Here is a 72089-nt window from a genome sequence, read left to right as displayed (position 1 = left end):
AAGTGGGCCTTACTGATAAGTTCGAATCTCACCCGTTTGATTGTGCTGTGCGGTTGTTTGATTGTGCCATGGTGGTGCAGGGTACCTTTTCCAGAGCAAGCCCTGTTTTGCTGGCATTTGTACCCATGCCAACCTGGGAGTGTGGAGTTATAGCAATTGGGGGGTTATTCAAATATGAGTAGGATAAATGTTAGAAGCTGTATTTTCTATTGGGGCTGTGCTAATTTTTAGTAACTCTTGGAGTTTCAGTTCAATAGAATCCAAACAAAAGAGGATTGGGTGTAACATGGAAGATAACTTCGCGCAAAAGTCCTCAGAATTGTCTTTTCCAGGCTCTGTGCTGATCTGCAATGGTGTCTACTTCCTTAGTTTCTTTGGTTTTGAGTGGGGTTTCTATAGTGAAGTAAAATGATGATCAGGTCACGTAGGTTCTTGTAGAAGTAGGTATTTATTAAGTAAGATAGTATAAGGTGGTAATTTATATATATATTAAAATAATAGGAATATGATTAAGATCAAGAAAAACCCCACCAGGAGCTGTCACCAGTAAGCTCAGTCCCAAGCTCCCAACTGACTATAGCTGAGAACCCAACATTTTGATCTGTCATCATGAATGAAAACACTCCAAATGATGACAGCAGTAAATAAACTACACATCTTCCCCTTTTATACATTTTGCAATTGCAAACAAAAACTAAGATGTGACCAAAGCAATTACAAATAATAACCATGTACATAATTAAGAGGTGGTAATAATTTATACCTATTGCATATATCAATCATGTAATAAAGAAAAGCATGTAGGAACACACAAGAGGTTTTGAATCATAAAATGGAATATAATCAAGCAAAAAACCATGAATAATTAACGTAATTAAATAAATGGTAAATATACCTGCAGCAACCTAAAATCATTATGAATATAAAATTATAAAACGCATAACATATAATGCACACCATTAACATTAATTCATAATAGAGTGTACAAAACATCAAATATACTTAACATAAATTGGTAAATGAATTTAGACCAAATATGTCATAATTGAATAGGAAAAACAAATAACTAAAATAAGTAAAGTTGTCACCGTTGTCAATTGTTAGGAGCAAATAATAAGCTAAAATAATTGAAGTTGTCACCGCTGACAATGTGCTGAAAATAATAAACTAAAATAAATAAAGTTGTCACCGCTGTCAATATGCTTTGAGATTAATTAAAAAATGTAAAAGGCTGTGCGAATCAGTGCAGGGGATTCACAATCAAAACCACAGTACAATACCATTTATCAATAAAATTGAAATGGAAACATTGTGCTGTAACTTAATAAAAATACCGAACTTGCTGTATTATAAATAAATAAATGGTGTGCATGTCACTGAATATAGGAACATGCTTGGTGTAGTTGATCCCAATTTGTTAAACTAAGAATAATTTGAAACAGTACCTGCGTACTCCGATTGTACACTCACTTTAGAATACATGGAATGTGATGAACACTGAAATAAGAGTCTCTTCAATAACTTGGTGATTCAGACATATGAAAACGTTCCCACAAGAAAATCGGAAGATCTGAAGAAAAACGGAGTAACTACGTGATGAAGAAAACTTTATTGAAACTGCACACAAAAACGTGGCTGGCTTAAGGTGGTTGGCAGAAATGTGGAATTCATCAAAATGGCGACACATTTAATATGTTGTGCAGGCTGGTTAGCGGCAAGTAAATGCACCAAGAAACCAAAACACAGGTTTACTGACGTTGAAGGAGCGTCATTGCAGAGGAAAAAACCAATGGAGAAACGTTGAGCGCGCTGGATTAACGCGCAGTGCATCAACACGAGCCAATTTTGAATCGACTGCTGGCAGTTCAACTGCCCTAAAGGTGAGGTGTGTGAAAGAAATAAAAATAACATTGAAACATCGCCATGACTCCATTTGATATGAAAACTAAGTGATAATCCTAAACATTTGAATGAGGGGTCAACAATGCTGTTAAGGATTGAAGCACTCCAGAGCAACGCCACATTGAATACATCGTGAATCATAAGACTGAAGAACAGTTAAAAGGAAATGAATGCTTGTTTCATGGTAGTAGAATGGCATACAGCAGGCATATGTGAAGTAAAACGCTGCAGGCAAGTAAATCAATTGTTGCTCTAGATTGAAGGACTTAGAAAGCAGGGACTGGCAGATCAGGATGAGGACGACCAGAAGAGTGGATTGGTAACTGGTGGGGTTTTTTAGAGTGCCAGTATGCTTAAGCATATTTAGAATAATCACAAAATGTTTTACCCTAAAGTTCAAAAGTCCATTTGAGTATAAAGCTGGAGTGCCCTAAACGTCGCCCAACATGTAGTGAAGTAAAATGATGATCAAGTCCCGTAGGTTCTTGTAGAAGTAGGTATTTATTAAGTAAGATGGTACAAGGTGGTAATTTATATATATATATATTAAAATAATAGGAATAAGATTAAGATCAAGAAAAACCCCACCAGGAGCTGTCACCAGTCAGCTCAGTCCCAAGCTCCCAACTGACTATAGCTGAGAATCAAACATTCTGATCTGTCATCATGAATGAAAACATTCCAAATGATGAAAGCAGTGAATAAACTAGAAAGCCAACACTACAGTTTCCTTATAAGTGCCTTTTTTTTCCTCGTGCCACTTGAAGTCGTAGTAGGAAGATTCTTTGTTGCAATTGGGAAATGGGAAGAAGTAGGAGTGTCCAAGGAAGTTGCCTGTACAGTTGTTGGAAACTGATAATCTCTAAAATCCCCTAAACTAAAACATTATTATTTGGCCCAGTGGCAGAGAGCATCCCTTCGTTACAAACAAGAGTGCTGTATACCAGGGAGTGTCTTCTCTCTGCCATGATGATCTCCTTGGAAATTGCGTTAGTAGCTTTAGTTAGGAAAGATTCAAGATGTATATAGTTACCCCTGTGGTGGCCCTGGGGATTATCTTCTTCTTTCCCATCACAATCCTGATTTCAGTTACAGCAAAGAACAAATGGTCGAATGTCGGGCGTTAGAGGGGTGGGCCAGCCCAGCCTCCTCTGGGCTCCAATGGGCATGGATGGCCCTGCCATTGGCTGCAGTGCACTATTAAGTGCGAGTCCAGGAAACTGCAGGGGGAGGTAATGGGAGTTGTAGTCTCTCCCCAGCGGTGCTGGTTTCATGATGCATGGCTCTCCTCCAAGAAAAGTATCACAGGCAAGTACTTCATTATTTTCCTGGTATACAAAGTAAAACCTGTCCTCAACAGGATATAGGGGCTACTCATTTACCAATGTGTATTTAAAATACAGTGTTAAAATGCTGCATTCTGTATTCACTTCACCTAAACATTTGTTTAAATGCTGTGGCCAAAATTTACAGACACTTTGTAGCATCACGAAGTGATCCATACTCACACAAACCAATACATTACTATTGAAGTTCTGGCTCAAAAGGTAGTTTGTGCAGAAAAATGTGCCATTTTTCAGTGCAAAGGGCACTTTAGAATGCTTTGTATCACTTTGGATTGCTTTAATGCAAGGGGGCATTTCTAGGGCATTACATACAAACACACACAGTTTTTGAAGTAAAGCATGATCTTCTAAGATAACAGGACCGGGCTTTGCATAAAAAACAAACGCCTCCTTGACGCAAGCATTAACAAAGAACCCAGCCCTTGTGTGTGTGCTGAAGTTCAATGCTCATATGCAGTACATGGTATCATTCCATGATTGTCTAGACATGGAAATGTATATTGGAAGTGTATGCTTTCAATGGAAATCCTTAGCCAAACAGCACACACTCACAGTTGTGAGGTTGTGTGTTGTGTAAGGCAGCATTTGAGAGCACCAGTGCAGGCAAAGACAGCTGGAGCAGGTCAACCTTTACAGATATTGCTCTGCTCTGTTATTTTTCCCTTGAGCAATGCAGAATAGCAAATTTGGTTGCTGTTGAACTGAGTTGCATTAAACAATTAGGCAATCTACTCTATTATGCCTTAGTATCATTTGAAATAATTAGGGGTGCAATTTTCCAAGTATATTAATCAATATTGCTCACTTCTACCTCAAGTGGGTCTTTTTCAATGCATTGGAATTCAGGTGTCAAATTAATGTTTTACCGCACAGAAATTATACCTGTCCCTTAATTTACCCCAGTCAGACATATATCCAATTCAGACAGAAATAAGGATGATAAAAACTTTATAAAAGCTGTACCAATATAGATTCTGAAATGTTTCCAGATGTGTCTTTAAACAACCGTCATCGTAACAAGTGAGCTATGGCAACAAAGAAATATTAATATCAAAACAGCAGAATTATCATTCAAAAATGAACCTTAAATGTATAATGGAAATATAATAATTATTTTACCAAACACCAGCTTACCATATTTTACGTACTCACATGCTGGTAACAAGTATTAGATGTTTATTCGCACTAGATGATCTAATTATTTCTCAAAACGGTTTGATACTTCCGAAAATGCAATCCTATACCCAGACACCAATGCTTCTTGGTACCTGTATATAACTGGTTCCCCATGCAGAAGATACCTATTACTTGTAAATAAATCTCAGACATAAACTACTATGCCATAGACACATTTGGTCTTTTAGGTGCTCATATGTGCTTAAAACCTACAGAGGAAAAGTCTATCTCACATACATGTTTAAGTCCATTATATTTTAGTATTGCTAACCAAGAAACAAGAAAAAATAACAGATATTAAGTATTTTCTGTTAAGCTTGGGTTGATGCTAATATGTCAAGGTTTGATACCATATGCTAGGGGTATTATCTCAGGCCCATTATTATGCGTATAAAGATACCATGTTTTAGGGGTGACCTTCATTATGTCAGGACCATTACTGGACTTCCTATGGGAGACCTAGTTAGGGTGCTGTTTCCATACCTAACTATAACATCACTTTATACTTTTTCATTTTTAGTAAATCTTGGAGACTTTTTGATCATATTCAGCAAACTCTCCACTTTACACAGCTTACAGCCATGAGCAGTAGAGGGGGCCTGGCTGTAGGGCTTAGCATCTAGCTAGGCCTTGCATACAGCCTACCCAAGGGTATGTAACCCTCAGCTGTGCAAATGTTCAATGAAAGCAGTCTGTATCTATGGATCCTCTGTGGTTGTGGGTGAACTGGGCTGGGCCACAAAGCTGACCGCAGAGGGCAATTCAATATGGATAGGAGCAGTACAAGGGACAATAGATTGCAGAAGGATTGAGGCAAGGGCAGAGGCACCAAGTTAACCATACTGAGCAGGCCAATAGATGTAGGAGGAACATTTTGAGCAAAGAGGACTGGTGGGAGGGGCACACCATTGGAGAGTTACAACATGGGGAAAAGGGAAGGAGCATGGTTAGCAAACTGAGCAGAAAAAGAAAGCATCATGAACAGTAGGAGCACAAAGTATCAGAGGACAGGAGGTAGGGGCAGGTGTATGCACACCCCCTCTTTATTTTGCAGGGGAGCATGTCACAGCCAAACCATCCAACCGGCACCCCCCCAAGTAAAGATTTTCCCATTCTGCATTTGTTTAATCGGGTCGCTACCAAGGCCCACGTTATATCAGCATCTTTTTGCAAAGTCAACAACCCAGGGATGGGGGAATGAAGCCCCACTAGGCCTTTCAATCCCCAGTAGTTCCATTGTATGGGAGCTAGGTAGACCTGCATAGGCCTAAAACTCAATCTCGGCCCGGTCACTGTAAGTTTAGCAAGGCGCATACAGGCCCTGGCACCTGCCAGAGCCCAGCAAGTCCAGACAGGAGTTCCCTACAGTGGTACAGCATCAGAGGTTCCCTCCAAAGTACCCTCTGTCACCTGACCTTGTTGTAACTCCTGTTGTAATCTCTCCTTGCTGCTCTTCTGACTCTAGTTACTCGGTCGTTCGTTTATAGGGTGTCACCAGCTATCTACCCAGTTCCAGGCTTCCTCAGGTGAGTAAAAAAAACGACATCTTTCCCTCTGCTTCGACCCTGAGTTTGGCCCGGAACAACTTGATTGTAAAGTCCGGGAACACTTTAACAGTGGAATTTTCATATTTGAGTGGAGGGGCAGAGTGAGATGTCTGCAATACAACATATCTTTCTCTATAGTTGAAAATCATTGCTACTATAGGACGCAGGGTCACGCCTGGTCATGTTAGGCCCCCCGGGGCTCGATGGTCTTGCATCATCGAGAAATAGTTCAAGAGACAATGCAGATGCAGCTGTTTCACAATGAAGTCCTCAATTAAGAGGTCAGTGGCTGGCCCCTGCACTATATCTGGCACACCCAGAGTTCTAACATTATTCCTGTGAGAGCACCCTTCAAAATCTTTAAGTTTCACCTCCCAAGATGCCGCAGAAGTGAGAAGCTACTTCACATGAACCTCAAGTGTTTTAGTGGTGATTTGGAGTTCAGCTATAGAGTCCTCAGTGATCATGATGCAGGTGCCTAAATTCCAGAGATCTGCGTGCATCAGGGTAACTTCTGTAAAGACTGTCAAATGTATTCTCCAGGGCCAAGCGTACCCCCCTGAATTGCTGCCAATATATCTTGTAGAGTGAGGGCTTCCTCCTCCGCAACTGGCTGTTGCCATTGCTTACCCCCTCCCTCCAATTTGGAGTCAGCTCTTAGCCGTGCAAATTTATCTAACTTCCTTTGATGCGTCACACCTGACCCTTTGTGACCCACAGCACACCACTGGAGACCTAGGGGTCCATTAGGATGGCGGGTGGACTTTGTCCGCCCGTCATCCTACCGGTGAATGGGACCACCCGCCATAAGGGCGGGGGTCCCGTTTTACATATTAAGATGCGCCCGCCACAGTGGCGGGCGCTTCCCGCATTTTTAGCATTGCGGTGGGTGGCGGCAATGCTAAAAATGCACGTTGTGCATTTCAATGCACAACATGACAGGCACCGCGAGGTGCCTGTCATGTTGTGCATTGAAATGCAGGGGGGTACCATAGGTACCCCCCATGTGCACCCCTCACTCCCACAGAGTCCCTGGGGGCCCGCAACGGGCCCCCCCAGGGGGACTCTGCATTGCCTTTCCGTAGCGGCATTGCCGCCACGGAAAGGCATTCCAAAATGCCTATCCTAATATGGCTGGTGGTGTCTAATACACACCGCCACCATATAAACCCTTTTCCGCCCCGGCCGCAAGGCGACCGGGGCGGAAAAGCGGCGGACGGTCTTTCCGTCTGCCGCGGCCAACCATGCCATGATAATATGGCGGGGGTATTTTTAGTCAGGATGGCGGGCGGATTGCCCCTGCCAGGCCGGCGGTGGCTACCGCCTGCCTGGCGGGGGCAATCCGCCCGCCATCCTAATGGACCTCCTAGACTAGTTCTCAGATCCGCCAGGCGGCACTAATCGGCCACTCCTACCATTGCTCTATTACCTAGTCCCAGATAGTAGCTCAGAAGCGTCACTTAGAGTAGCTTTCCCAGACCGGAGAATAGAGCACCAGTTCAGTGCCCCACCCAGGCAGTTCCTCGAATCCAGGCTAGGCCCCCACAGATAGTCTCAAGTAATTCGTAGGTAATATGCCTCCGATCCCCATCTCAAACCAGTCCAGTGGCCTTCATTGGCTTCACCTCTCCCCTTGTGAACGAGGCAGAAGCATCATTCATAAGTTTACCCCCTCTGTGGAAGGTGGGGAAGAAGTGTCTTCAGGACATTGAAGCCTACCTTAATTCCACAGTGGGGTCAACTCCCATTTCAGCCTCTCCAGCACAATCTTTTATCGGGCGCTGATCCACCAGAGCCCCATGCAACATAGGCTCCTTCGTGTGTTGGGTGCATCAAGTAGTAGCGGCCTCACAGCAGCCCCAGTCCACCATTGCTCAGTCATTGTTTGACGAGCAATGCATGGACCCATTTCTTGGATCGTGGTCCCAGGCGACAGCTGCCTCCATCTGGAGATGAGCCAGTACTCCACCGCCAACCAGGTTACAGTTTGCCTCACACACACACACACACAGCGGCCATCTCCACCTAGGAGGATAGAGCAGCACTTCTGCTCCTTCATCAGCTTTGGACGTATCCTCACTCTCAGGGCTACCTTCCGATCACTGCTGTGGACGCTGACCACACATCACATCAAAATCTTGCTGCACACTGCACTGCAGGGCAATCCGCTTCCTGCTAGGCCGAATCTTGTAACCACGGTCGCTCCAGGCACTGCTGCAAAACAATCCAATTCGGAGATCACGTGGGACGTCAACCTCTCTGGGGCATCGACGGGGCTTCCTTATACCACCAGGCAGCATGGTAATCAAATATTTTAACAGATATGTGGGGGATTTTGACAGCGGGCCAAAGGAGCTCGCGTAAGGTGCGCCATCACACCAGACTGGTGGCCCCTCCACTCCCCCATATTTTACATATTTAAAAATAAACTAAGTGATTAATTCACAATGAATAACAAATCGTAACTAATTATTACCTTATTATCTCCTAAACCCCTACACCTGTAAACCTAGCAGCCAGCAACTAAAATATCAGTAAAATAAATAGGTACTCCATAAATTACACAATTAAAAATAAATTAAATAATGAATTACTGGTAATTAATTATTACTTCATTAATTTCCCAGCCCTACAAACCTAATATTTCGCAAATAATGTAACAAAAATAAGTCTTTCTTACATAAATTACATAATTAATATCAACCATATAATTAAATAAAATGTATTAAATAATTCTTCATTAATTACTTCCTAAGTGACTTCCTACCCCACCCACTACATACCCACCAACCCATTACTACACTGTAAATTATTATTAAAAATGATTAGAGAACTCCAAATCACTTAAAATTACAAGCTATATTTTAAAAACAATTAATAACATTTACATAAACAATAGTAATGTATTAAGTTAATATATATGAACTAAAACCCATTAAAATAATTTACAACCAATATTTTGAACCACTATATGACTGAAAACGATACTAAAACATCAATACCACTTACAAAAGTATTATTTACCTCAAAAAGATGTTCGCTCCAACGATATTTGTGCATCAAGATGTTTGTTATTTTCCAATATTCCTTCCTGCCGATATTTTTAAATCAATATTTTGCTCAAACACCTTTCAGCGCCAAATGTAGAAGTACTGGCCATGAGGCAGAGAATTGTGTAAAGCTGCAGTGATGGCAAAACCTTTCCCTCCCCAAAGTAGTGGGGGTCAAGGGAACTTGTTGAGGCAGAAGAGGAGCTGTTAATCAGACTTGGTTTGTAGGTAAACTGGTTTATTTCTGTCTGATAAAATGATGGATATCACTCTAAAAACTAACCTGAGGTATAAAAAAACCTGTTGGGGAGGAAAGGCAAGCAGATGTTGTTAATGAGGATTCAGAGAGAGTTGAACGCAATGAAAGAGCTTCACAAGGTGCTTCTGATAAGGCAATCATGTTTCCCAGATAGGATTGCCACCTTTTTATTTGACCTCAATAGAAAAACAGAGCCCAGGTTGCAACCCTACTTCCACACTTGATATTGATTTGGCTGACCAATCACAGCAAACAGTTTCCAAGGCCACTAGGGGGGAGTATTTAAAAGCAAAAACTAGTTTGAGAGGAAGGGAATTAAGTTATCACTGTCGAGGGATCTTCCCTAATTTCCAGCAGAGGTGCAGCCAATGAAACGTCCAAGGTGCAACTTGACCCACATTATGAACTGCAGCTAAAAGATATTGATATGTATGGCAGGTTGTATGCTAATGCAAAGATATGTTCTACCTTAAGCCAACAAATAGAAGAAACAGCTTCATCTGATACTGTTAATGCCATTAATTACCAGGAAAATGTATATACAGTTTCCTCCAAAGACTCTTGTGATGAAGCAGATTATGGGCCCGATTATGAGTTTGGCAGTCTTAAAGCGGACACCCACGCCAGTGTCCCACTCCAAGATGGGTCATTTTGTGGTCTGGCGGGTGGGCGGGGTGGGGTTCTGCAGTTCAAAGCCTCACATATGCGACTTTGAACTGCAGTGCCGAGCGAGCACCAAAGCAAGTTGCAGTCCCTGCTGTGCAGGAACTGGCGTTTATGCAGTCAGGGCTCCCACCCTGCATGCACCATGTGCCTCGCATGCACCATGTGCTTCGCATGCACCATGTGCCTTCCCATGCACCAGGGATTCCTTTATAGTTATTTTTCACTCTCCCTATCTTACTATATAAAATGGTCTATACTCAGTAATCAGTGCAAATCCATTGCACAGCACTTTTCAGTTGTGAGCTGTGGGTTCCTAGGGTTCTAAGACAGCCTACAGACCCTATATATTCCCTCAACCCAAATGATCTAGTGGATATATTGGTATATTGTTTATGTACATTGGCCATCGTCACACAGAGTTGCAGATGAAAACGTCAGAAATGCATGTTTTGTCATGCTCTTTTATCCATATTTCTTTATTTCAGGAGCTAATTTCCTTGGGGAAAACATTGAGGGATCTAACCATATGATTCCTTGCTGAATTCAGAATGTTATCTACATAGCTTTTCTGGATCATCCATGAGTTTCACACTGGTTTCCATCACAAACTAGAAGGAGGTTGAGAGGACACAAAATAGGGAAAATTGCCTCTCTTAGAAAGGCCCAGCCGTTAAGGGGTGAGTTCTTTATCTCGTTTTTCTTTTTTTGCTACCTTTCCCCATAACTAGTAGAGCCGGCTTAATTGTCACAAGATCTGTTTATACATGCAGTGTAGGCAAACAGCATTTTTGTATGAGTCTGTATACTTGCTTCAGCACATTAAAATCTTTACTATTGGCTTTGCTAATGGTTCAGGTACAGCATAGACCATGGGTACTCGCAAACATTTTTTCAATGGCAATCAACTCTGGTCTGTTATGAGACTGAGGACAGCATCAATGCCAGCAGGGTGGGGATCCAAGGTTGGGGGGGATCCATGTGCAGTTTTGGTACAAGATAGCTTTGAAAGTAAAGGTGTTACTAAAGTTAAGTGGTGCAGGACAACCTAGTCTCTTCCTTTCTTTAACCTCAAGTAACCTTTAAATAAAGGCTTGACTGTATATTTGTCATCTTTTTCATGTTAGTTCTCAATTGAGTCAAGAGCAACCCAGTGCTGCTGTTGATCTGGGGGCCCCATGTAAAGATCAGGATCAGGGCAGGACTGGGAACCAAAACCAACCCTGCGAAACTGCCCAGCTGCCCCCCCCTGGGTTGAGGGGGGGTGCAGCCGAGCAGGATGCTATGGCTGGTTTCAGGCAATTTTGTTACAGGGGGAAACAAAAACGGCCCACAGGGGTCCAAAACCGGCCCCCACCCTAGCGGCCCACCGGGGAAATGCCCGAGCCAGATCGGCCCTGGTCAGGAGGGCCATATGCAGCTCCAGGGCCGTACATTATTAACCGCTTTCCTGTTGGCTGAGTTATATTTGATGTTTGCTCCTGCTAACTGCAGACGGCATTCTCTTTTTTTTGCGAGCTATCAATTTTTCTCTTTTAGAAATTTAACCAAGCATCATGGTTTAAAGTCACTTTTTCATTAGCAACATTTCCCCTGCATTATGAGGTAATTTTCATCATAAAGCAGGACCATTTCATTTTCATCAAACGCATTCAAGCTTCACAATATAGAGGGACGCTAGGTGGCGCACGAGTGGAATGGCTGTCATGGAGTGAGGCTCCCACGGACCGACTGTCAAAATCTGGGATTTATCCGCCTATCCACTCACACTTAGTACTTCAAAGTGTGGAATGTTATACTGAACTCCGGGCACTGCTACGGGGCTTGAAAGTTGCCGAGAGCAGGAGACCGGAGCGGCTGCAGAGAGGGTGAGTTGTGCACCGGGGGAGACGCTGGCTGCCCTTGAAACGGACTGGCGGAGTGAGTGGCTGCGCAAGCCCCAGGATCGCCTCATGGCAGCTGGACCGTGACGCGGCCGTGCAGAGAAGCACTGGGGTACAGAGAGGTGGCTGCGGGACCTTTGAGTACGACCGAGATGGAGCTGACAAGCGGCGGGTGTAGCGCGGTAAGAAGGGAAGCTGCCGCATTGCACCGCTAATGCACTGACCTGGGGGCTTGTAGGTGAGACAGTCTGGCTGGCGGAGGAGATTTGCGGCCATCATCATTGGGATGAGCGGTGCGGACCTTGCGCCTTCTGAGCTCCCAGCCCGAGGAAAGGCATCCCGCTGTCTGTGCCAGCCGCTGCTATCGCAGATTGTCTTCACGGCCCCACTGGAGGCGGCTCAGCGCCATTACGGGCCGCTAGCTGCAGCCTGCCTCGAGAAATATCAGCGAGGCATGCGCGCCGTGAGGGGGGAGGGGCAGGAGAGAAGAGGCTGTGTGCAATCATCCACCAGAGTATGATGATCAGTTGTGCACTGATTTGAAGAGCTGCCTGCAGAAACAGGAGCTAGAAGCTGTTACTGATAATAAGCGGAGAGAAATTCTTAACCACAGCCCTACTGCCGCCATTGCATGGAGCGCTGGAGAGGGGCAAGTGGTACAAGGCCTGGGAGGCGACATTGCCCATCATATCTCCTAGTGGTCTGGCGAAGTAAGCGCTCTGTAGGCGGTACGCACATGGGACTGAGTTACTACACGAAGGGGGCATTTAATTAGTGGCGCTTGGTCCTACACCCCCACCAGAGGACTGAGGGCAGGAGTGGGGGTTGGAGACTAAAAACTCGAGGGCCGCTGAAGAGGGAAGTCTTGTGCGCTGAAGAGGGAAGTCTTGTGCTCTGGCCTGTTGCCGTTATTGCAAAGAGCATCAGAGGGAGGAAAGAGGACAGATGGTGCAACCAATACCACACAACGCGGAGGGCGACATTGTCTATACTCTTCACTAAGGAGACAGCACAGTGTGACTTCAATATACAGCTGGGATAACCACAGACAGCGGCTTGCACTCGCCCCAACTACAGTAGACTGTCAGATCTGCATTGGCTGGACCTCTACGGGAGAGGTGGGAGAATAACTGTGACTGATAGTATATTCCTATATCTATTTTTTAAAAAAAATGTTTTATTGATGACACAAGCCATAAAGAAATACAGAGTCAGTTAGCACAAAAAAATAAAGTCAGCAATCATAATATTAATAGAAACATATAATTTTTGCATAAGATATTAAATCATATACCCGCGGACAACAACAAAAAAAAAAATACGTAGAATATAGAAGCCATTCAATTCAATTCACACTGAAAGAAAGGTCCCCTAGATTTTTTCCAATTTCTTGAGCGAGTAAGCCTCTCTTGTTCTCGCTATGGAGAGTTCCATATCATAGATTTCATTCACCAAAGGACCACCATTCGGTTGCATGAGGTGGTTTAAATTCCTATATCATGGCTGATTTCTGAAGGCTGTGCCGTGGTGGACTACAGCGGGCAGTGTGATTGGACTAATTAACTTTGTAAAAGAAACAGTGAAGAGGGGGCAGGAATCTGCCAGTGCCAGGTACTGGAGCCACAATGGGGAGGCCGGACACCCTCCAACCGTGCCTAACGTTTGACAACTCTAAAAAACTGCCAAGCAGCAAACTGCAGAGGGGGACCCTGGAGCCAGAACCCCTCAGATCGCAGTCGCCGGAGGAAGAACATATGTTGAATGCGTGATTCTCTTGCGCTATGGGACTGCACTTTGGAAGTGATGGTCACGATTGATGCACTTAACTTTAGTAACACCTTTACTTTCAAAGCTCTCTTGTACCAAAACTGCACATGGATCCCTATTCGTAAGGAAAGTATGGGATAAGACACTACGCACGTATGCATTGATGTCTTTGCAATGTTGACATTTTGTGGGATGGGAGGAAGTGTTACGCAGTTGGTCACCCTCGAGTCGGACCTTGGCACCGTAGCGAGTTGGTGGTGTGTGGTCCGACAAGGGGTGTTTCGTGTGCCACCTAGGTGTATTCCCCAACTGGGTGAGCCCCAAATTCAATGCTAAGCTATTAATGTTTTCTGAACGTTCCCATATGGAAGTACAGGGAGATGACTTAGGCCCGGTTGGCCTGCTTGGCACGAGGGAGTTTGTTGGGGAGTGAGGGGGGGCAGCGACATACTGACAAGATTGGGATGCTTCAGTGGGAGGTGGGGGGATGGGGTGGACAGTTTGATTGTCACAGTGGGACAAAGACACAATTTTCTTTTTTCAGAGACACATGGTCATGTATGAAGAATTTGACGGGCAGTTCCTTCCATAACATGGAGCACAGGGAAAACACTTGACTCAATGGCACAGGAGGATGGTAACACCCTTAGGGTGATTACATGGAATGTTCGGGGCCTTTGGGATTCGAGGAAGAGGCAACAGGTACTGGCCTAATTGGTTAGACAGCAAATCCAGGTGGCACTTCTACAAGAAACACATATAGCACCGAGCGCCACTGTTACCTTTGCAAGTCGATGGGTGAGTTGCCGCTTCTTTTCATCCTATTCCTCCTATGCCCAGGGTACGGCCATACTATTCAGTAGGCACACAAAATTTGAGAAGATGGGTGTTCTAGAGGACCCACAGGGGAGGTACATCATACTGTGGGGGCGCCTGGGAAGGGACACGGTGACAATTGTGGACTGTTATGGGCCCAATACTGATTGCCGGAATTTTTTACGAATCTCTGGGGCAAAATTTTGTTGGCAGGCTCAACTAATATATTCTGGGGGGATGACTTCAATGTGGTGTTAATCCTCAGGCAGATATATCCAATGCAGGGCCGCAGCATTACACAAGAGCACAGGAGGTGCTGCAGGGAATCATAGTGGAAGGTGGGTTGGTGGACAGTTGGAGGAATATGCATCCCCTTGTGGAAAAGTAAATTTTGCCATGTTCTGTGTCCCTACGCCTCATCCATCATATGTTATGTGTGCATGACCAATATGCATATGTTATTCCCCATGTCCGATTAATGACGCAATTACAGTTGTGTCCACCTCTAGTATGCCAGTTTCCAGTCCTCGTGAATACTACGAATATCAGGCCTAGGTAAAGTTATGTTGCCACGTTTCTTAGTGTGCACGTTATTCCATTATAAAGTCCCCGTTTCCAGGCCTCAAAAGGGCCCGGACATCAGATTCAGCTCCTGTCTCCTGAAAAGCCTCGCTAAGGAGCGATACAGCCCCCACCTGTATCCTCGACCTTTCACTTACTTCCTGCTTCGCAGTGCCCGGTGCAGCTCGGCTCTGCCTCTGAGTCTGCCAAAAGTATGTTATAGTTCCAGTTATCAGTTCAGTCCTCCTTCTCTGCATTCCTAAGCTACTGAACTGCATCAATAGTTTCCGTCATTGTCTAGCCTATTCGGCTCCACGTTAGAGAAATACTGTATTAATGGTCATTTAATATTCTTCATCACGCACTACATGTAGAATAATGCATGGTCCAGTCTTAGAGTCAAGTTAGCTTTTCCCCTTATGACTTCTAGTTTATATCAACATGTTCCCTAAACATTAGATACCAGATAGGGTTTAGGTACATGTCGCTCCGACCCTCCAGACTCTAGTCTCTGCTCCTAGCACAGAGTTCGTAGCCCCCAGCTTCTCCTAGTGATACGTCATTGCCAGTTTACGCGCACCATTAGGTTAGAGGTCCCGGCTCCTTAGGTAGCCCCCTCCAATGTTTCCGCCCCATTCATGACATATTCTGTTACGTTTGCATCACATGTCTATGTATACTCCCAGTTACACCTACCTTCACTGTTATCTCTCGTGACTGCTACGCGGCACGCCTTCTGCTCCACCCACTGCTACGCCTACTGCAATGTAATGCTATGTGTTTGCGCTATGTATATAAGTTGATGTATTGTTATTAAAAGTTAGCGCGCTCATCCCAGATCAAGCCCCGGCAGCTGCTGGGCCCCAGTTGTCCTGCCGGGCCCTGTTACCTCTGTTCCTATGCAGGTTGTCCTGATCCTGTCCTTATGCTGTAATAAACCTGCAGAAACTCCTACTACCTCGAATCTTGACTCTTATTTTATTGAGCTATCTGTTATTCATTCATTCATTCAAAAATAGATCCGGTATTATTTATTTATATACCACATAATGGCGCCCGAACAGGGACTTGCCCTTTCCCCACGCGTCGGTGAAGCCACGCCGACCCCCTGACCCTCTGCAGTCGTGACGGAACTCTTCTGCGCAGTGGCAGATATTTCTGCTCAAGTATCCCTCAGGCCCACGGAGGAGACGGAGGAGGCGGTCCAGCATCCAAACGAGACGGTGGAGGAACGCGGCGAGTCCCGACCAGAGCCCAAGCCGAGAGTCCAAGGTCCGAGGTATCCGGAGGCCCACCCGTAACTGAAGTCCGAAGTCCGAAGTTCGTCGTCGTAGCAGTCCAGTCCCGTCCGAGGCCTTCCGTTCCGTGCTGCCCGGTGAGTACCATTGCTGGGGTAGTATCTAGACAGGACCAATCTAAATTGACTCCTGGTCCGTGGGTTGGTGGTGCCCAGACTCACAAACGAAGTGTTCACCTAGGTGGATACGGGTCTTGATGCGTCCCTTTATGGGACCGGTATGTTCCGTACTGTTACAGCAGTGCATCCAGTAACTCTAGTCTGTTCCGTTCTCGAGAAAATCTGTTCTGTTTCTGTTCTCAGTATTTTCAGGTCATATTCTGTTCGAACTGTTATTTATAATGTTCTTCATGTATTTTAATGTTGTGGTATGAGTGTGACGTGATTTCGTGTTTTCATTGTATATTGTATTGTGTCCAGATTACAGTTCAGTCATGCCTATATTTTCCAAGTTACGTCAGTTAAAAACTAGAAAGGGTTTATTATAAGAAGCAGTTCCTGTTCCGCCTAGGGACAGTCCAGGTCATTTTATGTATCAGAAACATGGCATAAGCGCCATATTGTATCTAGATTTATGGGTAGAGTATACCAAACAGTTAGAAGAAAAGTATAGATGGCCCGTATCAGAAAGTCAGAAAGTCAGAGTTAAGTAGAGAATCCCAAGAACGAGTCCAAGAAAGAGAATTAATCGAGATAGGTGAACGAGTCAAAGCCGCACAGTCAGACAGACAGAGGCATGCCCTTATTAAGGGTATGTATCCTCTGCTTGCCGAAGGCTTGCCAAAAGCGACCCCAGAGGCATCCAGTAATTTCCCGCCACCATTAGTTCCGACCAAGCTACGTCACAAACCGACCGCAGCTGATATTTTTATTTCGTCCTATCTGGACGACACAGTCCCCGAATATGCAAATCCTGTTCGCGCTCCGCCAGTCCCTGTAAATCAGGTAATTCATGCTCCTCCAGACACCGGAGTACCCTTAACGGTCCCCCCGGGTCAGCCCGCCATACAAGTCCAGCCCACGTTACAATTACCGACCCTGCCAGCACGAAAAGCATCAGTTGATGATTCTGGTTTAGGGGCCGCGGGAGGAGGTCCTCCTCAAACCCCGCCGCCACACAAGCGTTTAACGTTAGCCGAATTACATGCACAAGCATCACAGCGTACGCCTAGATATCAGTCTGTTGCAGAAATAAGAAAATCCCTTGCCGAATGTTGCTATGATCCAGTCCCAGGCGAGGATAATATGGTTTTATATTCATTCCGCGTAAGAAAGGTGGCCGAGTATCTGGTCACCTTACCGAATATGAAAGAAGATCTAGACAGAATATATCGTTTCATCCGTACAGGGGATGATCCAGAAAGTATTGGCGAGATTATGTCTCAAAGGAAAGCCGAGATCCAGCTCATGATATTAAAGTTCCTGATCAATTGTCTAATAAGAGAACAAGATTACCCGTCTAAAGATTCCGCCGAAATGAGAATCCTGACAAGGTGGAGTGATAATATAGCCGAGGGTAAGCACAAGACCGTCGGTGCTATGGAGAGTATGTACAAGAAAATCCGTAAGGAGATAATAAAGATACACGAACAACGTAAAGCAGCACAAGTAAGCGAGAAAGAAAGTATCTCTGATCCTGAAGAGGAAGACGAGAATTCCGCCAGAATAGCGTATGTAGGAAAATCTAGATTTCCAGATCGCCATTTACGTCTAGAACACAAGTCTATTTTCCATCATCCAGCACCAGAACAAGGTTCTCTAGAACAAGTATTTCAAGCTACCGATCACATTCTGAAATCACGAATCGGTTATAGTGAGTTAAGTACCATGCATGAACAAGAACTAGCCCGATCAGCAGTCCGATGGATTACTGATTCTACCACTTTTCCAGACGAAATAGTGGCACAAATGTTTCTGAAACTGCCCCCAGCCGAGCAACGACTGGTGGGTATGTATATGATCCAGCACCTCATTACTCTGTATGAGGGTCAACATTCTGATCCAGGTCCGTTGCATGATATCCTGAACGAGTTACTCCAGTATAGATGGAGAGGTCTAGGTACCGATTTAATTAGTGTCATTCTAGAACAGCGCCACAAATATAGAACGTTCCTGAACCCGCATTTTGTTCATGTCTCACCCCCAGAAAGTAAATCATTCTACATAGACAGACAGAATCCGTTACGAGAAGTCCACCCAGTCCAAGGGGCGGGTGGCGTAATGCAACGAGTGTTTGTATACACTCCGATTTCAAAGATGGAACTTCTTGAAATGAAGAAATTAATTCCCTGTCATGACAAAGATCCAGCAGGGTTCCATAGGGAATTAAAAGACATGCTCCGTATGGGAGAATATACTTACCCAGATATCATTAAAATGTTAAAAGTCCTGCTACCCGCAGGGGTGTATGAAAAGTTAAAGGAAAAGGAATGGGAGGTGGGAGAGAAAAAGATCGATTGGGCAGTTCTAGAAGCTGAAGACAAGGCACGAGTACCAGGTACCGGTCTTGGAGATAAATGTAAAGAATTACCAGAATTACTGATTCAAGTTTTACCCAGATTATTGACAACGAGAAAAGAAGACTGGGATGCAATCTCAGCCTGTAAACAGAAACAAGACGAAGATATTAGTGATTTTTATTCTAGATTTGAAAAATGTTTCAGTATCAACAGTGGTCTCAAGACAAGTAGTGAGTCATACCCTCACCTTTTCGTTACTAAATTAGTCGAGAATTCAAGTCAACAAATTAAAAACCGAGTTTTGAAAGTCGAAAGCACCTGGCAAGCAAATACTCCGTCCCAAATGCTCCAGATGCTCCAGTATCACCAGAATAGAATCAGGGAAGAGCAAGAACACGAAAGAAAACGTATGAAAGACACGAAAATGAAAGTGCTAGTTGCACAATCTGTTCCTCAAGACAGTCAGAAGAGGGGTCCGAATCAAGCCAGTCATCCTGCAGCTCCCGTTAAAGGGAACTGCAATTATTGTAAACAACCAGGTCATTTTATAAACGAGTGTACAGTTCTGAAACATAACATAGCTACTGGTAAGACTAAAGAAAGACCACGTCCGCCGAGACAAGAACAAGTTTCACAGATTCCTCAGTCACAGAATGCACCACAGACAGTTACAGCACCGCAGCCTATTGCTGCAACACAGCATGTCACATCACAGATGTACCAGTATGCACAGTCCGAGTATCCAGAGTACCAGCCATATTCATGAAACAGCCTAGAGAGGGAGGTAGGCTTGCCTCTCATCGAGATACCTGTAGATCAAGAAGGTCCCTATGTTCACAGTCAAGTATTAGGGAAAGACAGAAAGTTTTTGATCGATACAGGGGCAAGTAGGACCACAATTAGTCATGCCGAAGTTCCAGGGGCTCCGCTCTCAGGCTCAAGAAATGTTTCCCTTGGATTTTCAGGAAAGCCAATAGTTAATGAGATATCAAAGCCAGTCACTCTAGAAGTAGGTCCATTGTCCCGCACTACTGATCTGTTACTTACTAAGTCATGTCCAGAAAACCTATTAGGCATCAAGACACTGAAAGAATTAGGTGCAGTTATTTGCTGTTCCCCAGAGGGAATACGTCTGTTCCTACGTGACTTTAAGGGTCACTATGTATTACGAGATTTTGATTCAAGATTGTCTAATGTTCCACAGCACTTATGGGCGCAAGGTCCAACTGATGTAGGTTACATGCAAATCACACCCCATCGTGTGACTCTCAAGCCAGGCGTAGTGTTACCCCGAATCAGACAGTACAGATTGCCACCTGAGGCTGTAGCAGCCTTATCCAAAATTATTGACGAGCTCATGGCTCAAGGAGTAGTTGTAGAAACTGACTCCAATGTATGTAATTCTCCGATCATTCCAGTCATGAAACGTACTGATCCGAATGCACCCCCAGTATATCGATTAGTGATTGATTTACGAGAGCTTAATAAATGTATTATTCCTCAGTACCCAGTTGTTCCAGACATCTCTTCCCTGTTAACAGCCATTGATTCCGAAGCCATGTTTTTCACTGTCATAGACCTTAAGAATGCATTTTTTAGTGTTCCAATTCATCCAGACAGCCAGTTTCTTTTCGGATTTTGTTTAAATGGAAGGAGCTATATGTTTACACGCGCTCCTCAAGGTTTCACAGAAAGTCCTAGTATTTACAGTCAAGCACTTAAGAGACAACTTGATAATATTCACATGCCAACTGACACTGCCCTGCTCCAGTATGTCGATGATCTACTGATCACAGCCCGTTCTGAACGTGACTGCGAGCGAGCGTCACTTACAGTTTTGTATTTCCTTGCCGAGATGGGGCACAAGGTGTCACCTTCGAAGCTTCAATTCTGTGTCCAGCAAGTGGTATACTTAGGACACTTGCTGTCCAAGAGGGGTAGGCAGTTGACACCAGACCGTATCCAGTTAATAGCGAGTCTTCCCCAGCCCAGAACCCAGAAGGAGGTACGTGCCTTTATCGGCCTTACTTCTTATTGTAGACAATGGATTCCCCAGTATGCATTTCTAGCCAAGCCACTGATACAGTTAACGACACAGGAGGCAGCCGTATCGACTGTCCTCCCTTGGACATCTGACCATACACTTAGTTTCAATGAGTTAAAGAAAGCCCTATATCAAGCTCCAGTTCTAGCTACACCGAACTACAGTAAGCCTTTTACACTTTTCGTTACTGAACGCGAAGGTACAGCATTATCTGTTCTCACACAAGATCAAGCAGGACAATACAAGCCCTGTGCTTATTTTTCGAGCACATTAGATCCAGTCGCCCAGGCGTTGCCTGCGTGCCTCAAGTCAGTTGCAGCCACAGCACTAGCTATCAGACAAAGTGATTCCATAGTTTTAGGGCATTCCCTGACCGTACAAGTCCCACATTCAGTAGAAGTTCTTTTAAACCGAACACAAACACAGCACTTGACAATTGCACGTTTAACAGGTTATGAATTGACACTGTTCCAGCCACACATAGAAATTAGACGCTGCAACGTTCTGAATCCTGCTACACTGTTACCATTAGTTAATTCAAATCCAGACACACATGACTGTGTGGAAGTTGTTAACATTACGACAAAACCAAGACAAGACCTGACAGACATTCCGTTACCAGACCCCGACCTGACACTTTATGTGGATGGTTCATGTATGAGAACTAGTACAGGAGAACTAGTCGCAGCATATGCAGTAACTACTGACACCGACGTTATTGAAACACACCGTATTGATACCCTGTCTGCTCAAGCAGCAGAGCTAGTCGCTCTGACACAAGCCTGTATACATGCCAAGAACCTGAAAGTTAATGTTTACACAGATTCACGTTACGCATTCGGAGTTGTACACGACTTCGGAGTGCTCTGGCAGGAGAGAGGTTTCATGACTTCTCATGGAACCAAGATTCAGCATGGTCTCCTTATTCAAGCCCTGTTAGATGCCATACATTTACCGACATCTATTGCTATCATGAAGTGCAAAGCACATACGAAAGTCACTGACATTATTTCCCAAGGTAATGATCTGGCAGACCGCACAGCCAAGCTTACAGCACAGACTCCAGACATTCCAGTTAATCAGACACACACTCCAGACCTGACTACATGCATGACAGTTAAGGACCCTACACAACATGTCATAGATATCCAGTTACATGCTACTCCCGATGAAATCAAGAAATGGTCTGAACAAGGAGGGGTCCAGACAGATCAAGGATGGTTAACGAAGGGTAGAGCCACGTGGTTTCTCCCCGATTCTATGGTTCAAGTCATTATCAATACCGCACATAGTCCAGCACATTTAGGAGAAAAAGCTATGTTAGACAGTATCCAGAACATTTGGTTCAACAAGCATTTACGAGCTGCAGCCAAACAGAAAGTCCGTACCTGTATGATATGTTGTCAGTTTAATCCAGGTAAAAGTGTCCCGGTGGAACAAGGTGGTTTCCAGCCCCCTGACCACCCTTTTGAGGTCCTCCAGATGGATTATATTCAGATGGAGCGATGTCGAGGTTTCAAGTATGTCCTTGTAGTTGTATGCGCTTTGTCCAGGTGGACAGAAGCATATCCAGTCCCAGATTACACAGCCGCGACCACTGCCAAGCAGTTGGTTCGTGAATTTTTCCCTAGGTATGGACTCCCTAGAGTCGTATATTCTGATAACGGTCAGCCATTCTCCTCAGAGTTAATGAAGCACGTTTCCCTTTTGTTAGGGTACCAGTGGAAGTTCCATTGTGTACGCCATCCTGAAGCAGCCGGTCTAGTCGAGAGACATAATCAGACCCTGAAAATCCGCATAGCCAAAGTATGTAAAGACAAGGGTGTGGACTGGCTAGTAGCTCTGCCAGTCGCTTTGTTTTATATGCGCATGGTCGCACATTCCAGATCAGGTCTGTCCCCGTATGAGGTCGTATTCGGCCGCCCCCCTAACATGTGGGGTACTCCTAGACCCCGAAGTATTACCGATGTTTCATGTAATATGTTGACAGATTACCTAGCTTCCTTGATGTCTGCCCTCAACTCATGTCGTTCACAGGTTGCCGCCGCATTTCCAGACAATACCGAGGTGGCACCGCATGAAATCGTTCCAGGTTCCCTTGTGATGGTCCGAAATTTTGACAGATCAAGTCCGCTGGAGCCCCGATGGAAGGAGCCCCGTCAGGTCCTCCTCACCACCCGTACCGCCGTGAAGTTGGAAGGCAGAAAAGGATGGATCCACCTTTCTCATATTAAACTTTTTAAAGGATTGAAACCAGTCTCCAAGAACATTTCCCAGGATTTGAAAGACTGCCAGAATATTGCTCTTAAGGACTGTCCCGCAAAAGACATTATTACAACCCCTCCCTGGTTAGAGAAAACTCCGCAGCAGGAGTATAAGTTAAAGCTCAGGTCTAGTAAAATAAGTCAGTCAGTTTGATTGTATAAGTCCTCCCCTAGGTGAAACGGTTAGACTGTTTCTGACATGTATAAAATAGACCCCCATAGTGAGAGAGTTAGTCGAAGTTCAATTCAATGTATCGTTTTTCTGAGTTTCGTATTATTCATCAGCATTTTGATTTCCTGCACCAGCTATGCATTCTATCTGTATTTTCCAGTTCCTCATGTAAATATGTCTGCTAATGCTACAGTAGAGCACACGTTTAGTGATCTGCCTCCTCACGAATATTCATACCGCCTCGCTATGCGCAACAACTCATTTATCCGTATGTTACATTATTCACACCAGACCAGCAATGCCACTAATTGTTGGGTGTGTGGTCGACTCCCCCCTTTCCAGACACCGAAGGGAGTTCTGCCACTGTTTCCTTATCCATTCTCACATAATGGTTCATGTGGAGCATGGTCCACGTTAACGTCATCCTTAACAGATATGTCTTTTCTTAACAGTACATGTTTCTCAGACAAGCAAGGTTTCCCCCACAGAACAGGTTCAGATCTAGAAAATGAAGTATATAATTTAGGTAATTATTCGTCGAATTTCATGGTCCTGAATGTTCAGTCTGATACTACTCCAGACTTACCTGCTATTTCAGTATTACCAGTCAAAGGTGAATTATGTGTCCGTAGTTATGGTTCCATACATGTAGGTCATAGTGAATGTACTACTGTTATCCAGTATAGTGACAGTGGGAAATCTGTTTTCAAAACTTCACGTCATTCTTATTTTATTTGTGGTCAAACCGCATATGTCCGTCTGCCCCTCGATTGGGAGGGAACCTGTTACATTGCTTTCCTACTGCCACCTGTTTTCCTAGCCCCATCTGATTATCACAGAAACACACATCTAGTACACATTAGACATAGAAGGGAGTCCCCAATTGTCGATTATACTGAAACTACTCTAGAACAGTATACAGATTTCAATAAAGGTTTCTTCTTCTTTGTAGGACCTGTCCAGAATAGTAAACTGATCCGTAGGTTAACAAGAACCCTTGAAGCTGTAGTAAATGAGACTGCCTCTGCTCTAGGTAACTTAACCGAAGAACAATCTGCTATGAGATTTGTCGTTTTGCAAAATCGTCTCGTCCTTGACGTCATACTGGCCGATAGGGGCGGGGCCTGTAGAGTCATCGGATCTAGTTGCTGTATTTTCATTCCAAATAACGCGCCGTCTGTTTATTCAGCTATAACCAGACTCCATAAAATTGCCCATCTGTTACACCAAGATCCAGGCACCTGGACATGGTCCGGTTGGTTCTGGAATATAATTTCCGCATGGGGATGGAAAGTCCTGTCCTTTCTAGGTATTGCAGTAGCGATCATATTTAGCTGCTGCCTCTGTATACAATGTGGCCCTGCGATTTGCAGCATGTGTGCTACCTCTTGTATCCCTAGTCCCAAGCCCCGTTCTAAATCCCGTTCCAAGACAATTCGAGACGAGCAAATGGTACTGTATGAAATGATAGACGGTATCATGAAAATTGATGTTTCCTGATGGAAACGTAGTGACAAGGAGGGAATGTGGAAAAGTAAATTTTGCCATGTTCTGTGTCCCTACGCCTCATCCATCATATGTTATGTGTGCATGACCAATATGCATATGTTATTCCCCATGTCCGATTAATGACGCAATTACAGTTGTGTCCACCTCTAGTATGCCAGTTTCCAGTCCTCGTGAATACTACGAATATCAGGCCTAGGTAAAGTTATGTTGCCACGTTTCTTAGTGTGCACGTTATTCCATTATAAAGTCCCCGTTTCCAGGCCTCAAAAGGGCCCGGACATCAGATTCAGCTCCTGTCTCCTGAAAAGCCTCGCTAAGGAGCGATACAGCCCCCACCTGTATCCTCGACCTTTCACTTACTTCCTGCTTCGCAGTGCCCGGTGCAGCTCGGCTCTGCCTCTGAGTCTGCCAAAAGTATGTTATAGTTCCAGTTATCAGTTCAGTCCTCCTTCTCTGCATTCCTAAGCTACTGAACTGCATCAATAGTTTCCGTCATTGTCTAGCCTATTCGGCTCCACGTTAGAGAAATACTGTATTAATGGTCATTTAATATTCTTCATCACGCACTACATGTAGAATAATGCATGGTCCAGTCTTAGAGTCAAGTTAGCTTTTCCCCTTATGACTTCTAGTTTATATCAACATGTTCCCTAAACATTAGATACCAGATAGGGTTTAGGTACATGTCGCTCCGACCCTCCAGACTCTAGTCTCTGCTCCTAGCACAGAGTTCGTAGCCCCCAGCTTCTCCTAGTGATACGTCATTGCCAGTTTACGCGCACCATTAGGTTAGAGGTCCCGGCTCCTTAGGTAGCCCCCTCCAATGTTTCCGCCCCATTCATGACATATTCTGTTACGTTTGCATCACATGTCTATGTATACTCCCAGTTACACCTACCTTCACTGTTATCTCTCGTGACTGCTACGCGGCACGCCTTCTGCTCCACCCACTGCTACGCCTACTGCAATGTAATGCTATGTGTTTGCGCTATGTATATAAGTTGATGTATTGTTATTAAAAGTTAGCGCGCTCATCCCAGATCAAGCCCCGGCAGCTGCTGGGCCCCAGTTGTCCTGCCGGGCCCTGTTACCTCTGTTCCTATGCAGGTTGTCCTGATCCTGTCCTTATGCTGTAATAAACCTGCAGAAACTCCTACTACCTCGAATCTTGACTCTTATTTTATTGAGCTATCTGTTATTCATTCATTCATTCAAAAATAGATCCGGTATTATTTATTTATATACCACACCCTACAGCATGAAGGTACACACTTTACATCTTATAGAGGAACCTGGGCGCGCATAGATTACTGTTTGCTAACTAGGGGGTTATGCCCCACTTCTACGAGTGCTGTACATCTGGCTCGGACATTCTCTGACCACTACCCAGTTAGGGTCTCCCTTTCACTCCCAGGATATGGTAGGCCTAGACTGAGCTGGCGATTACAACCTATGGCCCTACTGGATCTGGTATTCCGCACAGAACTTGGGGAGGAAATCAAAGACTACTTCATCCGCAATAAAGGGTCTGTTGATAGTGTGGAGGCAATATTGGAAGCGTTCAAGGTTACGGTCCGCGGGTACTGTATGTCTAAGAGTTTTGGGGTGCTACGAGATTTGCAGAACACGCTGCGTAACTTAGATCGTGACTTGAAATGAATGTAGAGGCGCATGGTGAGGGGGGAGGAGGGAGAAGTGCTAAAGAATTTTCGCACAACGTTGACTGAAAATGAGGATACTGCGCACAAAGAGGCAAAATTTCGGGGCAAGTATTGGACAGCGCGTAGATATGGGGAGGGTGAGAGACCAGGGAAGGTACTGGCTGCACTGACGCGGACCCCTAGGTGTAGCGCGCATGTTATAGAAATACAAGAGTGGGAGGGACCGTTGCATCGAGACTCACAGAGTGTTCTAGAGGCATTTACAGTATATTTCTCCGCATTGTACACATCCCAAAGGCGGGGTATTGTTGATCTGGAGGAATTCATGGGAGAAGTTGCGCTTGGTTGGCTCGGGGACACCCAGCGGGAATTTTTAAGCATGCCATTCAAACTTGACGAAATAAGGGAAGCTATTTCGCAACTCCAGAACGGGAAGGCGCCGGGGTCAGACGGCTTCCCGGCGGAGTTCTATAAGGCTTATATCGACGTCATGGCTCCGCTGCTGAAGGAGGTGAATGCGGAGTCGTTGGAAGTGGGTACGCTACCGCCCTCAATGAGGGAAGCGATAGTCACGTCCCTGCTGAAACCTGGAAATCCGCTGGAGTCTTGCGACTCTTATAGGCCGCTGTCCCTAATGAATTGCGATACCAAAATCTTAGCAAAGGTATTGACCTTAGACTGTCCCTGCTACTTGACAAACTTGTATTGCCTGACCAATCGGGGTTTGTGCCTGGTAGAGCCATGACACACAACCTCAGAACCCTCTTCTCACTTATCCAAAATGTTGCGCCTGACTTCCCGCTCGCCGCAGTCTTTTTAGATACCACTAAGGCGTTTGACTCGGTGGAGTGGGACTATTTGTTTGAGGTGATGCGGCGAATGGGCTTCCCTCAAGTGTTCATGGCTTGTATTGAGTTACTGTACCATCTCCCCACGGCCAGGGTGTAAATAAATGGCTACCTATCCCAACCACTCGTGATCTCTAGGGACACCCGACAAGGGTGCCCGCTGTCACCGCTACTTTTTACCCTTGCGGTGGAGCCCCGGGCTTGTCGACTATGACAATTACATCAGGATAAGGCGTTTCGTTGTTACTTGCGGGCAATATTGGTATTGTTGTACACTGACAATATCACGCTTTATGTCGGAGATCCACAACAAAATATTAATCCCATTCTGCACGACTTTGTGAGATTTGGTTATTTGTCTGGTGTAGGCATCAATTGGGGGAAGTCCCAGGTCTTCCCGCTTATGCCAGCAGTATCTAAATTCCCGTTGGACTTCCACATAGAGTGATGCAAGACGGAATTGCGGTATCTAGGTATACAAATAACTAGAGATTGGGAGGAAACACTGCGGGCAAATTACAGCACGGCCATAACACGCTTAACTGCAAATGTAACACTCTGGATTTCATTGCCTCTTTCCCTAGCGGATGGGCCTCCCTGATAAAAATGGTTGTTCTTCCTCAGTTCCTTTACTTGTTGCTTAATGTTCCCTATGCCCCGGGGAGGTTTTCTTTTAAAACACTGCGCACAGAGCTACTCCGGCTTTTATGGGGAGGGAGACAGGCGAGGCTTAAGTGGTCAATACTGACGAAACCATATGAGCAGGGAGGCTTCGATATCTCCGATTTTGAATTATACTATTTGAGTGCGCAGGCACACTATGCATACTATTGGGTAAAACCCCCTCGCTATATGCCACAAGTGTCGGTGGCAGATTGGTTGGCTGAACCGATACCGCTAACTGGTGTGATACTAGGCCCCATTGGTACGCGAGCGGCATCACCTACCACTGTCTCGTGTACTGTGGCTGCATGGCATCAGGTCGAGGAGGTGCGTGAATTGCATGTTCTATACTCGTCGCAGCTTCCGCTCTCGTATCACCCGAATCTCTCACTTCTACAGGAGCCGGGATTTCAGGGACTCTGTAAGCATGCTGGGGTCACTACCTGGGGAGATCTCTTTCATGATGGAAAGTTCCGGTCGCTGGAACATTTTCTTCGGGGACTGACGACAACGCCTCTAGATATCTTTCTTTATGTACGTCTTAGGCAGGGGATGCGGTCTATACTCCCAGACTTCCCCCACAAACCGGCAAATCTCCTTCCACTCCAAGAGATGTTAGGGTCTACCGATGGGAAGCATCTGGTATTAGGGTAATATAAAAGCGTCCGAGAGAATAGACTGGGAGTGCACGGTGGATCCCGAGAACACTGGGAGGAGGAGTTGGGGCGAGAGATTACATATGTACAATGGCAGTATTGTTACAGGCAAACAGCACAAATCTCGGCTAGTAGTCGCTTGCGTATTGTACACTACAAGTATTTACATAGGTTATATTATACACCGGCAAAGAAACGTAGGTTTCGGTTGGCTGCTACAGATAGATGCGACAGATGTAAGCAATCAGGGGCGGGATTTCTTCACCTTGCATGGGAGTGCCCGGTTGTGCGGGATTTCTAGGAGCAGGTGCTGGTAGCGCTGGATGGTATGACAGGTGTTAGTCTGGAGAGAGATCTGTTGCTCACCTTGTTGGGACATACAGTACAGATTGCTGCCTCACACAGGAAATTTGTTGCTTTATCGCTTCTTTTGGCTAAGCGTAGAGTGGCATGTAGATGGGGTAGGGGTAGAGCTCCAAAGTTCAAGGAGTGGATGGCTGACCTACTCTATTGCCAGGAACAATATACTACATATGCTGAGTTACTGCCACTCACCTCTAAGCCCTAAGACATATGGGGGCCCCTTCAGGAATATATCTTATCACATGGGGACACAGGACCGTATGACGATTCTTCAACTAACATGTAAAAGGACCTGTTGTACCATCTGAACAGACTATGTGCCATAGAAAAGTGTGTACCAATTTATTTGCCACTGCTTTGAATGTATTACTGTACCTCTGTGATGATTGCTCTATGATTTGTGTATCATCTTGCCAAGGACTGCTTAATGAGTCATATTAAGTTCCGTGACCATTGGATAGACGGTTTTATGTTATGATGTGTTGATTCACTGTGACAATGATTAATGTTTTTTAATTGTGAGATGTACTCTTGAAAATACAAATAGAGTTTAAAATCTTCACAATATAGATGCAGAGCGGAATTGTGCTGGAGAAGAATCCTTTTGTGGCCCCCTCAAACCTGTACAGTCGATAACCAGAGTAACCCTATGGGTCAGGAGCATTTTAACTGGGTGTTTCGTCCTGCTAAAATCAGGCTCAAAATGTGGAATAACACAAGGGACTCTGCCAGAAGCATTGGTTCCCGCATGTAATTCGCCATTCTAGGTGTGGAATCTACTGAAGGCTGGTTCAGTTGCAGGTATACCATGTTGTAGAAGTCAGACCGCACCTGTTATTACTGTTCCATAAGTAGGGGATAACCTATGATTGCACTCTGAGTGTTTTCTGCAAATTATACCTTCTCCAGCGTTTTTGATGTATAAGTTACGTGGATTTTGTTTTAGCATTTTCAAAGACGTTTGTGAAGGTTGGAAAAACACTTTGGCAATGTTGAACCTCTTGAAACCTTTGTAAGCCGATGGTTGCTCTGAGCTCCAAAAAGCAACTAGGGGGAAAACATGTAAATATATACCAAAGAAGTTGTAAGTGCAGCAGTTTATCGACCACTAGCCAAAGATGAAACCGAAATTTCTGAAATGAGACGCGTCATAAATTGTGTAATATGCCTACTTTAAATTGTTTTCTTCCCAAATGTTTATATTTGCAATAACCCAAGAGCATTAGCGGTCCTATAAATTACAGGTCTTGTGAGAACACAAAAATCACCACTCAATACCTCACTGTGTTACATATATTGTGCACTAAAAAAGCTTGTTGTCTTTATTGATTAACAAAGACAATACCTATTCCCTTTCCACCTTATTTTTCTCTAACGATTATGAAAGAGACCATTAGACATGAAAAGGTTTTACTTGAGTATTGTAATGTTAAGTAATGAGACATCGGGCTATAAAAAAACAAAGATACCGTAAATATGGAATGCGTTTTGGCGTTAGTTTGGTGAGAATCAAGGAATTTCTTTGAGTGACAAGGGCGGGCCATTGAAAGTTGAGCACCCAAAAACTAGGTGATCAAAGCAATAAATCCTTTGAGGAAAAGCAGATGTTCTACACCAGGAGTCTCCAACCTCTTCTGTAATGAGAACTACTTACATTCAATGAAATTCACCCTGATAGGGATAGGGGGTGGTCGCAAATAAAACACTGCAGCTGCTTTTGGTACAGAGAGGTGATACTTCAGCACTGATGCAAAACCAGTCTCCTGTATGAAAAATAGCCCCCACTGGTCCCAAAACGCCCCCACCCTTCCGGCCCATCAGGGAAACGCCCGGTGCCCGATATGGCTAGTCCGGCCCTGGCTACCATGTGCAAGATTGCCAGCAGTGTTCACCTCAGTTCATTAGGCATAGTTGCCAATAATAATGTAAAAAGACTTTGTCATTCTGAAATGCCTCCACAGCCATACCTGCAGTACCTCTGGCACCAAAGTAATGCTATAGGTAGCGAGTCTCCCAAATGCTGCATGGTGTGTCACTCATATATCAGTTTTAAATATATTTAGGAATCCAACCATTTTTCTAAAAACATCAGTTTGAGTTCTGCAAAAAGAACATCTTCTCGAATATGCGCTTTTCAATTTTTGCATACATATATTAGCCCTATGTGGATTAGCGTGTGCATTAATGCTCTATTACTTACCGGTAATCTTCATTACTCCGGGTCCCGTTGTCCTCATCCCATTGATAACAAAGTGGAGATAACCATCTCCCGACAGAAAAAAACAAGAGGAATGCTGAGACCCTAATACTGCCCCTCCCACCTGAAGTACATAAGCAGTACTTATCCAGCATCCCGCCTGTACAACTAAGCCCACACAGGATGGCCGGACGCCCGGGCCGGAGGGAGGGTCGTATAAATGGGACGAGGACTACGTGACCCGGAGTAATGAAGATTACCGGTAAGTAATAGAGCATTACCCCCAGGTCCCTTATTTCCTCGTCCCATTCATTACAAATTGGAGAATACCAAAGCAGAAAACCCGGCCTTTCGAATCCACAAGCACACCCAGGAAAGCACCACAAAAGCAGCAACCCAAGGGAGCACCGAGAAGGGAGGACAGAGGGACCGCAGGAAGCAACCGGCCCGCAACCGAGAACAGGACAGCAGGGACCAAGCAAGGACCGGAGACAACCAAGAAGAAAACAGAAGACCAGGTCCCCAAAAGGAGGCGTCAACCAGAAAAAAACTGGAGACAGGGCAACCAGGACCAAGACCTAAAGGACACGGCCAAGAAACCCACCGGACAAGGCCACCCAGCCCAGAACCACCAGGAAGGCACACAGGACCCAGCAGCCACACAGACACAGAACAAACCTTGACAGCCCAAAGAAGGCCCAAGAAGAAGCCAAGAGCAGCCCACATAGCTCAGGTACAAGCAACAGCACCCTCAGGGCCACACCAAGAACCCAGCCCAGAGGGAGGAGCCACAGCAAGAGCCCGGGGGCCAAACAGGAGCAAGACCCCAATCAAAACAAGAAGGACAGGGAAGGAGACAGAGACCCGAAACCCTAGGAAGCCAAAAAACCCACACGGAAGGAGGCCGCAAACCAAATCAGAAAGGCCACCAGATCTAGAACAGCAGGGGCAGAGGAGGCCAACCCAAAGACCACAGGCCAGAGACGCCCCCAGAAGGAACCAGCCGAAAGCCGACCAACAAAGGAGAGGCCAACAAAGAGCGGAAACCAACAACAAACAAGCCCCACAAGGGCGGGGACAGGGCCACCGGCCATAACCCCCAAAAAACCCCAACCCCAAAAGGGAGGGAAAAACAAAGTAGGACGGGATACCAGGGTAACCGTGGATGCCCAGCAGCCCCCAAACCAGGAAACAACCAAGCAGGAATCCAGTGAACCACAGAGGGCAGAAAAAAACAAGTGCCAACAGGGCGGAGGACTGCACAGGCACCCCACACCTAGGCCCAGCAAGCAGCAAGGGCAGGAGCAGTGGAAACAAATGGCCCCAGGCCGCATAGCACCCAGACCAAAACCACAAGTCCCGACCCCAGCAACGACGGAGAGGAGCCAAGAAAACAGCACAAACCAGGGCAACCAACGCCAAAGGAACCAGGAAGCCAGGAACAGAGCCAAGCAACCCGCCAATGCAGGAGGACCCGCAGGCCCAACCAACTCTCTGAAGGAGCCCACACACCGACCAGGCAAAATGAAATGTCAGGGAGGAGCAGAGACCCCAAGCACACCACCGCCGGACCACACAGAAGGCTGGAAAAAGAAACGGAGGAAACTGCCAAAGCGGAAACTGGAGGAAGCAGAGAAGGCAGAGGACCAAGCAGCAGCAAAACCTCAGACAACCCGCAGCCAGGAGGGTGGACCCCACAGATGCAAGAGGAACACCCCAGAACCGCACCCCAACCAGAGAAGGGGGGGAAGGCCCCTAACAGACACACACTGGGAACAGAGTCCGGGGAAGCAAGGGAAGAAAGGAGCGAGCCAGAACACCAGAACCAGAAAAGCACCAGGAACGCCCAGCAAAACACACCCTAGAGCTGGCCAAAAAGCAACAGCACAGCCAGCAAGCCAAGGCAGCACAGCCCCAGGCCACCTGGAACCAGCAGACCTGGAGGAACAGGAGGCAAGCAGGACCCCACACAGGTCTGCCAGGAGGATGGGCGAATGACGAAGGAGCACCGGGGCAAAGGAGAAACCCGAAGCCCAACAGCAGTCAGCGGAAATCCCAGGACCAGTCAAAACACGGACACCCAACTAGAGGTGAACCAGGCCCGGGAAGAGAACCACTGGCAGGAGCAGGCCCAGAAGGACCCACCAGCCACAAACCAGCAGAGCGCCCCACCAGATCACACAAAGAGAGCACAGGCAAGGACACAGTCAAAAAAGGGCACCAACAGTTACGCAAAACTTGCAGGAGCCGGAAAGCTCCAGCAGACACCCAGCCAGCCCTCCATGACAGGAAACAGATTAGACCAGGAGCCCCCAGGAAACAAAAGCACCCAGAGCCCAGACTGACTCCAAACTGGGAGAACCGCAGAAGAGGGGAAACAGGCCACGCCAAGGACACAGCAGCCGCTAATGACAGTCAGGCCCAAAAATGCAGCCACCAGCAGAAGCAGGAGGGGTGGCCAGGGCCCACTGAAGCAAGCCAAAGGCAAACACAGGGAGCGCCAGGGCAGGAGCAACCAGAGACAGAAGCACCAAGCAAGGAAGAGGCAAGCAACCAGAGACAGCACCAACCAGCCGGACCCCCGAAGCAACCCAAGCACACAGAAGGCCACAGGACAAACACCCGAAACCCCAGGCCAGAGCAAAGGAGAACAGAACAGTCACACATGAGGCAGCATGAGGGAAAGAAGCCATCCCAGCACAAGGCAACCCAGGAACACAGAGAGGCCAACCCACAGAATGGGACAGAAGCAGGCAAAACAAAAACGCAAACCAGACCTCAGGCAGCGGGGGCAGAGCGCCGCAGAGAGCACCAGGTTATTGAATTCTGTAGGAAAATACGGTTAAAATCATTTTTACTGAGAATCCTTTTGCCCCAAGCATGGAAGTCACAAGCCTAAGGAAAAAATCATCACTCTGCCCACCTTCAACAAAGATTGCAAAGGATGTATTGACGTTTAAAAGTACTATTCTATCAGCTATTACAGAAATGGAAAAGAAAATGAAATTTGTTAAATACAATTAAGCATGGGCGGATCTAGCGGATCTCGCGTACGCGAATTTGCGTATTTACGGATTCGCAATCCGCAAAAATACGCGAACTCTCGCGGATTTGCAGATTTTTACGTTTTTTGTGTTGGCGCGCGTTCGCGAGGATTTGTGGACCATTTCGCAATTGCGAACTTACTTTTCGTCTCGCAACGGCCGCGACTATGTTGTTTCTACGTCTGGTTTATCATCACAGGTTCACAGCACCCTCTGTTTCACCACTGCCACCCTCTGGTACACCCATGCCACCCTCTGGTACATCCTCACTGCCACCCATTAGGTTTGTTTATCACTGTATATTATGGGGGTGAAAAAAAGCAACCACACCTGCCCTGCTTCAACTACCATGAATTAATTTGGTGTTGATTAATGTGTCAGTAATTTTGAAACTTCCAGTCTGGCTGGCACCTGCTTCCTTCCTTATCTGTAATTTGCTTTCTGTTGCAGTGAAAGCAAGCACACCTGCCCTTCTTCAACTGCCATGAATTAATTTGGGGGTGATTAATGTGTCAGTAATTTTGAAACTTTCAGTCTGGTTGGCACCTGCTTCCTTCCTTATCTGTAATTTGCTTTCTGTTGCAGTGCTATTTTTTTTCACAGGACCTTTATGGTCTACTTGTAGCTATTCTATGAGCCTGCTGTTTGGGTCATAGCAGGGTCATAGAATAGTTGCAAATAGGCAACTGAACTCTGGAGGGGCCCCTCAGGAAGCACTAGAGTGAATGGTTACTAATGTTAAGTTTGAACTTTTGCACCTGGTGATTGCTTTCAGTTTAGCAAAAATCGTTTTTCTGCAATTTCGCGCTATTCGCGGGGCGCGAATCCGTGCGAGATCGATTTCGGAAGCCGCGAATGCGTGCGAATACATTAATTTTTTGTTTGCGGCGTGTATGTTCGCGTGATTTTTTGCATGTTCGCAAGGCGCTTGTAGTGATACGTTTGCGAACTTACCCACGCGGTCGTACACGGGCGCGGCCATCTTGTTTGCGTGACGTAATTTCGGTTCCGGCCGCTATGTGTAATCTCGCAAAGTGTGCTGCTCGCTAGTACAATTTCGCACGTGATCGCGAGGAAAATCTCGCGCGAACTTACCCACGCGGTCGTGAATGGGCGCGGCCATCTTGTTTCTCATTCATTGCTATGGTTCTGGGCATGCTTTCTGTATCCTCTCTGAATCTCTGCCATCCTTTGCTTGTTTGAAGTTTATTTGATCTATTTTACTGATTATCTATCCCTCTATTTTTCTAGCTCTATATTTTTGTGTTTTCTGCTACTTTTAGTTAATTTTAAACTACTTTTTTAAACTCTTTTCTTTTCTTCTTCACTATTCTATTTCTTCTTTATCATTTAACTTTATTTCTGCCCAGACCATGGTAAAGGGAGCCGGGAAGCACCCTGAGAAGGGGAAGGGTCCCGCACCCCGTGCCCGGCTCCCGTGCGGGCGTTTGAGGGGGGAGCAAGTGGTGCCACGGGAGATCTTTAGCGCGGAGGAGGTGGCCGCACTAATCTTCTACGTCCAGCGCCGCCTCCCCAAGACCATCCTGGGAGGCGGCAAGATCGCAACCGGCTATGGCATCCGGGAGCGCCGGAAGCGGTGGGAGAAGGTGTGCCGGGCCATGTTTAAGCTCTCTGGGGTCCGGCGCACCTATAACCAGGCCACCCACCGCTGGACGGATGTCATGGACCGGGAACGGGACTTGCTGGACGCGCTCGGCGTAGAGGTCCCCGGGCTTGGTGAGTAGTAGTAGCTATTCATCACTACTCTGTTTTATCCGGCTCTGTTATTTGCAAATCTTTGTTCTTTACCAAGAGCAATAATGCTGCCGATTACATTGTAGGTAAATTATATTTCAAAATCTTCTATGCATTTCAGGTGCACTGCTCTCCTTCTCAGTAGCCTTGCTTGCTACTATGCTTATTTGTTTTGTATTTTGTGTTCATTTCATTGGCCTGAGAAATTATGTATGAGTGTAGTGTAAAGATAAGAACTGCGTAATGCTAGACACTAAGGGTCATATTTTCAATTACCGGCGCATCCCTGCAAAGTAGCAGGGATGCAGCAGTAATTGTGCGCCATGCCACCACCACCCATTGGCCCAAAACGTCACAGAAGCCTTACGCATCTGTGCCGTAAAGGCCGCGCATTGCTGGAGTTGCGTGCCAACGATGGCGCAGCTCCAGCAATGCTCTGGGGTGCCCTATCTCCCCAATGCTGCATCAAGCCGTACGTCAGCTTCAAGCAGGCGCAGGGTTTGAGTCACGCATCATTGTCCTAAAAGTGACTGATTGACATCTTGTAGATTTCCCTCACCCACTTTTAGGATTCGTTCCTGCGCAGGAACGCCCTCCCTTGCGCCGGAACGCCCCCTGATGGCGCAGGGCTTTACAACGTGATGCATCTCCCATATGCGTTTTTTTTATATATACGTCGCACCATGGCGACTCTTTTGTTCTGCCGCTGCGTAACAAAAGTCACGCAACAATGGAGGAAAATGAGCCGCAAGGGACTTCTAAATCAGCCCCAACAGTCCTTCCTTTAGACACATGGCTATAAGAAGAAATAGTGGTGGTGGTCGGTGGATTGATAGTTTGAGTATTCACTGATCTGCAAGCAGGATGGACTTTGTCTGTCACTTTGCGTGCTGCGGACTGCTGCCTGCCAGGCCTAGGCAAACCTTTTTAGTAGTCTGTTTATTGAGTTACATAGGAACTTTGAAAGTCAACGGTCCGCAAATCAGGCAATACGAATAACGTAGTATACCACATGAGATAGGTCAATATATCCCGTGGAATAGTTGTCTATCTATTTGCTATTTCTCAAAAATATTTTGTTATAGTTCTTTTGAAATGTTTGATTTGGTTGACAAATCTCATCCATGTTTTCTGGTCTTTCTTTCTTTCATGTTGTACATCAGCTCCCCCCAAGGGCAAGAGGACACAGGAGGAGGGTGCTGTTCAGGAGGATGCAGGCCAGGATCGGGCAGGCGAGGGCTCCTTTGCTGGCCCCAGTAAGTTTTAATTTTAATAAAGAGTACCTATTTTTTCCTAGCGTTCCTCATTCGATTTTTTCTAAATCGTCTTTGATCTTCTTGTAGACTGGATCTAAATTCTTATCCTGCCTCGACTATGACTCCCTGTGGTATTACTAGATTATTCTTATTAGTCTGTGTGTGTAGCTAACTAAGATTGCACATTTGGCAATTCCATTGGACCCCCATTCTAGTCAGCAATAGCTCTATGCACTGAGTGCAGTCCTCTGGGATTGTCCATAATGTCTTTTCAAGTCTTCTAAATGTTTATGCTTTGACAATTGCCAACAATAAAAAGGTGAATGACCACCAAGAAAGAATAAGATACTACTTTAATTTTGGGTTGGATAGGAGGTCAATCCATTCTACTACTGTTGCAGGGACAAATCTGCACAAACCGAACTATGAACACTAAATAGTGCATTGTTTATCAATTATAATAGGCGCAGGTAGACTTTCTTTCCACATACCTCAGTGATATCAGACTTTGAAGAACCCCCAATCTCCTTACTGACTAGATAGTGTGGCAGAGTCATTTAGCTCCCTAAGTCACCGATGATTGATCCCCAATGATCATTAGATTATCCTACGCAGGGCAAGAGTACGGAGTCACAGTCAAGAAGTGTCAGAGGCACTCATGCTTGCAAAAATTCCAAAACCTTTAGCTCATCCACTCTAGTCTGGAGGACCAAAAACCACAGAGTCTATTTAAGTTTAAAAGCTTTATTAAAACTAAACACATTTATTAAAATCAACTTTGTCATTTATTTATTTATTTATTTATTTATTTATTTAATGCCATTTATAAAGCGCGTGCAATTACCCTTAGGCGTCTCGGCGCTGAAATTGCATTAAAGTCTCACCCTAGACAGAAAAAAGCAGGAAGTGAATTATTGATTAAAAAGCCATGTCTTCAGTTTTTTTCTAAACTGAAGAAGAGTAGAACTGGTCCTAATATCAATGGGTAGGGTATTCCAAAGTCTGGGGGCCGAGATTAAAAAACGGCGATCACCCCAGGAAACTGTGCGGCTACGTTGGACCACTAGCTGGTTAGAAGATGTGGATCGAAGCTTTCTCACAGGATTGTACGGAGTCAGTTGTTTTTTAAAGAATCGAGGTCCTAAATCCTGAAGTGATTTAAAAACCGTGCACAGAGATTTGAATTTGACCCTATTGTGAATGGACAGCCAGTGGTATTTTTTAAGCGTGTCCGAAATGGGGGCAAATCTGGGTTTTTTTGCGAGTACACGGGCAGCAGCATTTTGAACGGTCTGTAGTTTTTTGATGACTCTTTTCTGGGCGTTAAGCAACAGACCGTTACAATAGTCTAGTGAAGACAGCACTAGCGAAGAAACTAGTGTTTTTGCTGCTGATTCAGGTAAGTATGGTATAATTTTCCTGACAATACGTAACTTAAAGTGAGCGTTAGCAGCCACTTTATTCGCATGGGCCATAAAATTGAGCTGGTTGTCAAAGGTGACACCTAAGTTTCTCACTTTGACCGAAGGGGAAGGAGGTGTGCCCATGGCTGCTGGCCACCAGGTTGCCGACCAGGGAGGGGAGAGCTTACCGAAGATAACCACCTCTGTTTTATCAGAGTTGAGCTTCAGGCAATTTCTTGCCATCCACTCACTAATTGCAGTCATCCCATCTTGGAAGCTCTCCGCCATCCTCTGTCCATCGTCTCTTATGGCCAAAACCAACTGAGTATCGTCAGCGTATGAGGTCAGGCCCATCCCGTAGGCTTTGATGACACTAGCAAGGTCCGACACATATATATTAAATAGTGTCGGACTCAGGGATGAGCCTTGTGGGACCCCACACGGCAACGACAGGTCGGCAGATTGAAAGGGGCCCAGGGTAACTGCCTGGGTTCTATTGGCCAGAAAAGAGGCCAGAAGATCTCTGGCAGTAAGCTGAATGCCCATCCTCTCGACACGGTCGACCAAGATCTTGTGGTCGACCGTGTCGAAAGCAGCAGACAAATCCAGGAGGACTAATACCGCAGTACCTCCTTGGTCACGGATGACTCTTATGTCGTCGGCTGCTTTAATGAGTGCGGTTTCCGTGCCATGATGTTTGCGGAAACCGAACTGTGTATCGTCCAGCAGGTGATTGTTCTCTATATAGGCTGACAGCTGCTGGTTCATGGCCTTTTCTATAACCTTCGCTAGGAAAGGGAGGCTTGCAATCGGGCGGTAATTTTTTAATTCGCTTTTGTCTAACCCCGGTTTTTTCAGCAGAGGTTTGATTAGTGTGTTCTTCAGCGCATCTGGGTAGGTTCCTGATGCCAGAATGCTGTTACAGAGTGTAGTTATAATGGGGATAACTATATCTGGTACTGTGGCAAGTACAGAGGTAGGGCAGGGATCCAAAGCTGATCCAGCTTTAATCGTGTTAACGATACTTTTAACTTGATCGGTGGTAAGAGCATTAAAAGATGTCATAATGGTGCTAGCCGGTGTCACTGCTGTGACCGGAGAAATAGTGCCACTACTGTGGACCTGGTCAGGATTAAAATCTTGATAAATATCATTAACTTTGGTAAAGAAAAAGTCTGACAAGGCATCGCATAGGGTTTGTGATGGGGGTGGGTTAAGATCCGGGGCCTTACCCGCAAGGGTTTTAGCAATGAGATAAAGCTCTTTGCTAGAATTTTTGGCAGATTCTATATGGCGAGTGTAGTAATCCTTTTTTGCTGTTATTATCATTGATTTATAAGTAGCCAGGGTTTTCTTATAATTGGCCTTGGTTTCAGTGTCGTAGGTTCTACGCCATTGTCGTTCCTTATTCCTAGTAAGTTGTTTTTGGTCTTTTAGTTGTTTCGTGTACCACTTAGCTTTAGGCCTATTTCTATTTTTAGAAATTGATTTGGTGGGTGCCAACTGAGTTGAAGCTTCACCCAACCATTTGTGAAATTGATTGGTGGCAGTCGTTGGGTCAGTGGATAATTCTGGGGTTGTGGTGTGGAGAAGCAGTCTTAAATCATTGGGGTTAATGTCCTTCCACGCTTTGAACGTGCCCTTTATAGCAGGAGACCTTATTTTACCCTGCGGACCTTTGATGGTAAGTTCACTAATGATAACTGAATGGTCTGTCCAGGTCATTGGCAGAACAGAAGTAATGGACAGTCCTTCCACATTAGTGAAGATACCGTCCAGCGTGTGGCCTGCCTGGTGAGTAGAAGTCGTAACCAACTGCCTGAGGCCCATCGTGTCAAGGTCTGATACGAGGGAAATGGTATCCCTATCACTGTGAAGCTCTAGATGAAAGTTGAAATCACCCAATATCGTTGTGAATTCTTCTGCCGCTATAGATTCGGTGATATTGGTAAGATTTGTGAGAAACGCGGATCTGGTACCAGGGGGTCTGTATATCAATATCCCCTTAAAATTATACGTAGGAGCCAGCTTAATATCAAAATGCATGGCTTCGCATGCATTGATAGGGATAAGTGAGCAACGCGTTTTATATGAGTCTCTAGCTATGATGGCTATTCCACCTCCTTTACCTTTAGGCCTATCCTGCCGATAGGCACTAAAGCCCGGGGGGACTGCTGTAACATAGACAGGGGCAGATGCTTCATCGGACCAAGTCTCGGTGATGAAAAGGATGTCTAAGTTATGATCATTTATAAGGTCAGCTATGTCCTGACAGTGTTTACTGAGTGAACGCGCATTAACAAGTGCCATGGAGATAAGTGTGTCTTCCTCCATAGCTCGTGTTTTGATATGCCGCGTAGGGTTAACCAGTATGGATAGAGAGTTACAGTGTGAACACCGTGTGCCTGAAGCAAATGGAATGAGTGATACATCCGCTTTAGTACATAGCGGAGCATAAAAAGGGCACAGCTCCATGAGTTCGTTACGAGAGTAGATGGTGCGAGAAGCAGGGGTTGTGGCCCTGGGCCCGGTCCCGGCGCGGACGGGCGCAGACGGGCCCGCCTTTGGCGCGCCTTCGGCGCGCCGCCGGCGCGCCCGCTGCGCCAGCCCGCTGCGCGGACGGGATGGTGCCATGCTTTTATTCGTCACTGGTCAGAGGAGGGTGGGAGGGTTCTATCGACTGGAGCGCTGACCTTCCCTCACCAAGATGGCGCCTCGGGAGGGTCAGGTGAGATCAGGGCGCCTTCTAGCAGCGCGCTTTGTCAGGCAACAACTCGGAGACCTCAGGTGAAGTAATCTCACCCACGAGGTAATGTCCGGTTAAAAATGAACAATTAAAATATTTTACAATTTTTTAAAATTCGTCGTTTGTGAGTCAGCGACTGAAGGCTAAAATGATCAGTATAAAGGGTAAAGAGAGATTCCCCCGGCTTTTCGCCTCAGGGGAGAGCAAAATCGCAATTACCTTCCCCCACCCAGTCCCTGCTTTAAGTACCTGGGAGGGCGGGAGGGTTCTATCGACTGGAGCGCTGACCTTCCCTCACCAAGATGGCGCCTCGGGAGGGTCAGGTGAGATCAGGGCGCCTTCTAGCAGCGCGCTTTGTCAGGCAACAACCCGGAGACCTCAGGTGAAGTAATCTCACCCACGAGGTAATGTCCGGTTAAAAATGAACAATTAAAATATTTTACAATTTTTTAAAATTCGTCGTTTGTGAGTCAGCGACTGAAGGCTAAAATGATCAGTATAAAGGGTAAAGAGAGATTCCCCCGGCTTTTCGCCTCAGGGGAGAGCAAAATCGCAAAATCGTCATAAAAGTAACCGTTTAACTGAAAATGGAAAAGTGCTTAGTGCTAACGATTAATTGGACACATTTCTTGTGGTCGAGCTGAGCTCTCACCTGGTTTGGACTTGAGCTTGACCCTTATCGTGTTCTTAGAAATCAAGCTTCTGTTAGGAGAAAAAGTGTTGTGTGTTAAAAATAAAAAGCATTTTCAGAAAACAAGGGAACCCAAAGAAGTACCAAGGACCTTGGGCAATAGATTATTAAAGAAAACAGTGGTCCTTAGAATAAGGAATTTATCAGTTCAATATAACATATAGACTCCAATCAGTGCTATATCTCAGAGTTTTTCAGTGCCCAGCCGGGCCTGAATTTTAATTCAGGTATAAAAAATAATTACAATGACCACAGGGTCTGATTCAGGAGTTGATAGGGTACAAGCCTGCACCTATCCAAAGTACACTCGAACAACGTTCGGGGAAGGAAAATAAGAAATAGACAAAGAGAAGAAATTCAGGCAAAAAGAACATGGGAGCCAATTGTCCCTTGCATCATTAATACCATTCAAAAGCAATTTAGGACAAACAATAACTGTAATTTGTTACAGTTATTGTTTGTCCTAAATTGCTTTTGAATGGTATTAATTTTCCTTCCCCGAACGTTGTTCGAGTGTACTTTGGATAGGTGCAGGCTTGTACCCTATCAACTCCTGAATCAGACCCTGTGGTCATTGTAATTATTTTTTATACCTGAATTAAAATTCAGGCCCGGCTGGGCACTGAAAAACTCTGAGATATAGCACTGATTGGAGTCTATATGTTATATTGAACTGATAAATTCCTTATTCTAAGGACCACTGTTTTCTTTAATAAAAATAAAAAGCAAGCATTCATCAGTTGTGCCAAAAAGTGCAGCAAGACAACAGCCTTCCCTGGAAAAAGGGACATTTTTACTGTAGAGTATACAGTTACAAATTATTACATTGTATTTCGTTTTTTTTTTACTTTCTTTATTCCTCCTACACCAAATATTATATAATAGTGAGTGGTGTATTCTAACATTCTTAAATGTACTTTGTAGGTGGAACATCTGGTGGCGGGGCCAGCGCGGAGGTGGTGGATGAGGAGGACAACACTTCTGGGGAGGAGGCGGTGCGAGTGCCGGACGACACCAATGTGCCTGTGAGGGTTGACACGGTGGTGGCGGGCACAGGTAAGCTATATATTCGAAAAGCGAAAGAAGGGTGTAAGTAAGTGTGGAAGGACGAGAAATTTTATGATGGCTGGCAAAGAAGAATGATATGTGTTTGCTTGGCCCCCGAGGTGGCTGGGAAGGAAAGAATATGGTATGGTGCATGGCTGGGTCAATGATGAAGCAAGGATGGGTGGAAGGACAACAGCCTGGGTGGGTGAAACATAAACTGTATGTGTGCATATACTTTGAATGGATGGATGCCTGGAGCATGGTATTATCTGACTCTTAGATAGCACATGTGTATCTAGAAAGAGTAGATGGTCACTGGATGAACTAAGTGTTACCTTGAAGAGCATGTAACACCGCACCCGCACGTCCGTTCCAGTGTAGGGAAGGCAAGGAAAAGAAATTGTAAATGTGTCCAATACTACCATGAATAGTAGCAATAGTTTGTATTGCAACTGCAAGCACAGCATATATCCGGTTATTACGGTGGACACTCCGTACCTCTCTTAATAACTTTAGTTTAGTAGTAGTACGTCATTCATGTGTGGGTGTATCACTGTTCACTCAATAATAAGCAAAGCACCTAAAGTCATCCCATATGTCATCAAATACATCCCATGTGAAGTGATAGATGATCTAATTATTTAGCTTCTTTATTTTCCTTTTCTAGTACTCATTTGCACTGTAGGGTGAAAGGTAAATTAATTAAGCAGTAGCCCTTGTAACAGATTATTCTCAGTGCCACCCGTAATAGAAAAGTAATAGCTTCACCACCTGCATGTACTGGACCGGTACAGTAACGCAAGTCTGTCTCACTCATCATGGTGTGCGTCTGTTTTTCTCGGGTGCAAGTTCACTGCGCTGCCATTCTGCTGGCTTGCATAAGATAACGTACCAATTTTCCTAAACAAGAGAGAAGAAGAAGAATAAGACTGGTGTACTGTCATAGTCGACTGTAATGGAAGTCCATAGTGGTCGTAGAATTTGTTCATTAAACTACCACTAATGTTAGAGCAAGGATGCAGAAGTGGGAGGTTAGATAGATACTGTCCTCAATAGTTATGTACTGTGCTTTCAATTTGCTACTTGTACTGTGACACAACTTTCGGCTCAATCACTTTGTGTTATTAATGTGAAGGAGCATTGGTTACAGACTATGTCTTTCTTTCTTCATATAGTTGCTCCTTCCAAATCGACATCACGGAGGGAGCAGGCTCGAATGGCCCGGCAACGGAGGCTGGATGCCACTGTCGCCGAATATCGGCGGCTGGTGGCCCTGGAGGAGGAGGAGGACACGCAGTTGACCGGTGCAACCACAACATCCTCGACTGGGACAGCTGCATCCTCCTCCGTGACCCCACGGGCTGCCAGCCAGCGCAGTGCTCCAGCGGTACGGAGCCGGGCTAACAAAGCCAACCGCCACCGCCAAGCAGCAAAAAGACCAGCTGCCCCCCACAGGAGCTGCAAGGCACGCCAGCACCGCCTAGGAGTCCGAATGTCCTACCTGGAGCAGGAGGTCCTTAGGTACAAGAACTTGGTGGAGGGCCTCCGCTTCGAACTTGCCACCCTCCGCAAGGAGTATGATGCCCTGGCCGCAAAATTCACCAGCACCCTCCAGTAGTGGAGTGTCCCTTGCCCTTTTTTTAGAGACTTTTGGGGGGTGGGATTTGGGAGTTGGGTTCTTTTTGGGACTTTTCAAAGACAATCGTTGGGGTTAGGGAGGGTCTTGAGATAGATTATTTTGTTAGGGCTACATAAATATACTTTTTTGAACTTTATCTGACCATACCTGTTTTTTACTGCTTTTCAGTCTGGTGGGTGGGGGTGTACCAGTAAGTTTGTTTTCCTGAAGAGTCCTAGGACTTTAGTAGTACTACAGTCAATCTCTCGTCTAGTCCTAATACTCCATTATACTACCTCCCACCAAACGCTTATCTTACCTGTAATTTGTGTTAGAAATTAGGGCTAGGCCCAGGGCTGGCTCCACGTGAAATGGGGATTAAGGTTGGCAATCCTGGGCGGATGAAATTTCCTCATTGCGGTGGTACTAGTGGTGTGACACAGTGGCAGTTGCATGCCTATGGGAAAAAAGAAAACGAAACCTGGTTTGTCCTTACTGTAGCATTACAACGGTTACGGTACGATCGAGAATATAGCAGGTGACAGTAAACTAGAACAGTGCCACAATGTAGCCTAACAAATGGTAAAGTATTGCAAGTATAACTAGTACTTGCGTTGAATTTAGTTGACATTGGCTCCTACTACTACAAGAAATAGTACTGAAGCTGAGTAAGTCTAGAAGATATCCTCGTATTCCTTCACCAGCCTGTTGCTATGACCTTATCCTCCCCAGCAAGTGTGTGGAATTATTGATGTCATTTAGTCAGACATCAAGCAAAACCACACAGCCCGGGGGAAGAGGGTTAGGGTTTGGAAAATGGATGGGAATAGGGGTTTCTTTTTGGGTAGGTTTTGTTGAGAGAAGAAAAAAAAAGCACAGCATGGACAAACAATAATTGAAGATAAAGAAATCTTTGGGTACAAAGCTAACCACATGCAGTCACACTCATAGAAGAAAACAATGGATACTGTATCTGTGTTCTGTATGTTGTTGGAGTTGTCCTGTTGAATTTGGTAAGTAAGTTGCATGCAGCAAACAATTCCTCTTATTAGCGGCACTCCTCCATTCCAGCTGACGCTTCGTCCATCAATGTTGGTGACCTGACAGAAGACACCCTGTCCACTGCCTGCCTGGCGGATGTCGACTGAAACCCGGCCTGTAATTATTGAACGGAAAACTGGAAGTGCTATTACAATACCACTGATAAATAAATATAAGGTATGTAAGCTGTGTGGTGCAAAAAGTCACACTTTGATTTCCCTAATAGACAGTACAATATTTTTGAAATTGCGTACTCTGTCTGAGTCACCTTTTTAAGGATAAATAAGTATGGCCAAAATATTATAGCGGATCTTTCCCCTCAAGGTAGGTGTACTGTAAACTGTGTTTTAGAACAAAATTTGACCTCCCCAGCAACGCTCCCACCAAGACCCTTACTAAAGCCAGTCGCAAATGTAGAAGACCCCCAATCAGATCTCTAAAAACGAGGCCTAGCAGAAAAATGGTGACAAAACGTACTTTAAATGTAAAAGTAGGCCCAAATACACCCTTACCCACCGTGGATTGTATTCAAACCAATTGCAAGCAAGCAAAAGTATCCATAGCCAGCATCGCTCCAAGAGTGCTCTAAAACCCCAGAACTGAGTTGCAAATAGAACACCCCGAAACACATGCAATCCTGCTGCTAGGGCTAACCCTAACGAACCCTAAGTTACAAAAAGTGGCAAAAGGTTTTGCCTTATGGATTTTGTCCAAAACACTTCTATCCGGTATTAGACCTTCCCAGGAATGCCCCAAGATCCGCCAACCCACCCGCAAAAAAGCACGCGACCACACCCCCAAACAGCAAAAAAGCAAAATTTCATACTTACAATATCTCTCGGCCTTCGGTCCAAAAGCGCTGTGCAGCTAGGTCTCATCATCATAACTCCTGTTTTACAGCACGGATTTCCTGAAAAGCAAATGCAATCAAGATTAGACTGTCGCAGCAGTGCTTCGACAGAGACCCCGCAACCCACCCACAAACACCAGGAAGCCCCCCAAAACGCTACATTGAGCAAGATGTCAGAAGAAATAGCAAAAAAAGGCTTTTCCTTATGGATTTTGTCCAAAACACTTCTATCCGGTATTAGACCTTCCCAGGAATGCCCCAAGACCCGCCAACCCACCCGCAAAAAAGCACGCGACCACACCCCCAAACAGCAAAAAAGCAAAATCTCATACTTACAATATCTCTCGGCCTTCGGTCCAAACGCGCTGTGCAGCTAGGTCATCATCATAACTCCTGTTTTCCACCATGGATTTCCTGAAAAGCAAATGCAATCAACATTAGACTGTTGCAGCAGTGCTCCCAGACCCCAAAACTCACCCACAAACACCCGGAACCCCGCCAAAGAGCACCTCAAAGGCAAGCAAGTCAGCAAAAACGGCAAGAAATTTCCGCCTCATATTTGGTCCAAAACACTTTTATCCGTTATTAGAGCTTCACAGCAATGGGCCCAGAGCCGTCAACTCACCCGCAAAGAAGTAGAACACCCCCACAAGTGCTGAGTCTTTCTTCATTGGGCGTAATCCACCCCTCTGCTTTGAGGGAAATCGGAGTCTGGAGGAGGAGGATAGAGGAGCATGTTCTTCAGAACTTGTGAACCTGAGGAATGTAGACTGCGGCACCTTCAAATCAATAAGCAAACAAGTGAAGACAGTTCTGCTGATGGGCTTGTTTTTGGGATTAGGTGATTAAAGTTTGAATTAAATTAACTGTGCAAAACAAAGAAAGACAGACACACAGGAATAAAAGTGAATAAGGACCAAAAAGAAAGTTATTGATTCATTGTCTCATTTTCAGGGCTCGGTGTCAGGGAATAAGAAGAAGATTTTGTCATCATTCTCTGCGAATTCAGGCAGGATGAGGTCAGTGTCACCGAACAGAGAACAAATCCCCTCATCTACGTTGCCGTCCTCCTCGTCTTCATGCGGCGTGCTTTCTCGTACTTTGTAATCTGGTGGTATGAGGTGCTGATTCATCTTGATCATTGTCAGCCGCTCCACATTTTTGGGCGAGAGGCGGCTCCGTTTGGGAGTTACAATGCCACCAGCAGCACTGAAAACACGTTCAGAAGACACACTTGCGAGTGGGCAAGACAAATAGTTTATAGCCAGGTTGGAGAGCTGTGGCCACAATTGGTTTTTCCCATGCCAATACTGCAATGGCTCATCATTAAGAAAGACCTCTGTTGAGTCATTCAGATAGTCCTGCACCATCGACTCAAGGTCCCCAACGGTTCCTCCACTTTGCTTACTTTTTGCTGTGCCTGTGACATTTTTTCGAGAACCATACCCAAGCAAAGTTAGCCAATCCTCTACAGCAGCCACTGTTACTGTTGTGTGTGGTGCAGATGATCCGGTTGCCGGTGTCTTTAACGGCTGAGAGGTCACTTGTGCCACAGCCACAGGTGCAGAAGTGGATTCTTTTGACTGGGGATGGCCTGCTGATGCTGATGCTGATGTACTGCCTTCTCCTTCAATATCCTGCCGTTCTTTTTCAAACCTCTTGGCTGACCAGGCTAGCCAACGTTTGTACTTTTTAACATCTTCATCAGCAAAAGGAAAGAATGCTTGGCCTGCCAGCGCCTTTTTGTAGCGTGGATCCAGAATAGTAGCACAAATGTAATGCTGTTCTGAGTTGATCTTTTTAAGACGTTCATCACCACGTAGGCGCTCTAATAATTTCTCCGACAAAAGAAAAGGGTCTTTGTTTTTTTCATCTTTTTCTAACTCAGAAGACACCGCCTTCAGTTGGTGCTCCAGCATGCACAACAATGGGATAGCTTGTCCCAAATTACAGTCCTCCTGGCTGACTGCACGCGTGAAGAACTCAAAAGGACGAAGCATGTCTGTCAGGCTTTTAACTATGTCCCATTGCGCCGCACCCATCCGCAGGTCCTTCTGAGCTGTACCCTCTGTTAAGAAATAGTGATCGAGTACCGTATACTGCTCATACAGACGCTCAAGCATGTAGAAGGTTGAGTTCCAACGTGTTGCCACCTCCTGGATGAGTGCTTTCACTGGCATTCGACATTCAAGTAGCAGCCTTCTCAGATGCTTCCGGGCCTTAAAAGAATGGCTGAAATGGTTGCACATTTTGCGGCAGGTGGCCATTACCTCGAACGCTGTACTGTCTCTATCACTCAAGAATTTTTGAACTACTAGGTTGATACAGTGCGCCAAACACGGCACTCTGAAATATGCACCCATCGCCATGGCCTTAACTACATTGGCGCCATTATCCGTGGAAACATAACCAATCTGGCGTTTTTTTGGGGACAACCAGTGAAAGACCTTTTTGTTAAACTTGTCCAAAATGTTTTCTGCTGTGTGACTTTTCTCCAAGCCAAACATGGCTAGTGTTACATGTTTCCGAGCAGCTTTAAAAACTTGGTCCGGGTCAACACCTGCGTTTAGCTTTGCTTTAACACCTGAAAAAGAGACCCAGTGTGCAGTGATGCACATGTAATCAGCGCCTGCGCCACTGGTCCACATGTCTGTTGTCAGATGTATAGTGTGAAGAGCACTCTTCTGCAAAGCTGCCCCAATCGCCTCCAGCACATCTTCATGTAGTGCTGGAACCGCAACTCTGGCAAAATAGAACCGGCTAGGAACCTTCCATTTAGGGCAGAGCGTTGCCACTAATTCTAGAAAACCTACCGCTTCTACAAAAGAAAAAGGGAGAAGGTCCACAGCTAGCATTTTAGCCAGCTTAGTGTTATACAGACGCGTCAGTGGGTGGTTGCGTTCATATGGCGCGTCTGAAGAAAACATGGTTCTAATGTTGCCCTGGACCAAGCATTTACGGGATGATAATGACTTCGTTGACGCAATTATGCTCGCTGGTGAACTTTTGCGCGTTGGTGTCTCACTCGCTCCAACACTCTTAGTGTGCCTCTCATGGGGTGTGCTGCTGACAGGGGTACTGGGTGTAAGTGAAGTGTTTGACACGTCTTCTTCCTCCCCGTCATCATCAGATGAAACATCAACGTTTTCTTGACTTCCAATTCGGGCTTCCTTGATCGCCTTTAGGTGCGCAAACCATTGGACAGTGTGCTGTCTCTTAAGATGACCTCTCTGGCCTCCGGTACCATAGTTGGTACCTGACTTACCACGACTAACTGCAACCTTACAAAGGGTACAAATGGCGAACTTTTCTCTTTTTGGGCAAACAGTAAAGAAGTCCCAAACTGGTGACTTGAAGTGTCTGTGGGGCCTGGAGGAGGCGGCGATACTGGTGGTGGTGGTGGTCATGCTGCTAATGCCAGATGAAGTGGAGGATCTGGATTGCCCAACTTTTGTACGTTGTGCACGTTCACTGCCACTAATTAAGGTTGAGGTGGATGGAGGTCCCTTCTTGACAGAAAGAAATATGGAAGCGGTACGAGTTGGTGTACTACTTAACTCCAATGATTGTGGTGGTGTTTCCACTGCCTCCTCGTCGACAACATCATCATCATCACGCTCAGCAGCTTTTCGGGCTAGGGTCAAAATGTCTGTTTGCTGCATGCCCGCTGGGGCTGCAGTTACCTTTATGATGACTGGGTCGTCGTTGTCAGAGTCTTCATCAGCAGCAGTATCCGCCACTTCTTGCTGAGCCTCATCATCACACTCCATAACTCTGAGACTTTGGACGAGCTTCCTTTTACGCTTAACTACCTTTGTCAGATCATGGTGTGCCTCACTCTCAGACGGCAGTGGTGCTGGTTCCCAATTTTGATCCGTATCATCAGAAGGAGGTGTGCTTGAAGAAGATGTAGACACCACCCTTGATCTCTTCCTTGCTAGGGGTGTGGAAGACAATGAATGATCATCAGGAGGAGTGTCTTCCTCAAATGATACCTCGCCTTGATTGTCGATTTCCTGATGTGCCCCTACTTCGGGAGGAACAACTATTGTGGGCACTTGTGACCCTCCATGCACCTCTGCTTGCGCATCTCCTTGCGCTGCCTCTCCTTCCACATGTACTTGGGCTTGTACTTGCACATGTGATAGTTGTTGCGGCTGTGGTTGTTCAACACTCGTCAGATGAGCTACAACAACCTGTGTTGATTGAGGGACATTGCTGCTGCTTTCTTGCGATGAGCCAACATCACTGGTCGATGGTGATTGAACAACTATACTGGCTGCCTCTGCAGCACTCAAGGGCTTGGACTTAAGTTGGCGTGGTGGTGGTGGTGGCACTGAGCCCAATGGAGCGGGGGTGCTGCTCCCAGCTTGGTCCCCAGCAGATCCCGCTGCTGCTGCAGGCATACTTTTTTTTTTACTCCCAAAAAAAGGGGCGGCCGGCACACCAGTCTCCTTGGTAACTTGATTCTTCTGCTCCTTACTGGCACCTTTCTTGCTAGAGGAGCTACTGGTAACTTTTTTTGGGGCCATCTTCTTCAGAGCAGGTCAGTACAGCAGGCAGCAGTTGCACAAGTTGCAGAGTTGTCTGTGTCCAGACGTGACGTCGCGTGACGTTATGCTGCACACACACACCGCTGCAGGACTTCTTCCTGGCACTGGTGGCTCTCTTGAGTCTTGTGCACCTAAAAGCAATGGAAGACAGAGGAACATCAGTTCAGTTATACACCCCAAAAAATCGACAAAACACAGAAAAATCAGCACAATCCCATGCCATCCATGATGTTTACATTGAAGACACCCCACAGAAAGACTAGGGCCATGCAAGTATGCAACACTCACTACCCCTGGGCATAATGGATGAAAAGTAGGCAAAATAAGTGCAGGCCTCAGACACTGCCTCTCTTCATAATGGCCACTTACACCCCAAGCCAGTCCACATCAACAGTAAAAGTAAAGTAAAGTCCACATTTGTAAAGCGCACAATCACCCGTAAGGGTCTCTAGGCGCTGGGGGGCCGTCGGGAAGATTAAGCGAGCTATTGCCCAGAGTCACATGGTGCTGGGCTAACCTGCCGCCGGAGCCGGGGATCGAACCGTGGTCCCCAGATTCCAGCGTCAGTCGCCCTGGCCGCGGCGCCACACCTCTCCCACAGTACACCCCAAGAAAACAGAAAAACAGCCAAAAATCACCACAATCCAATGCCATCCAGGATGTTTACATTAAAGAGAGTGAGACCCCACAGGCACACTCAGTCCATGCATCACTACCCCTTGGCAAAAGGCCACACCAGCAGCCCCAAAAAAACGACAAAAAACAGCACAATCCCAGCCCATCCATGGCCTCAATGGTGTTTAACTTCAAGAGGACACCCCACAGAAAGACTAGGCCCATGCAACACTCACCACCCCTGGTCAAAGGGCCCCACCAGCAGCCCCAAAAAACGACAAAAACGACAAAATTCAGCACAATCCCAGCCCATCCATGGCCTCAATGGTGTTTAAATTCAAGAAGACACCCCACAGAAAGACTAGGCCCATGCAACACTCACTACCCCTGGGCATAATGGATGAAAAGTAGGCAAAATAAGTGCAGGCCTCAGACACTGCCTCTCTTCAAAATGGCCCCTTACACCCCAAGCCAGTCCACATCAACAGTACACCCCAAAAAAACAGAAAAACAGCCAAAAATCACCACAATCCAATTCCATCCAGGATGTTTGCATTAAAGAGAGTGAGACCCCACAGGCACACTCAGTCCATGCATCACTACCCCTTGGCAAAAGGCCACACCAGCAGCCCAAAAAAACCGACAAAAAAACACAAAAAACAGCACAATCCCAGCCCATCCATGGCCTCAATGGTGTTTAACTTCAAGAGGACACCCCACAGAAAGACTAGGCCCATGCAACACTCACCACCCCTGGTCAAAGGGCCCCACCAGCAGCTCCAAAAAACGACAAAAACGACAAAATTCAGCACAATCCCAGCCCATCCATGGCCTCAATGGTGTTTAAATTCAAGAAGACACCCCACAGAAAGACTAGGCCCATGCAACACTCACTACCCCTGGGCATAATGGATGAAAAGTAGGCAAAATAAGTGCAGGCCTCAGACACTGCATCTCTTCAAAATGGCCCCTTACACCCCAAGCCAGTCCACATCAACAGTGCACCCCAAAAAAACAGAAAAACAGCCAAAAATCACCACAATCCAATGCCATCCAGGATGTTTGCATTAAAGAGAGTGAGACCCCACAGGCACACTCAGTCCATGCATCACTACCCCTTGGCAAAAGGCCACACCAGCAGCCCCAAAAAAACGACAAAAAACACAAAAAACAGCACAATCCCAGCCCATCCATGGCCTCAATGGTGTTTAACTTCAAGAGGACACACCACAGAAAGACTAGGCCCATGCAACACTCACCACCCCTGGTCAAAGGGCCCCACCAGCAGCCCCAAAAAACGACAAAAACGACAAAATTCAGCACAATCCCAGCCCATCCATGGCCTCAATGGTGTTTAAATTCAAGAAGACACCCCTCAGAAACACTAGGCCCATGCAACACTCACTACCCCTGGGCATAATGGATGAAAAGTAGGCAAAATAAGTGCAGGCCTCAGACACTGCCTCTCTTCAAAATGGCCCCTTGCACCCCAAGCACATGTTGCCTGTACCAGCCAGCACTCAAGATGGCCACCACCACCACCCACATGGCCAGTCCACATCAACAGTACACCCCCAAAAAACAGAAAAACAGCCAGAAATCACCACAATCCAATGCCATCCATGATGTTTACATTAAAGAGAGTGAGACCACACCACAGGCACACTCAGTCCATGCACCACCACCCCTGGGCAAAAGGCCACACCAGCAGCCCCCAAAAAACGACAAAAAACAATAAAATAAGCATAATCCCAGCCCATCCATGGCCTCAATGGTGTTTAAATTCAACAAAACAGTTGTATCACGCACCCATAACCAACCCTGGTCCTACTGGATACTGTGGCTACCCACAATATCATTTATTTAATGTTCTGAAAAAGTTCAAAAATTGTAGTTGCAGCAACTGTAATGCCCCAAACAAACTTACTTGTGAAAGTTGATTTCTAATCCAAAAGTGATCCAAAGAAAGTCAAAAAGGCCTCAAATCCAAATATCCAGCAGCACCCACAAAAAGTAATCCTTCCAGCTCCAGATCCAAATGAAAGTGAACAGGAGATGGACAAAGCACTGGGAGGAGCCTGCTGGACAGGAACAGGAAGTTGGAGACTGTGGGGCACTTCCTTCCCTCCCCCCCCAAAAAATTGACTCCTTGCAAAAAAAAAGGCCATGCAAATGTCAACCTGAGGAGTGATTCTGATAAAAATCATCATTTTCTGAAGGTTTATCCTGTTTGCTGGTGGATTTCTTGTGCAGAATTGCAAAATCTCTATTTCGCGAGTGCGAGAGTGTTCCTTTCCGCCGCAACTACGTGTTCGCAATTGCGAACTCTCGCGAGGTGTGCTGTGCAAGGTGGCAAGCCGCGATTACGTATTCGCGGGCGCCAAACTCCCGCGGGATCACGCAGCAAGATCCAAAATGGCGCGGCACTCGCAAAATATGATCGAGAAAAACAACTCGGCAAATGCTTAATGACGGAAAGTGAACGCCGTGCACCACGCCGCGCGCAGCAACCAAGCAAAAAATCCGCCGCGAGCGGATTCACGGATTTTCGACAAATGATATGAATTTCTGCAGAATAAATATCCTAAGATTCACCTTTTCTACGTACTACCCAAGGTATATAAAAATGAGACCTCACCCCCACCGGAAGACCGATCGTCTCCGGTTGTGAATCACTAATGGAGCCAATTTCTAAATTTGTCGACTATTTTTTAAAACCTTTCATGTCTGATGTTCCTTCTTTCCTTCAAGATACTACTGAGTTTATAAACAAATTGGAGGCAATACAATTTGTCCAAGGAGCCCATCTTCTGGTCACATTGGATGTAGTGTTGTTGTATACTCAAATCCCCCAGGATGAAGGCCTGGCAGTAATTGACGCCTATTTGAATGGCAGAGAACAACCGACACAAATACCAACAGAGTTTATAATAAAGTTGGCGAGTTTGGCACTAAAAAAACCCGACTTTAACTTTAATGGTGACTTCTATTTTCAAATGAAGGGAGTAGCCATGGGGTGTCCATTCGCCCCAGAGCTAGCTGATCTCTTCATGGTGAAATATGAAGAAAAATGTGTATACAACAGTATATTGGGAGTTGGGTAAGATTCATTGACAAAGTTGTTATGGTGTGGACAAGTACCGTTGACAATTTAGTCAAATTCCATGAGTGGCTGAACAATAGGTTTACAAATATTAAGTTCAGTTTAGGTCATTCCAACATCAGAATGCCTTTCCTAGATGTGGAGGTATATGTTGAAGACGGCAGACTTGTTAGAACACTGTTCAAAAAGTCCCCAGACAGGAATAAAGCCTTATATTTCTCAAGCAATCAACCGAAAAGTTTAAAAGGCAACTTGCCCTATGGACAATTTTTAAGGATAAGAAGAAATTGTACCTATAAAGATGAATACACCTTTCATGCTACTAATCTCATAGGCAAATTGATTGACCAAGGACATCTGAGTAAATTGCTAAAAAGAGCGATGATAAGAGCTTGGTGGATGCCACTGGCGGTAATACTCGAAAGAAGAGAGAAAACACCAATGGATAGGATTGTATGCGTGTCAACTTTTTGTCCGAACTTGAACCATCTAAAGAACGTTATCCATCAGAACTGGCATCTGATCAAACATGTGGATAAATCCTTGTCTTTAAAACCACTTTTTGCATTTAAAAAAGATAGTATTGCTAATCAGATCGTACGAGCGGCAGTTTTCCCACCAAAGCCAAACACATTACGAGATTACGTTGATTTGCCTCCTGTAACAGGACACCACAGATGTGGTACATGTTCATTCTGCGAATCTGCCCAAGAAGGAGCACTGTTTACACACAATTCCATCTATTGGAAACATGAATCCTTCACTAACTGCAAATCAAAAAATGTGGTTTATGGGATTATCTGCCTGTGCAGAAAATTATACATTGGAAAAACAAACCAGGCAGTGAGATTCAGAATTCCACAAGATAAATCACGGATCAGTAAAACTGTGCAAACACCACCCCTGATGAACCACTGGAGGCTAAATAATGATGTTGAAAAGGATCTAAAATGGAGTGTGATCTCAAAAGTTGAACTAGATACTAGAGGTGGCGATGTGGAGTTAACATTGACTCGTAGGGAAGCAATGCTGATTGTTAAATTCAATTCAGCAGTCAATGTATTAAACAAATTATCTGAGATTTACAAGCTGGGATAAGGATTTCTTCCCGCTTAAGTTCTTTTTTATATATAGCCATTGATATGCTATTAATCATCCACACAAAGGGCCAGATGTAGGAAGCCTAATTCCGGTCGGTAACGGCGAAATTACTGAATTTCGGCCGTTACCGACCGGAATTAGGCTTTTCAGATGTAGGTGGCCAAATTCTAGGATTCGGTAATTTACCGAATCGGTAAGTTAAGGAATCGGTTAATTACCGAATTCTTAACAGACCGATTCAGTAAATTACCAAATCCTTAATGTAGAGAGCACTCAAGTGGGTGCTTTTTACATTTAAGGAATCGTTATTTACCACCAACTATTAGCCCTTTAAATAGCTATTTTGTGCTTTTTATTCAATGCCATGTGGCAGACATACATGCCCTTAGGGCATGTATGTGTGCCACATGTGCACCCATACACTATTCAGGGGTGCAACAGTGTGTCAATGTGCCACCCTGCCACCCTTGAAAGGGTTCCCCCTATTACCGATTTGATATTTACCAATTTAGTATTTACCGAATCGGTAAATACTGAATCGGTAATTCCCATTCATTCCTATGGGCCTCCAGGCCCTTAAGAATGAATGAGAATTACTGAATCGGTATTTACCGATTTGGTAAATACCGAATCGGTAAATACCGATTCTTAATTACTGAATCTTACCGATTCGGTAATTGTTACCGAAAAATTATCTACATCCCATTTACCTATTCTTAAATACTGAATCGGTAAAATTCGGTATTTAAGAATATGTAAATTGAGATTACATACATCTGGCCCAAAGTCATTTCGTGATACCATCACATGCTGCTGGATAATGGATAAGCAGCAACATGATAGCGTGTGGGTCTTTCCACAGTTTTTTCATTCTGAAACACCATCCCATTCATGTTTATCACAGGAGTCCAGCATTGTTCTCCATAGAAATTTAAGAGACAACGGTTTTTGTTCACAAGAGGACACCTATGCAAAGTGCAAAGTGTCACTTAACCATCATGGGTTACATTATAAAATGTAAATAGCGCCACCAGGTCAATCAGTGTGGGATCATTTTCCCCCCGTTTTTTAATCAAAAAGATCCATTTATGCATTCAAGTCTGCAACACTCTTTTATGGATGCGTATAGTTATAATTCGACAAATTTCAGAGATCAGAATAGATTTAACCACATGCACTACATTTCCCATTAGTCACAGCGCATATGCGCAAACTAGAGGCCCGCCCAGAAGAAGAAGGCCGCTTCACGTGGCACACACCCGGAAGCAGCCGCCCGCGGTGTTTGCCGGTTTCCAAACACAAGGATTAGGAAAGAGACCATCCCCCTGGGTGATTAAGGTATGCCTTGTCAAGCGACAAAGAGAGATTTAATTACAGCAGTAGTGATTCGAAGGTGTGACTGACGGGTGCCTTTCTCGCTTTTTGTTACAGAGTAGACCTTACGTAAAGAGACTTCCGCTGTGAAGGAGTCTTGTTTTCTCTGAAGGCTTTTACAGAGGATTGTGGCAAGTAAGTGTTCAAGACCGTTATTGAATGGGTAACAAGCGTTGTATCATGTGACATAAATATAACAAAATGCGGAGATTAAGTGGCCCTCATTTATTTTGAAGGAATGTGTTTTAGGCGAGTGCATTCTGAGTAAGCCATTCGCCTACAGTCTTTCTTCCTTCAAACTGCTCACCGTGCCGTTACGAGTAAGTGTCTTTGGTGGTGAAATACATCGCACTGTGGAATTGGTGTGGTTTTTTTCAGTATATGCTATACAACTTGGCATTTCAGATAATGAGTTACACTTCCAGCAGCTAAATAGATTGACTGATCTATTTAAATAGATTAAGGTAAGCCTGAGACCCTTGGTAGTGATGAGGGAGGGACGTAGGAGGCTATACTGTATTGCGCAGAGTAACTTAGAATTGTGTTCTGTTTGTGTTTCTGTTTATGCAGCTTGTTGGTCCTGAGGAGAACAGCATTTATTGATTTGAGGTGTTCGAAACGCGTCAACCTGCTATTTGTGACCTATTGAGTGTTTTTAATTGTTGGAATTATTTTTGATTCTTATAGCAATTGTGAAATCTATGCACTATAGGCCTTGTTGTTTCAAAAAAAATTTTTTTGTACAATTAAAAGTAGTTTTTTGTTTAGAGTGAAAGGAAGAATGGTTGTTTTGCTGCTAGAGTGGATGAGGTATGGTTGAAAAACTGAGTCCAAATTTAATGTCTAAGGTATACTTGTGAGTTTGTGTGATTTGTTAAATGTTAGTATGCAGGATTTCTTTGGTATGTAGAACTATTGTAATGATTTTGAATAATCCGTTCAAATTATTTTGTGGATCAATACATTTTGATAGGTTAAAAAACTGAGAAGTAAAAAGGTCTAGTGGTCACTTTTGTTTGGGTCAATGTGACGTGTTTAAAATAAGGTAAAGGATGTTCTCAGTATTAGATTTCTATTGTTTGTTACATACACACATGCAGAGAGCACCAGGCATGACACCAGGAAGCCCCCAAGAGGAACCAGGCCCAGGCAAGGGATGGGAGGGCCCAAGACAGGAACCAGGAGCACCCAACCACCAATCCTGACCAGCCAAGCAGAAGCCAGGAAGCGAACACAAGCACACCCAAGTGGAGCAGAAGCCGCAACCGAACAGGCCGCCCACAGAGGATGCAAGGATGCCTGAGAAAGGGTGGAGCAGAAAGACGGACCCATCACACCCAAGGCCAGGCCACAACACCCGTAACCAGCAACATCCAGAGAAACAGAGATGCACAGGGGCAGCAAAGAAAGCGAGGCTGCAAAGAAAAGCGGGGCAGAACCCGGCAAGACAACTGGAACCCAGGGGAGGCAACAGGACCCCCAGTCAGCTGCCAAAGGAGCAGGAACACTGTCCAATCCTCCCCAGCCGAGGGCCGGGAGCCGCGAAGGAGCCCGGAGCAGGGAGGACCAGAAAAGCACCCCAACAGGATGCACCAGGACCCCTGAACAGCGCACAGCCCCCCAGAGCACCCCCAAAAGGAAGCCCCCTTAAGGCCCACACGAATATGAACCAGCAGAGAAGCAAGGCACAAAGCCCCACTCCCAGGGGGACACAAGGCCAAGACTCCAAACAAAGGAGAACACGGGAGGCCAAGCGGGAACTGAAACAACACCCAGGGAGAGCACATGAACAGAAGTACGTGCCACAAGATGGTGACACCAAACCCATGCCCCCACACACAACAAGGGAGGACAGCAGAGCAGCACTCCAACCCCATAAAAAGCGTGGCACACCGCCATGCAACGCAGCGCCGCAATCAGGGCCATCGGACACAGCGACAGAAAACACCAGAGTCAGCACACCAGAAAGGGACAAGTCCCACAGCCGGCGGGAACAGAGCACAACAGCCCGCACCAACAAGGGTCCTTTGGATGGGTCACAGGAACCCCAGTGACACTGCCGGAGGGCACGCCAGAGGAGAGTACCGCCGTGAGGAACCCGCAAAGGGCAGTGACCCAAGGCAGAGTCCCAAAACCCTGGGGCGCACCCCAGGGTGCCGTGGCTGCAGTTTCAGGGGGGAAAAAAAGGCTCATCTCAATGCAGAAGCTGTTGCGAGAAGAGCAGCACAAGTCACCCATCACAGGACCATATCATGGGGAAGGAGGCTGCAAAAAGAGAACCTCAACATATGCAAGGAAGCACGGCCTGTCCGCTTGTGGAGCCATGACTGTCCGCCAAAGCACACGTCCGAACATGGCCCCCTGGCATCAAAAGACAGACGCACTAGCCTCCCCCTAGCACCACCAAGCACTTGAAAAGAGGCAGCAATGACCACAGCAGGCCAGGGATGGAAGCCGCCAAGCAGAATGGGGGCTACCAGACAACAAGGCCCCACCGCCAGTGTACAGCAACCGCATGCCAAAGCCCTGCAGCAAAACAGTGCACAGGGGGAGGCAATAGTAGCGAAACAGGCAGCACAAGCAGATAAGTAAGAAAACCGGCAAGTTGCACTCACCCAGAGTGGGCACCAACCCCAGGAACAAGGCCCCCACTCCAATCGCCAACACACCAGGAGACCGACAGGAGCCCATCCAGCGCAGCACGTCTCACCTGGCCAAGCTCAGGAAGATGAGCCCGCGACCCATAAGAAAACCGGGAACTCCAGTCCCAGCCGCAAAGGGCCGGGAGGCCATGCAGCGGCTCCAACAGTGACTGACTCCCAGCAAGCCCGGCAGGCTAGGAGACAGTCCAGGGAACCCCGGGCCCGCACAGTCAGGCAGCCTGGCGGGGGGTGGTGAAGAGAGGCACCGCCACTCCAGCCCAGCAGGAGCAGCACCAGCACAGTCAAGTCCAATCTGTCGACAGACAGAAAATAGAACAGATGGGATGCTGGGTAGGTACTGCTTATGTACTCCCAGTGGGAGGGGCAGCATTAGGGTCCCAGCATTCCTCTTGTTTTTTTCTGTCAGGAGATGGTTATCTCCACTTTGTTATAAATGAGATGAGGACATAAGGGACCTGGGGGTAATGTCTAAGACCATTAGTGATGGCTTACTGTGAGATCCTTGAGACTTCAGGATTTCAGAAAGACTCCTGGGCAAGATCAGTAGTCTCTTTAAGGGTTCATGGTTCATGGTTGCTCGTGTAGCTTAGGAACCGTGTAAGTGGTGTGACAAAATATATTCCACTGTTAAATGGAGTTCACTTAAAGTATCGACAAGTGAAGAACCACAGGTTTAAGATTAGAGGCAACACTTTTCAGTTATATTGCGTCAGATGAGTAACAGAAGATCATATAGTTCAGCAGATTAGACCACATGTTTTGGTTTGACTCGGTAGCAAATAACATCATTCCCCCCCACTGGTTCAAAAAAAAAAGAACAATAAGGTGACTATGAAACATCACATTGCGGCAGTTTATAGCCACAGTCTTTTCTTATGCTGCACTAGCTGCTTGGTATTATGAGCGTTGCTTTTACTTTTAAAATGTTTTCTCATCAAAGATGGTGTGAATGAAAATGCTTATTAAATAACACAACGAAATTGTAAGTCATTTTGGTATTTTAGCAAAATGTATTTGTTTATCATTTGGTGCAATAGTCTAAATTAACTAAGCACGTAATATAAATAAACTTGAAAGTTGAATGGATTTTAAAAGAATCAAGATTAATTAGTTTTAAGCTAAAAGTGTTGTATTTGTTCACCAATATTGTTAACTCATATGTTTTTCAATTAATTTCATTTATTTTGCACATGCATTAAGTTATTAAAGTTTTCAAAATTACTTATTGACATTAATATGTATTTTGGTTCTCTTTTTAGGAAGTGACCCTTACAAAATGACAGCACTGGTATTCAATGCACCTCAAGTTGAAATTAGTGTAGGTTTACTGCCACTCCTCAGGGCTACAATATGCCAGGTAGTCAATATATGCAGGAGCAGGAAGAAGATTGGCCACTGACATGAGGGTACTCCTCAAATCTAGCTTTCAAACAGACGATCCTCTGCAGTACATGCCCATGTTTTAAATTAACATACCTGCAATACCTGCTGCACAAACGATTGGGTGATCTTAGGGTCTAGTTGCAGATCATACTCAGGTGCCCAAACACTCCTTCTTCCAATCTCAACTGCTCATGACCTTAAGTGCCCAACCTCCCCTGCAGTCCATTTCAGCAGCAGTCTTAATTTTCAGTGCACTAATATGTCCCACACACAATAAAACCACAAATCATGCAAAATGGTGAAGTGAAGAACTCCAGTTTTTGGAAAGTGAAAGGATACATATTTTAAGGAGATCCATGCCGCTGGATGTCAATCAGTTGTGGGAAGCCATGATTCTCCATTGAGCCTGCTGTGAGATTGCTGAAAGAAATAGAGCAAATGGTCTCACAAAGGGTAACACCATGGAAGTAAAAAATAGTTTAAACCTGATGCTTTAAAAACGAATCGGACGTCAGAACTACAAGCACATTTTCATTTCTACAACTAGAAAATAGACTCAACCGTGAAAAGTAATTAGAGATGTTGGTCAAAATGTGGGTTTTGAAAAAAACTCCTAGCCAGGATTTCACACCGTAATCAAGTCAAAGAGAATTTGCAAAGTAGTTTAAAGTGGTCCACTCCGTTCGACGCTCTAATGCTTATGATTTCCTGCTCTGCTTGGCAGAATTAAAATCTGTTAATGTTGCGGATCAAGGTGCTAACCTCACTAGCTGTGGAAAATGTGCCTAATTTAAAACAGTGCAAATTGTTCAACCGAAGTGACTGTCTTCCCAGAAGGAGGAGTTGATTTTATCAGAGGGGCATCAGGCAGAATGTGTACCATTGTGCAGCAACATTATGGCCAGTGACCACACTGATTTAGAAGCATCCGCCGTTGCCTACACTTTCCAATATTGAGCCCGCCTCACATGGAGTATCTTGATTCCACCAGACTGGTTCACTCTATATACATTTACCTTAGACCGGGTTATCCAGTGGTCAAACCCCACTATACTTCTTTACCGGTGCCAAGTCATCCTCACAGTTTCTGATGGCGGTGACCTCTTAAATTGAACTCATTCGTTACCTGTGCAGTAGCTGCACATATTATCTTAGGGCGCTTAGATCCTTGTCACCTGCCCGCAGTGTCAAATACCGGCAAAAGGTTGAGCGTCTGCTCACAGTAGGCCCTTTTGAAGTCTTGGGCTAATCCCCATATTCAAAGCTATTCTGCTGTAGCCATATCCATGTGGCTCTAAATATTGATGACACGGCTCCCTGATGAAGGCATTTCTGCCGAAACGCGTGTAGTGTCAATCCACTGTCCGCTATCATACCGTGAAGCCATTCACATCATGATTTATATTTGTGTTTAATTGTGTCTTTAGATCATCAGCTATCATACTGTTAAACCATTCATAATATTATTTATGACTGTGTTTAATTACAGAAATGATTAGTCATGTTTTTTTGTTCTCAGCTATGCATAACAAAACTACCATTGATTGAAAATGGTGTCCCTTATACTTCTTGTTTACTAAAGGATCTTATCAAATATACATATTGACTCATGACTTTATACATTTCAAGAACACTATATAAACACAGATGCCTAATATAGTCTCATGACTTTTTAAACCTTAATATCTCCTTTTCTTAACATTGTATACAACAAATCAACCAATTAAACTATATAATTACAGAGTCACACACCACCCTCCCACACACACAGACACTCAGGCACCCATACAGATACTCAGACAACCACTCAATAACCCGTATAGATACTTATGTAGCTACTTACCATCCCATGCAGCTGCTTACACACCAACTGACAGACTGATACAGACATTCACACAGTTTAGACACTAACCCATACATTCAGTAAGACGTGTTGAATCACTCACTTATGCAGTCAGTCATGCAGCTACTAAATGATCCATTCAGACACTCAGTCTTCATTACACGTTGGCCTATATAATTATACAATATATTGGAACTTTATAGAAACACACAGTCACTGGATGATGTCATCATTGATGTCATAAGTGATGTCATTTGGGATGTAATCAGTGATGTCAATAGTGATGTCACTGACCACGTCATGAGTAATGTAATATGTGTTGTCATCAGCAGTGCATTGCAGGGACGCGAGTTATAGTTAGCAACTAGAGTAATTTATCGGGTTTTTTAGGAGTGAAATGTCCAACTATCTATAACGTCCCTGAAACATGTGGTTTTTTCAGTGAATTTAAAGTTTTTTAAAAATGCTAATTTCTAACTATAACGTCCCTGAAACCTGTGTTTTTCTCAGTGAATTTCTAAGGTTTTTTAAAAGCTAATTTCTAAATATGCCTACATAGGTAGACCATGTGCAGAAAGATGAAGAAATGTTCAGAACGAAGCAAGAGAAGTGCAGAAAGAGGCAACAGAAGTCCAGAACGAGGAAGAAAGGTACAGAAAGAAGCAAGAGGAGTACAGAATGACCCAACAGAGGTGCAGAAAGCGGCCTACTTTGACAGTACCTTACAACAGACTCAAACAAAGTAGCCTAATCACTAATCCTTCTCCCAAGATGTCTTAAACCTCATTTTTCTCTTGACGGTTTTGTTGTATATTCATACTTTATTCAATATGGCTACTTGGTGTCTGTAGTCCTTTCTTAGTGTTTCTATCTTCTAACCTAAGAGTGTTCTTTCTGTGATGTGGACATTCCAGCCTTAGCAGTTGATGGTCTGGTCAGCTGCGGGGTTTTACTGCTCTGCTGTCTTATCTTGTGTAACTTAATAAACCTATCTTAATATCTTGAAGATGTGTCCTGCTACCTACTTAATCTATTTAAAACATGCTTATTCTTAAATTACTACTCAGAATGTTAGGCCTACCAAATGTAAAACAGCGGTCCTAAGCATATCACTTTTGCAAGTCTGACCAAGTTTGTGAAGATATGCTTGTGTGTCTCTGCTTTTACCGAGTGACATGCTACGTAAAAATAAACATAAAAAAATACTTGAATACCTGTGTTTCAAACAACATACTCGGTAAATATGTGTACAAAAAGGTGTATGTATTTCTTTCTGCTCAAAATACATGGCACATGGGTATTCAATAGTATATTTGAAGGGCTCTATAACACCTATATACATATGACATGTCTCCCTGTGCAACTAAATGACAAAGCAGAAGTGTGAGCATTTAACCACCTTTAGAAATAGCTACCCACTTTTTAAGCTACCATCTTCAGATGAATAACACATGTAAAAATACAAATACAAGTAGGCATATACTTAAGTCACAGGAGCATGCATACCTTTAAACTTGACAGCTTGCACTTCCCATTTGAGTATAGAATGAGGCGAGAGAAGTACAGAAAGAAGCAAGAGATGTACAGAAAGATACAAAAGAAGTGCAGAAAGAAGGAACAGAGGTGCAGAAAGAGGCAACAGGGGTGCAGAAATTGGGAAGAGGGTGGAGAAAGAGGCAAGGGGATGCAGAAAGAAGCAAGAGAGCCGCAGAAATAAACAAAAGAAGTACAGCAAGAAGGTACAGAGGTGCAGTAAGAGGAAGAGGGAGCAGAAAGAGATAAAAAAGGGTGCAAAAACACGCAAGAGAGGGCAGATAGAAACAAAAGAAGAACAGAAAGAACAAACAGAGATGCAGAAAGAGGCAAGGGGTGCAGAAAGAGGGAGGATGTGTGCATAAAGAGGCACAAGGGATGCAGAAAGAAGCAAGAGAGTTACAGAAATAAGCAAGAGAAGTGCAGAAAGAAGCAATAGAGGTGCAGAAAGACAGATGTGGGGCAAGGAAAGAGGCAAGCAAAGCGCAGAAAGAAGCAACAGAGAGAGAAAAAGGGGGAAGTGGGGTAGAGAAAGAAGGAAGATGAATACAGAAAGAAGCAAGAGGGTTACAGAGAAAAACAAAAGAAGTGCGGAAAGAAGAAACTTAGGTGCAGAAAGAGCCAAGAGGTGAGCATAAAGAGGGACGATGGGTACAGTAGGAGGCACAAGGATTGCAGAAAGAAAGGACAGAGGTGCAGAAAGAAGCAGAAGAAGTGCAAAAAGAAGCAACAGAGATGCAAAAATGGGGGACAGGGGTGGAGAAAGTGGCAAGAAGGGTGCAGAAAGAAGCAAAAGAGCTACAGAAAGAAACAAAAGAAGAGCAGAAAGAAGGAACAGTGGTGCAGAAAGAGGTGAGAGGGGTGCAGAAAGAGGGAGGAGGGGTGCAGAAAGAAGCATGAGTGGTGCAGATAGAAGCAAGAGGTGCAAAAAAAATCAAGAGTAGTGTAGAAAAAACCAACAGAGGTGCAGAAAGAGGCACGAGGGGTGCAGAAAGAGGGTAGAGGGATGCAAAAAGAGGGAAGGGGTACAGAAAGAAGCACAATTGTACAGAAAGGAACAAAAGAAGTTTAGAAAGAAGGAACAGTAGTGCAGAAATAGGCAAGAGGGTTGCAAACATAAGGTAGAGGGGTGCAAAAAGAGGCACGAGTGGTACAGAAAGAAGCAAGAGATGTGCAGAAAGAAACAAAAGATGTGCTGAAGGAGAACAGAGTTGCAGAAAGAGGCAGCAGGGGTGAGGAAAGAGGGAAGAGGGGGGATAAAGAGGGAAGAGGGGTGCAGAAAGAAGCACGAGTAGTGCAGATAGAAGCAAGATAGGTGCAGAAAAAAGCAAGAGTAGTACAGGAAGGACCAATAGAGGTGCAGAATTAGGCAAGAGGGGGCAGAAATGAGAGACGAGGGATGCAGAAAGAGGCACGAGGGTGCGGAAATAAGCAAGAGATATACAAAAAGGAACAAAAGAGGTACAGAAAGAAGCAACAGAGGTGCAGAAAGAAGCAAGAGGGTTGCAAAAAGATGGAAGAAGGGTGCAGAAAGAGGCACAAGTGGTGCAGAAAGAAGCAAGAAATGTGCAGAAAGAAACAAAAGAAGTACAGAAAGAAGGAACAGAGGTGCAAAAAAGAGGCAGCAGGGAGAAAAAAGAGGGAAAAGTGGCAGACAAACAGGCAAGGGGTGCAGAAAGAAGCAAGAGTGGAGAAGAAAGCAACAAAAGAAATGCAGAAAGAAGCAACAGAGGTGCAGAAAGAAGTAGGAGAAATACAGAAAGAGGGAATAGAGATGCAAAAAGAGGCACGAGGTATGCAGAAAGAAGCAAGATAACTACATAAAGATGCAAAAAGATTCAGAAAGGGGGAAGTGGGGTGGAGAAAGGCAAGTGGTGCAGAAAAAGCAAGAGAGCTGTAGAAAGAATCAAAAGAAGTGCAGAAAGAAGAAACAGAGGTGCATAAGGAGGCAAGCGGTGTGCATAAAGAGGCAAAAGGGGAACAAAGGAAGCGAGAGATGCAGAAAGCAAAAAGAAGTGCACAAAGAAAGACCAGAGGTACAGAAATAGGCAAGGGGAAGCCGAATGAAACAAAAGAAGTGCAGAAGGAAGGAACAGAGATGCAAAAAGAGGAAAGACGAGTGCAGAAAGAGGGAATGGGGTGCAGAAAGAAACACAAGGGGTACAGAATGAAGCAAAAGAGGCGCCTAAAGAAGCATAAGAACAAAGATGAAGAAACGGGGAAGTAGGCTGTAGAAAGAAACAAAAGAAGTGCAGAAAGAAGGAACAGAGGGACTGAGAGAGGCATGAGGGGTACAGAAAGGGGTAAGAGGGGTGTGAAAGAAACACAAGGGGTACTCAAAGAAGCAAGAGGGGAACAGAAAGAAGCAATAGAGTTACTGAAAGAAAGAAAAGGAGTGCACGGGGAAGGAACAGAGGTGGGGAAAGAGGCAAGAGGGGTACAGAAAGAGGGAAGAGGGGTACAGAAAGAGGCAAGAGGGTTGCAGAAAAAGGGACAGAGGTGCTAAAGAAGCAAGAGAAGTGCAGAAAGAAGCAAGAGAGGTGAAACAATAGGCAAGAGGAGTACAGAAAGAAGCAACAGAGATGCAGAAAGGCGGAAGAGTGGTGGAGAAAGAGGCAATGGGGTGCAGATAGAAGCAGGATAGCTGCAGAAAGGAACAGAAGAAGTGCAGAAAGAAGGAACAGAGGTGCGGAAAGAGGCAACAGGGGTGCAGAAAGAGAGACAGGTGAAGAAAGAGGCACAGGCACAAGTGGTGCAGAAAGAAGAAATAGAGGTGCTGAAAGATGCAAGATAGGTATAGAAAGAAGCAACAGAGATGCAGAAAGAGGAATGAGGGGTGGAGAAAGAGGCAAGAGAAATACAGAAAGAAGCAACAGAGACGCAAAAAGGGGGAAGTGGGTAGAGAAAGAAGCAAGAGGGGTACAGAAAGAAGCAAGAGAGTTCCAGTACAAAATAAAAGAAGTGAAGAAAGAAGGAACAGAGATGCAGAAAGAGGCACGAGGAGTGCAGAAAGAGAGAAGAGGGGTGCGGAAAGAGGGAAGAGGGGTGCATAAAGAAGCATGAGTGGTACAGATGGCGTACTATAAAAAAAACATAAGGAGCTATACTTACCAATAGCCCCAATACCAAGAAACAAATAACCAGTCAGTTGGCAGTGAAGAAAAGTCAATTGTTTATTATACAAAATACTCTATAGAAGACCTCTCCCATCCCCACCCATCAGGTGCGCAGAGAAGACTGCCAGCTCACAGTCAATACATTGCAGAGATACCTTCAAACCAACACATGAAGTCACCGTACATGAGAAAGTACTACTTGGCTCTAAGGCTCTAAGGAAAGACCATATATGGCCCACATGATTAGTTCAAAATTCTGCTTCTACTATTATTGGGGAAGGTCAGGAGGGGTGACTCCCTTTTGTCCTGGCGCCCGGGAGTGCAGGCACGGCGCCTTCAGGAATGCGCTTATCACCCCTAAAGTCAGATGCGACCTTGAGTCCCAGGACAGAGAAAGAATAGTGTGCATTCAGCTGCTCTCTATATTTCAACTAAACAGGGGCCTACTGACTACTGGAGAATAACACTTGACCACTGCTTGAGTCTGCCGCCGACAAGGCAAAGATATCGTCTATGTGGTTTTTGGATTGTTCAGTATGGCAGAGCACACGAGCAGTAAATACCTTTACTAACTCAAGTACATCATATTAAGATTAATCAATAAGGATATAGGTGGCTACATCATGCTAGCAAAAGATATCCTAGACCACTGCCACTATAACTATAGAAAGATCAAATTTTATCTCTCAGAACCACCCTTTTAGCATGATGTATCTAACTAAAAGAGGTTAGTCTTCGAAAATGCCTTCATCAATTTGCATAATTTGCCTTATTTCTTGCTGAACCATTTGAGCTTTTGCTGCAGTTGGAGAAAGACTAGTTACAGAGGACGTATGTTTTGCGGCACAGTAAGAGTAGCAAACAGCCCTGCAATGTGTGCAGAAGCAACAAGTAAAGATGACTCCATCTATGCCTGCTAGAATCATAAAAATGTTCCATCCGCAAGTGGACAACAGACCCCAGAACCACCCAGATAATGACCAGGTACCAGTATCTGCATGTACTATGGAAGCGAAACAATGTAACCGTTGAATGGCCAAATGTACATACGCGGCAGAGTCAGGGATATATACACAAAAGGAGCTGCAGATCATGCGGCATGCTCCTCCTCGATCTGCCAATATAACAACTAGAACCATTCTGTTCTGAAGGGAAACGAGTCTCGTTGCTTGAAGCTCCACAGTTAAGTTGGTCAAGATACCTGCAGTGGTATTTATTACCCTCTCAACTACTCTAGACAGACGCCTTACTTCCTTGCTAGTAATGATAGGGCCCCAGATTGTTCAGGGGTATAAGTCTGATCTATTTCAGTAGTGTCGATCTCTCTCTTGTCTCGAACTGCTGAGGGACCATGTTCATCTAATCGATTGCCCGTGTGATAGTTAGAGGGGGCTATATACACTGCTGGATACAGAAAAGACAAATAACAGTGACCAGCCCAACCCCGGGGAAGCCATGTGTAAGCAGTTTCTCCGCAAACAAAGTATACATTTGGAGGGGTTAACAATGGTGGGCTGCTGAAGGTGCGCAGTCGATAGGTATAATTACAAAGACTGTCTCCTACTGAAATGTGTCCTGTTTCCTGGACACAGAATGCTAAAGTACTATTCAATATGGGCACCTGGATGGCTTTGTCATCAGTAACATTCCTGTCTTGAAATTGCTGAAAATACTGAGTAAAGTTAAACTCTGCAAAATCTAGTATTTCAGTGCCCAACCAAGTAACAGTTTCATGTTCGGTATATAAGTTCATATAGGCATTTGGATCTAATGACCCCTCCCCACTATTTCCCTGCGGGTCAAAACCTTGATGCCAAATTCATCTCGTAATCCTTCTCGGAATAAAGAGCAGTATCTACTGAATAGTGCATGTACATCATCAATAGTAATTTTAACCAGGCCTCACAACTTCCCAAATAGGATAAGGGTAATGAAATGAATAAATCATGCCTATGCATCACAGAAGGTAAAAGACCACAAACCCAACAATTTGTCATATAAGTAGCGCTATGCGTCTGATGAAGCATTTCAACAAATACATTTTTAGTATATGTCTGACGGTGTCTTTCTTTATGTGGGGCTAAAGTAAAGAAGTGTTCAGGTGGCGGGGTAGTTGTTCCCAATACAGTATGCATAGGATGACGAAGTTCTAAATACACAAACACACTCATTAATATGATCAACAAAATTACAATGGTGACTACGAAAGCTATTTTTACAAGCATGGTCCAAGAAGAAAACACAAGCATATATGTAGGCAAATAATAGGGTGCAAGGGGGCGTTGCTCTTCAGGAACCAAACAACCAAAAGGGCACATGCTAGCTAAAAGTCCAAAACTAAACTAGGGCAATTCAGTCCAACCTGCCAGAGGGTGCTTCTTTCCTGCGTCTGTCTAGAGCCTCACAGGCAGGCTCCTACTGTTCATCAAAAGAAAAACGAAACAGATCCTTGTGTCGAAGTTATATTTCCACACTACTCTGGAAGAAATCCTCAACCTGGGCCCTTTTCCTTTTACGTTTAGTCTTTCTTTCTGAACAGAGCGATCCAATGTTCTAAGCTCTCAACGTGTTCAGTCCAGTGTCTTGCTCAGTACCCTAGATACATTCTATCAAGCCCTATTGCTCTCCCTATCTCCTACCATCTTCACCTGTGGTACCATGTCGTTTTCTGGCCCGCAGGTTGTATCGATCATGGCCAGGTAATTCCTGATCAATAAACAAAGCAGAAGGGGATGCATTTGCGGCAATTGGAGTATCATGAACCTCTCGTACAACTGTGGGGGCAATAGAATCCGGGGCAATTGCTGGTGCAGATAACAAAACCACTTCTGTGCCCAATGCTCCTTCTCCTTGCCCTTCTCCAACTTCCCGGGCGTCAGAAAAAGGAACAAAACGAGGGGCTCGCTCGCTCTCCTGGGTCAGAACCTCTTGGTTTGGTTGATCAAAGGGAAGCAGGAGAGGCAAGCGTTTCACTTGCGAAGCGTGTATCCAATGCCGCTTGCCGTTCACCTTCACCGCTGTCCGGGTAGCCAGAAGAATTTGGTATGGCTTTGACCACCTAGGGTCCAGGCTGATTTTCACTGATAATTGCGGACGAGGACCCACTGTCCTGGTTCCAAACGATTTCCAGGACCCTCCGACAGGGGCTGCATCACTGCTGACACCTGTTGATGAATGGAACGGAGATCTTTAGTTAAAGCATACAAGTAATCCATCATCATAGAATAATCAATCTCTCTAAACGTTCTAGGTCTTGGAACACCACAAACATTCACTGGTCGTCTGAAGATGACCTCATATGGTGATAGGGCTGATTGAGAAAGTGGAGTAATATGCAAGGACATCAAAGCTAAAGGCAAGGCATCGGGCCGTTTTAGCAAAGTGTCCATTTGGATTTTTGCCAGTTTCAACTTCAATATTCCATTATATTTCTCTACCAGTCCTGCAGATTGGGGATGCCAGGTGGCATGGAATTTTTGATTAATTTGTAACCCATTACAAACATGTCTGACAAGACCTGCATTGAAGTGTCCCCCATTATCTGTCCAGATCACCCTAGGTAATCCATAGCGTGGAAAATATTCCTTAATCAAAGCTTTGGCAGTCGCTAGAGCAGTGTTTTCCTTGGTTCGGTAGGCTTCCACCCATTTACTAAAAGCACCCACTACGACCAGGGCATACTTCAAGTTGCTCATGCGTTCCAATCGGATATAATCCATCTGGAGCACTTCAAATGGTAAAGATGGGGGTGCAAAATTTCCACTAACAACAGGTTCCCTGCCTCCAGGATTGTGTTGCAGGCAGACCATGCAATACTGAACTAGGTGGGCAGCAGTTTTCGGAATGTTAGGATTATTCCACACAGGGTCTAACAATGCGCATATGCCTTTCGCCCCAACGTGTGCCGTACCATGGGCCATTGTTACTACCGCGTTAACTAATGCATTGGGGAGCAACCATCTTTGTTTTTCAGTCAAATCAACCCAGCAACCTTTGTCATCTAATCTTCCCATTTCCTTTTCCCAACGGGCCAGTTCAGGAGGAGTAGCTTCTCTCTGTATCTCTCGGACACTTTCCATAGTGTTGTCAAACATTTCTGTCTCCTCAACTTATCTGGCCGAGCTCACCTACATGGGAGACATTTTAGATCTAGCTGTTTCTTTCGCTACCTGGTCAACAAAAGCATTCCCTTCTCCCACTGCATCCACTACTGCCTTATGCGCGCTACATTTGACTACAGCCACATTCTCT

The sequence above is a fragment of the Lissotriton helveticus genome, chromosome 7 (assembly GCF_964261635.1).
Source record: "Lissotriton helveticus chromosome 7, aLisHel1.1, whole genome shotgun sequence".
NCBI classification, from domain to species: Eukaryota; Metazoa; Chordata; class Amphibia; order Caudata; family Salamandridae; genus Lissotriton; species Lissotriton helveticus.
The sequence above is the reverse complement of the archived record's forward strand: the minus strand, read 5'-3'. Positions refer to the sequence as shown.